The sequence below is a fragment of the Benincasa hispida genome, chromosome 4, assembly GCF_027475165.1.
Source record: "Benincasa hispida cultivar pf3 chromosome 4, pf3_genome.v1.1, whole genome shotgun sequence".
Classification (NCBI taxonomy): Eukaryota; Viridiplantae; Streptophyta; class Magnoliopsida; order Cucurbitales; family Cucurbitaceae; genus Benincasa; species Benincasa hispida.
In genome coordinates, this window is record NC_143481.1 from 61,613,802 (window position 1) to 61,668,567 (window position 54,766).

At 35.4% G+C, this 54,766-nt stretch overlaps 1 protein-coding gene across 4 annotated transcripts; it reads left to right on the forward strand.

The window, feature by feature from the left end:
• Positions 1-3,750: 3,750 nt before the first annotated feature.
• PARC6 (plastid division protein) lies at positions 3,751-24,132 on the forward strand. Of its 4 annotated transcripts, XM_039029110.2 has the most exons (13): positions 3,751-3,992; positions 4,094-4,461; positions 7,490-7,603; positions 8,167-8,304; positions 9,389-9,493; positions 9,593-9,715; positions 11,175-11,543; positions 11,756-11,851; positions 11,979-12,104; positions 13,003-13,068; positions 13,188-13,952; positions 18,350-18,540; positions 23,837-24,132. In XM_039029110.2, the coding sequence occupies exons 2-13, from the start codon at positions 4,102-4,104 to the stop codon at positions 23,919-23,921; spliced, it is 2,538 nt and encodes an 845-aa protein (XP_038885038.1). In that variant the 5' UTR covers positions 3,751-3,992; positions 4,094-4,101; the 3' UTR covers positions 23,922-24,132. The 4 variants fall into 4 exon arrangements, with proteins under 4 accessions (XP_038885038.1, XP_090168962.1, XP_038885037.1 ...); XM_090312836.1 differs by lacking the exon at positions 18,350-18,540; XM_039029109.2 differs by having other exon boundaries at positions 3,784-4,461.
• Positions 24,133-54,766: the final 30,634 nt, after the last annotated feature.

Below are 54,766 nucleotides of genomic sequence, written 5' to 3' on the forward strand. Positions count from 1 at the left end.
AAATTTGAAAAAAAAAATAGTTTTAAAAAGTTTACCTCATTATTATGTTTAAAAAGTTGATGTTTATAGTTTAAAAACTTTAATATTTTTAGTTTAATACAAAATTATTGTGATTTTTTGTATAAATTTCTTACAATGTTTGAAAAGTTTGATTTATTATGTTTAAAAATAGTTATAAAAAGTTTATTTATTCTTATATTTAAAAAGTTGATGTTCATAAACCTTAAAAAGTTAGATGTTTATAATTTAAAAAATTTGATATTTTTAATTTAATATAAAATTATTGTGATTTTTTCTAATATACTTCTTATAATATTTTATTTTATTTTTTTGTATTAAATTTGAAAGAATTGTTTTAAAAAATTTACCTCATTGTAATGTTTAAAAAAGTTGATGTTTATAGTTTAAAAATTTTAATTTTTTTAATTTAATAAAAATTATTGTGTTTTTTTGTATAAATTTCTTATGATATTTAAAAAGTTTAATTTGTTGTTATGTTTAAAAATAGTTATAAAAAGTTTAATTTATTATTGTTTGTCTTCTTTTTTTTTTTTTTTTATAGAAAATGACAAACAAATGTTTGGGATTTATATTGTTTAGAAATGGTAATATGATTGATGGTATTGATGGGGTTAACTATGACAAACCACCAAGTGGGGGTTTTAGCATAAACGTGAACAATGGAATTGTATTTGAACAATCCATTAAAATGGTTGGGATGTCACTTAGTGTAGATATGAGAACAAATCAGTTAAAAATAATATATAGACATTCTAATCTAGAACCATCCGATCAATAAGGTTTATGCTATTCCTTATTATGAATGCACAAACTATGAATTTGATGTTATCAATGGCGATGCCACTGCCGAATTTAGTGCATTTTGGATATAAACTTGAATGAGATTTCAGAACTAAAACAGACGATGAATTTGAAGAGTTGAATTTCGATGGTCGTGAACATAAGTTATTTTTAGATACATTCAACGATTTGGATCATTCGAGAACATAACCCAATTGTAGCCCTTGTGGATGTTATGAAGGTACGAGCGGTACTGTTCATGTAACAAGTGGCAAACGTTCGGCATTCCATGTTCGCATTTTATGGTAGTTTGCTCACATTTTAACATGAACTACGAAGACTTTATTGAGGACCACTATAAATTGTCAATGTATGCTGAATGTTAGTCTCCTCAATTTCAACACGTACCGCATGAATATTATTGGATCACACACCCTAATATGCCCGTTTTACATCCTGATCCATCGTTGTTGAGAAAACCGGGTAGACCAAAAAGTTCACATTATCATAATGAGATGGATTGGACAGAACCAGTCACTTGACAATTATTTGGATTTTGTAATTAGTTAGGCCATAATCGAAGGAAGTGTCCTTCATTACTAAGACGGACTCCAGATGGTTAGGGATTGAGAAATAAATATATATTTTTTATTATACATTCAATTTATTGTATATTTAATTTTTTAATTATAATTTATTATATATTCAATTTTTTTTATTATAATTTATTGTATATTCATTTTTTTATTGTAATTTATAAAGTTGTACATTATTCTTTTAATTGAGAAATAAATACTTTTTTATAATGTATATTTAATTAAGTGTAGATACTTTTATTGGATATTTAATTTTTTTATTGTAATTTATACAGTTGTACATTATTCTTTTAATTGATAAATAAATATTTTTTTATCATGTATATTTAATGAAATGTAGATACTTTTATCGTATATTCAATTTTTTTTATTATAATTTATAAAGTGGCATCTTCTTGACAGGGTGATGAGATAATTCGGTTTTCAGGATGTCTCATCGCCTTGTAATACTGAACCCCTACTACATGATATGACCGTAGATTGGTCCGAAAAAGTTGTAGTAGGTTTATTGCAGTGGGGGTTTCTATTGAACAGTTTGATATGGATGTCACTCAAACTACATTCATTGGTATAATAATATCACAAGGCGCTACGTCACTCGTCCGGAGTAGTTGTGTGTCATATGGTAAATGAATGAATATTATTTAATTACTTTTAATTTAATTTAATTTTAAATATTATCTAATTATTTTTAATTTAAATTAATTTTAAATATTATCTAATTGTTTTATAATCCACTGAGATCGAACAACAGTAGACTCCGTGATGTTGCGAATAATCCGAACTAGGTTCTTGCTATATGTAGTGACAACCAAAGTTATATAGAGGAGATACATTATATGTATGATATATCTATTGTTCTTCTGCCAGCTCCTAGATGTAGAGATCTGTTCGGGAAGATGATGAGTTTGATGAGGTTGTCCATAATGTGAAAGAGTTGCCCTGTGATGCAGACGCAGAGTCTTACTGATACATTATGACTCAGAGGCTGGTCCTTCGTCTTCATACGTGCATGGACATGGTTGGGGCCGTGGAGAGCATAATGAATATTTATATTATGAAGTGCTGCAGAGGTACCAAAGCAACATAAAAAAGAACCAGAGCAACCTCAAGTTCGAAGTCGACGACAACAACCAGCTTGAAATCGACGACGTCCACCTTGTGGGACATATTGATTTTTGTAATTATCTTTATATAAATGAGATATTCTAATTTACACTTTTTTATTTTTATAAGATATTACTTTCTTTTAATTTGTTACGTTTAGAGTTAAGTTAAATAAAATAATAAAATAATAAAATAATAAAAGGTTGAATATACCAAATAATAACGAGTTAGAGTTTAATAAAATAATAAAATAAGAAAAATAAGAAAATTTCAAATTAATGGAAAATTAAAAAAAAAAAAAAACCCATGAAAGTCGAATCTTCAAATTAGACCTAGGTTGGTCGAATTTTGAAGACTCGACACATTAAAAAAAAAAAACAACTATATTTTTATAAATAGTTTGAAAACAACAATATTTTTATAAATAGTTTTTAAAACAACAATATTTTTATAAATAGTTTTTAAAACAACAATATTATTTCAATTTTCCATTTATAACATATACATGACCTATGGATCTAATTTTAAAATTCATTTTTGACATAGCTCCAACTATCCAAAATAAATAACAAAAATAATATATCGCAAAATTTTAACTGGTTTTAAGTGTACTAAAATTAATATTTTAAAGTAAAATTAAAATAATATATAGGGTTGACAAAATTCTCCGCAGGGACCCGTCTGATTGGGATTGAGAATTCTCGGTTTGATGGGGTGGGGATGGGGAGGGTGTCCCTGCCCCGTCCCCGACCCCGACCTCAATTAGGTTTTTAAATATTTTCTCTCTATATATAATTAGATTTTTAAATATATTTTCTCTCTCTATATATTAGGTATTTAACTTTTTACATTTAGTTTAATTTTTAATTTAACGCAATCTAAGCTCAATCAAAGTGTCCAAATCCAAATCAAAGATAATTTAAAAAAAAATAAAAAAAATAAAAAAAATCTTCATGGGAAAATAAAAAGGGAAAATGGGGAATAGACCATCACGGGGACTTGTTTCCCCTACGGGAAATCCCGTTCCCATCCCCGCCCTGAAATGGTGAGGATGGGGACGGGAAACCCTCTCCCGCCCCACTCCAGTCCCATTGCCAACCCTAATAATATACAAATATATATATTGAAAAATTTTTGTTAAATAAGAGAACAACAACTCTTGTACAACTGTTGTAAGTTTATAATATATTTCAAGAATTGTCAAATCGTTCAATTGTGATATGGTAAACTAAAATGATGTAGAGGCATTAATAACCGTTAAGAAAAATCCGCGTATATTGAAAAAAAAAAGAAAAAAAAAAAGAAGAAATCAAAAGAAAAAGAACAAAAAAGGGCAATCAAAAGGAAAAGCAGATACAATGGTGGCATAAGGCAAGTCTTGTTATTGCAGCAAAGAGAAAGTTTGGCAGTGAAGAGTAAGAGCAAGTAAAGCAAATACAATGGAGTGTTGGGGGTTTTATCTCTTCTCCTTCCCACTTGATGCAAAAGGCAATTGTTTCTTACAATCTTCACCATAGAACACATACAACTGCCCGATTATGAACTTCGATTCATTCCTAAGCTTTGTTTTTGCCGAATGACAAATGCAGATTGAGATATGGCTTTATCATCCTACGCCATGCCTACAATTCCTTCCTCCTTTTGCTTTCTTTGCTTGTTTCATTTCAACAAATCCAACAATGGGTTTCACCAAGACACCAAGATTTACAAGGGTTTTGCTGGAATGACAGCCCCTTCCAGCTCCGGCGGAATGCGGGGCGGAAATGGGCTTTTAATTGGTTCGCTTTCGAGTCAGGCGGCTGATTTTCTTATCACTCCCCATAGTTCTTTGAATTGGAGATTGAATGCTCTCGGCATTGACTCGACTACCAGCTCCCAAACTCGTACCCCCACCATTCACGACAAAGGACCCAATGGCACCGCCGCCACACTTGAAATCCACGTTACTTGTTACCAGGTGATTCTCTACCACCCATCTCTCTTTTCCTCGTTTTGGGTAATGATTTAACTCATTATTTTACATTGATGATTTGCTACGGTTTGTGAGCTTTATTATTGTGGTTTACTGTTTTTCTTTTTTGCATTGATGGCTTGTTTGTTTGAAAACATTGGAAACATAACTGTAGAGGAGTTGGTCTATCTTTTCAATCTGATTAATTTATCACGTTGTTTTATTATTTTTTCTTTAAGATAGAATGTGCAGTTACGAACAGTGGAAGGTAATGGATACATCCTTTGATCTTTTGAAGCTTGGCTGTAATTAGTTCTCAGAGATTGTTGGATGACAAAATCATGTTAATGCCACTAGTTTAACCTTTAATATGAAGAAACATTAAATGACAAAATCCTATCCATGTGACATAAACTGACATTAATTTCTAGATTCTTTTAAATACTCGTGATGCCAACCAAGGAAGGCTCCCTTATTATGTCCACTCCCCAAGTTAAAGCATTATGTTTAGAAATAATGCTGAAATTCAGTCTCAATTGGCTAGCCTTCCTCTTCCCTATAACTATGCATTTTCTGTTTCTGGATCTTTTATGGTTATGCTTTGATTTTTGAAATTGTACTGCATTATTTTTTCTCCTCTGTGGAGTTTTGTATCAATCAATGAAAAGTTGTCTCGTGTCCAAAAAAAAAAAAAAAAAAAACCCTCAGGGGCATTTATTCCCAACTTGTGAATTTCCTAGCAGATTCTGGAATTTTCTCTTAAAATCCTTTGGCTTGAAGATTCTATAGCGTTGTGACATTAATAGGCTTCTTCATTGCTTAGAGGTGGGACACCCCTTCAAAAGAATGAAGAGATACTTTGGATGCAGTTAATTCTTTTGAGGTTTTGGATGGAAAGATACAGCAGGATATGCAATAGCAAATATCAGCAGTATCGAAAATTTGTTGATGATGTTATTGTTTTATTAGTTCTTGGCTGGTGTAAATGTTTTCCCTCTCCCTTTAAAGATTATAGCTAAAATGATGTTTTGATGTGTGGCGGGATTTCTTTTCAGTTCAACAACATACAGGGTGGGGAGATTTGAATCTCTAACTTAATTGAGGATATATGCCTTGACTAGTTGGAATATGAACTATGTTGAGGTTGAGTAATAGACTTTCTTGAAGTTTCCTCTTCATTAGGGTCCAACACTCCTCTTTCTTAATATTTCTAACTATCAATGTAATATATTGTTTTTGATATATATATATTTGTTATATTTCTTTTAAACTAAAATCTAACCGCAAATTTTCTTTGGTTCTCAATGCAACTCCTCCTTGTTATCGACTTTGGAACACTCCATTGCATATAAGCAACAAGAACAACCTCAATAATTTCTTTCCTTCAACTAATGCATCCTAAAACTTGGAAATTCAATTCTCTATTACTTCTCTTTTGACTCTATCAAACAAGAATCTTAGAAATAATATTATAGACTCTCCAATGATTGAGAGATCTGAATCCTTCATGAACCTAAATAACTTAAAAGGCTTCTTTGGGACCATTTTGAGGTTGAAGATTAATAAAGGCAAGTGTGTCTTTTGGTATAAAAAGAACTATGTTTCTATAAACTTATGAATTATGTTCTCATTTGTCTGGTTTGAGTGACATTCCTATTTGTTATCTTTCCCTCGAGCCCCTTGCATGGTCGCAAAAGCAATGAGAAGCTCATGCAAGATTTTCTTTCGGAAGGGGTGGATGAAGGAAAATGCTTGCATTTGGTTAGTTGGGAAATTATTGGGAAGCCGGTCAGTCGGTTTTTTTTTTTTTTTGGGGGGGGGGGGGGGGTTGTATAAGGACTTGCAACAAAGCCTTGTTGGAAAATGGCTTTTGCCTTTTTCACCTTAGACTCGAGTCCTTGTGGAATATGATTATTGTTAGCAAACATGACCCTCACCCCTATGATTGGTCGTTCGGTGGGGTTAAAGGCCCCTTTAGGAATCTTTGGAAGGGAGCCCCATTCCTTTTCCCACCTTGTTTGTTGTGTGGTGGGGGAAGGTAAGGATATGTATTTTTTGGGAGGATCAATTTTTGGACTGGTCAAGGATTTCAATTTCCTATTTGTTCGGGTTTCGTGGTTCTTTGATCGATAGGGAAACGATAGAGGTTGTCTCCCTTTTATCTTCGATAGGAGATTTTGATTTCAGAGTTGGGAGAAGAGATGTTCATGTTTGGAGTCTTGATCCTTTAGAAGGATTCTCTTGAAAATCATTTTTTTGGCATTTATTGGATCCCTTTCCTGTTAGGGAGTATGTCTTCGATATTTTGTGGAGGATTAAGGTTCCAAAGATTGTGAAGTTCTTCACTTGAAAAGTTTTACTCGATCGTGTGAACACTTCGTATTGGCTTTTTGAGAAATTTGCCTTCGTTAGTTGGCCCTTTTTATTGTATCCTTTGTTAGAAGGCAGAGGAAGACTTGGACTAATTGCTCTGAGGTTGTGAGTTTGTGAAGTTTGTGTGGAATCACTTCATCTAAGAGCTTGGTTTTACATGACTCATTAAAGGAATGTTGACAATGTGATTAGGGAATTCCTCCTCCATCCGCCCTTCAAAAAGAGGAGTCGTTTCTTATGGTTAGCAGAGGTATATGGTCTGTTACGTGACCTTTGGGATGAAAGAATAACAAAGTTTTTAGAGGTGTGGAAAGGAACTCAAGTGATGTTTGGTACTTAGTGAATTTTCATGTTTCCCTTTGAACTTCGATTTCGAAGACTTTTTGTAATCACTCCTTATATTTGACTTCGTTTGTTCCCCTTTCTGTAGAGGGGTTTTTGCGGGCTTTGGTTTTTGTTTGCCCTTGTATTTATTCATTTTTTCCTTAATGAAAGCAATTGTTTCTATAAAAAAGAAAAAAGAAAAAGTTTGACGTGTCTTTCATTTTCTCTAGTCTTACAAATGTATGCAATAATGACGTCAATAGTTTGTGATTACATCATCAACTCAATTTTTTATGTTATTCTTGCAAATAATATGATACAAATGTTCATTGTGCAGCTTATTGGTGTCCCAGATAAATCTGAAAAAGATGAGATTGTTAAATCAGTGATGGAATTAAGAAACATTGAAATTGAAGAAGGTTACTCCATTGATGCTATTGCATCTCGCCAGGTTGGTGGGGCCAATATTTGGTTTAGGTTCGAAGAGTTCTCTTGTCTTGTTATCATGAATAGCAATTTTCTATGATCGAAAACAATCTTATTAAGGATTGATTGGAATATTAATAAAATTTATTTGTTTGTTAGCTTATATTTTGTGTTTTAGTTAGTTACACCTTTGGCTGTTTGTTAGCTTCAGCTGTGGCCTATAAATTGTTGCACTTGTCCTTTGTTAAGGATTGATCGAAAACTTAATAACATCTCAAATTACGGGTTACATCAAAGTGCCTCTAAATGAAATCCCAGGTATTCGCTTTAAACTGAAAACTCCTAACCAACAGAAAACAAACTAATTTAAACAGAAAACTAATCACATGTTGTTTGCAAGTCTCTGATGCCTACATCATGACCAACTTTTTTTCTTCCTTGATAGTTATCTTCTTATTTATTTATTTTTTCACCAGTAATCCTCTTACAATTGAGGGGTCATATTAAGTTGTACATTATCATTTTATAGAACAGGCGAAACACGTATTTCTTCACATTTATATGATTCGATTTTGGGGTATTTTTCAGGATCTTTTAATGGATGTGAGAGATAAACTTCTATTTGAACCACATTATGCTGGTAACATGAAGGAAAACATCCCACCTAAGTCTTCCATTCGAATTCCTTGGGCTTGGTTGCCAGGTGCTCTTTGCCTTCTTCAAGAGGTAAGTTCAAGATTCATTGTACACTCACCTTCTTCTTTTTGAGCAATACGAGTTATTTTATGGACAATTTTCTTTTTAATATTTCATATTTAAAAATTAATGAAAAGTCTTATTTCCTTTTGAAAAGAAAAAAGATAATATGTAAATGCATTCAGATTTAGTTTAGTTTGCAACAGGATTGCTAAGGGATGTTACCAGGGACCTAGGGTATCAAAGGTATACTATTAATTAATTAGGGAAGTTGTTAATGTGATTTGCTATATATATAGTGAGTGGGAAAGAATGAATGTAGGCATTTATTTAGTGGGTTTAAGCTTGAGTGGTCTTAAGAGATCACTCAAGAGAGGGAGGATCTAGGTATCTTGAATTACTTGGCTTATCATGTGTAATTATTCTAGGTCTTATTTGGCTTGACTGGATGTCCCTTTTTGGTCCCCCCCCTTCTTTTATTTTTATTTAATTTTTGGTATAGTATTCCTCATGTTTTCTTCCATTTTTTCTTAATGAAAGTGTAGTTTTTCATCTAAAATACCATAGTTCTTTACTTTTTACCTTTTACATTTTATCATGTAATTGTTGGACCTTCCCTCTCCTGAAATCACTCAAGCCTAGACCAACTTAATCAATAAATAACTCATCCTTTTCCACTCACTCTATTTATAACAATTCACCACAACATTTGTAACGGATTAATAATGTACCCTTACTACCCCATTAACATTCCTAATTTATCCTAATAGCATTCCCATCAGTCTGTTAAATTATAGGGTGCATTGTTGAGGAATTATGTTTTTGCCCATCAAGTTTGATTCTCTCTTTTATAAAATATGCAACTTCTGTTTAATTGTTAATATTTCTCGCGTTGGCATTGGTTGAAATTTACAAAATCGGAACCACTTTGTTAGTAATTTTAGTTTGCAGGGCTCATTCTATTTGAATAACAATCTTTCATTTTTTTCTCAATAAAAGTTGTTTCATCTATAAAATAAAATCTTCTCCTTATTTTTCCCTCTTGAAGTGAGTTGAATTTCAAAGGGTTCCAGATGAAAGATGAGTATTCTAATTTTCTTTTCCAATTTTTTAGGTTGGAGAAGCCAAAATGGTGCTTGACATTGGACAGACAGTTGTCCAATGTCCAATGGCTAAGCCTTATATGCATGACATACTGCTCTCCATGGTATTAGCAGAGGTATGTTGTTATGGACAGTAGGCGGAGACTCTTGAAGCACCCCATTCTTATTTTAGTCTTGTTATATATCCTATTCTTATATTAGGTGCTTTCTTGAAGTGTGCAATTGCAAAACTCGGTTTTGAGAAGAACATGGTGTCTCAAGGATTTGAAGCTCTTGCACGTGCTCAATATCTACTAAGAAGTCAAACATCTCTTGGGAAACTAAAATTGTTATCTCAGGTGAAAGGCCCACTTCTTTTGCGTGTCAATTTTTCAAGCTAATAATTCATTAGGCATTTTTACCGCTCTATCTATTATGCATGTGGAGTCTTGTACCTTGAGTTTCCTGATCAATTCCTTTTCTTTATGGTAGTATATTCCCTTCCCTCCATAGGGGTTTCTAGCTTGTATATTGTCCAGAATATTTTTGAGAAGAAACTGACTTTTTTTTTTTTATTAAATTAGTGAACATATACTAAGTTCAATAGTTGGAGCAATAATGCCTTGGGACAGGCAAAAGGTTCTCTAGGATTAGTGCGGTTGGGCTAGATACCTAGGTATGAAAGAAAAAACTTGGAGCAATAAAATTTATAAGCTTGAAAACAATTTTAAAAATAGGGATTTTGAGCAATGGAAGGTTCTCTTCTTTCTCTCTTTAGTTTTCTGTTTATTTTCATTCTCTCCTTTGATCCTCAATGCGCAAGAGTTTATTTTCACTTTGGATTTTGGATTTGAGTAGTTGCGTTGAGGGCAAGTATTTTCATATTTAAAGAAAATGATAGGTTCACTATTGAAAACAGGGGAAGGAATATTCTGCTTCCTCCCCATCTATACCAAAACAAGTATTTTTATATTTGGACTAGAAATGATAGTTTCATTATCTTCCTACAATAGAGCAAATTTCCAATGTACTAAGAGTGATGTGGTAGTATTAGAGTAAATTAGGATATCTTGGTTAAATCCTTAATTGATTAGGATTGAGATTAGTTTTTTTATTGATTAGGATTATGATTAGTTCCCTTGGCTTCATAGGACTGGGATTAGTTTCTTTGATTAATTAGGATTAGGATTAGTTTACTCTACCATTCTCTATCAATAGAGGAATTGTCTTCTTGTATTCGTAACTGTTGATGCATAATAAAGACTTTGATTTGATTCTTGGAGAAATTCTCCTTTTATCTTCTAGGCTATATCAAAGAGACTTCCAAAGAAACAATTTGACAAACTAATTAACAAGCTGGCTATAGAGGACATCTTTAAACCAACTTGAGTGGAAGTGTTTGAATTTCTACTACTTAGAAATATTTATGTGTAGATATTGGAGGTCAATATTTGGCCTTATGTGTTCTTACTATTATTTTTCTTTATTTGTAATAGTTCTTTGTTCTATAAGAAGACCTAAGTTGCATATATTAATATGTATAGATATATTTTGATTTTCTCAAAATTTCAAGTAGCCGTGGAATTTGTCAGACATTTGGGATGTAAAACAATTTAGGGATGACATGTTTTTTCCTTTTTGGTTTCTTTATGCCGTCCCAGTGTATTTTGCCCCTCTACATTATTTTTGTTACTTCCATTATTAAAATGTTGCATATTCTAAATTTTATGGAATGTTGATCTGTTTTATCATTCAGCTAACATATTTTCTGGGAAACGGAACAACCAAATGAATACTTTTTGCTGCCCCTGGTTTCAGATTGAAGAATCTTTGGAGGAACTTGCACCTGCTTGCACATTGGAGTTGTTGGCTCTGCCTAACTTACCCATGAATGCTGAACGGAGAGCAGGAGCAATTGCAGCACTACGTGAATTGCTAAGACAAGGTCTTGACGTGGAAACATCATGCCAGGTTCAGGATTGGCCATGCTTCTTAAGCCAAGCTCTTGGTAGGTTAATGGCTGCAGAAGTGGTTGATCTTCTTCCATGGGATGAATTAGCTCTTATAAGAAAGAATAAAAAATCAATCGAGTCACAGAATCAAAGGGTCGTGGTTGATTTTGATTGCTTCTTTATGGCTTTTAAAGCTCATCTTGCCCTTGGGTTTTCAAGCAGGCAGACAGAGTTGGTAATTTCACTTTTGCAGCTGATGCTATTGCATATAGAAAAGTTTTGTTTATTGGCACACATGCATATCGCCTTGCTCAAAATATTTTTGAAGATGATTGAATAATAATCACTAAAAACTTAGTTTCATAGTTAAGAAAACATCTAAAAACATAAGAGCAAATTGGTACGTTTACTTTCATTAATGCTATGTCATATACTATTCTTATGTAGATTGAAAAAGCAAAAACTATATGTGAATGTCTGATAGCATCAGAGGGTGTTGATCTGAAACTTGAGGAGGCTTTTTGCGATTTTCTTCTTGGTCAGGTAGATTGTTTTTATTATCGTATATGTAACCCAGACGTGGTAATCTAATTTCATGATCTTAACCTATCTTAAATTACTAAAATTTGATATTGAGTGTTAACTCTTATTCTTGCTATTATGTTTCCAGTGCAGTGATTCTGAGGTTTTTGAAAAGCTTCAACAGTCTATTTTAAATTCAAAACCAGCTATGCCTACCCGATCGTCAAATTTAGCAATGGAGAAAAAGCATGCAGAGAACACATACCAATTGTTGGTAAATTCTCCTTTTAAACAGATAGGATGCTTAAAAAAAAAAAGGAACTGAGGGTATATTCTGTTAAGATAAATATAGACATATATTGAAGCCCAATTTAGTATGGGATGTTTTATTCGTCAGTTATCTAGTCTTTTTAAGTGTTTGTGCAATGTGGGTGTTGTATTTTAGTCTTTGTTGGCTTCTGTTGCTACTTTTGTAATTTTTCATGTCCTCAATGAAAAGTTTCGGTTTCCCTTGAAAAAAAAACTTTTAAAGGATGGAAGACTAAAAAACTCCTATTTGCAGATATACTATAACAGACACAATGCTATTGATTTTGACATTTTAGATTAAGTATATATTTCTTAAAATTTTGAAATTTGTTGTTTGATACAAGGTTTCTATGGTTTTCAAAATACTTCTCAATGGTTCGCCAATGTCTATGACCATACATCCAAAATCTCATTTTGGACTATGGTTATGCTGTTCGTACATATCGTTTGTTTCAAATTTGGTCTCATTTGTGATACGTTTTTTTGGAAATTTTGTTATACAGAATATTTAATATTTGCAGGAATATGAAAATATAAAATATACGTAGCTTGGGAGGCCTATCACTTTTCCTACAATATGCACTTCTTATACTTGTTAGTTTTATTTATTTTTTGAAACGGAAACAACACTTTTCATTGAGGACATGAAACAAGACTAATGCTCGAATTACAAAAAAAAAACAATCGAACTAACAAGAACTAGAACTAAGGATCAGCAGGTGCACCTGGTTATCTCAACTAGGTTGACACACCATACCCTCATCACATCCCAAAACAAAATATGACAATATTTAGTTTAAAATTCTTTATCCGCTTTTCCTGACGTCTCTTTTTATATCTGAAAGCCTGTTGAACTTGAGCAGGAAATATGGTTGAAGGATACTGTACTTGGTGTCTTTAAAGATACGAGGGATTGCTCCCTGACACTGGTGAGATTCATACCAATAGATCAGATTTGAGAACTCTTTTTTTAAACATAAAGCGTATACTGAACTTAGTAGTGGCAAGCATTATTTATTTATTTGTTTATTTTTTAATGTTTGTTCAGGTTAGTTTTCTCCGCGGTGAGAAGAAAATGGATGCAAAGAAGAAAATTAACCATTCTCAGCAGCAGATTATAGTTCCCACAAATAACAGGCCCATATCCACTTCCTCTCTGTCAGAGTGGAGGGATGTTGAGAACTCCTTCCTTAATTCGAATTCTTCCCAAAATCTTGGGAATATCATTAGACGTTTAACTCCTACTAACTTGCCAAGTCAATTAGGAACGGGAAAAAAAAAGACTGATGCCAACTCATCATCAGTTCAATTGAAAAGGGACCTTCGCATAAAGAGATGGAAAATTTCAGAATTGTGGTTCGCCAGGGGCAGTCTTGTCGATAAAATGAAAGTTCTTGTCATAATTGGGTGTATTAGTTTTGCTTCCTTCAATCTAATGAGCACGATGATAAAGATGAAACCTTTTCCTACATGGACCCCGCATAAAGCAAGCCTGAATACCAGCTCTGTTTTCAGCGATGAGGGTCTGTCTCTAGATAATGTTATAGTGCCTCCAAATACGAAGAGCAAAGCAAATCTTAGTAGTAGTCTTAAAAGGCTTTTGTCAAAGTTAATGAGGAAGGGTAGGAACTTAGCAGGCACAAGTGATATGCTACTGTCATCTGCAATTACAGCTTCAAATCAGAAGCTGATGTTGGTTGAGGAAGCTGAAGCCCTTGTGAAGCAATGGCAAACGATTAAAGCTGAAGCTTTGGGACCTAACTATCAAATTTACAGGCTTGCTAAAATTCTTGATGGAACAATGCTTTCCCAGGTAAAATTCATTGAAGTTCAAGCTGCTTTCGTCACAATCTAGGATCAATATTTCTTGTATATGAGAAACTGAAACTTACTAAGTACATACGTATAAAAGAAACCAAAAAGATCGATAGCAACTATTGAAGTCATCTAACAACGAAAAAAAATACTAAATAAGGAAAAATTTCCTGGAATGACAGAAGATGTCAAGGACAAAGCTGCTACTTTTATTTTCAACATTTGTATAGAATTTTGGGACGTCTTCAAAAAGAATAGGAAACCGAGAATGTCATTAGACGAATCTATTTCTCAAAGAATAGAAACAAAAACCAAGAATCTTGTAATGGAAATATTATTGGACACCTAAGTTTATCTTCTCATGGGAGAGAAGATAAACCGAACAATGAGTGATAAACTAGTTTGTCACGCATCACTTCCAACCACCTTCCCCTCAACAACTACCAATGATGAGATTCTTAGTCAAAACCATCTACTAAAGTCTTGGAAACATTCCTTTTTGGGCCTAACTACAAATCCTCCCGAAAGTAAATTCATCGTCCATCTCCTTGCTTGAACCTAGTCATAACCTTCAACCTCTGGTTCCAATTTCCAAATGAATCGCTAGAAGCTCTTGCCATTCTTCTGGTTTATTATTATTATTATCATTTTTAACAAGAAACATAATTTTCATTATATATATATATATATTTTAAAAAATCTTTTGGCCCTTCATTTTAGTGAACTGTCATTACTTTGTTCCCTTATTTTCTCTATTTCACTTTGTAATCATTGGACTTCAGACTCGAGAAGGAATCTCCAAATCCATTTTGCAAGCTGGGTTGTTTGTGCCTCCTTAGCATTTTCAGCCTGATGTCTTCTGTTTTAATTAGTGGAGAGAATATGCTGTACTTTTGTAGATGACATCCTTCCTCCTACATATTCATCACCCATATAAACAAAAGTCCCTTATGTTTAAAAATTAATTGTATATCAATTAAGCTTATTAATGAAAATAGCGCTAATAAAGATGGAAATATTAATTGTATATCTATTAAGCTCTATTTTATTAATGAAAATAACATCTGCACGCATATGAAAAAGAGGCATGTTTGCCTGAGGAATGTGAGCTACTCCTTTCTTATCCATGGGAGCCTTGGGGTAAAGTGACAACGTCGAGAAGTTTGAGGCAGGGAGATTCCCTTTTCCCCTTTTCGTTTCTTCTAGTAGTGGACATCCTCAGTAGAATGGTAAGAGTGTGTCGAAGGTAATGTCATTGAGCCATTTGAGGGTAGTAAGGATGGGGTGGCCCATTCCGATCTTCAATTTGTTGATGACACTCTTTTCTTTTACCAGATGCTGAATCACACTCTTGTCTTCTTTGAGGAGATGTTGGGTTTGAAGATTAACAAGGGGGATTCTCAAACCCGACATCTCCTCAAAGAAGGCAAGAGCATGATTCAGCATGATCGAAAAATGATCTGAAGTTGGCGTCATCAACTGTAAGGCTTTTACATTTGTATAAAGATCGAGCCAACTTTAGAAGCAAAAAATCTATTAGTTTTGGTTAACCGTGGAGCTTCCTTACCATTCGACCACGTAAAATTAGCATTTGAAAGTGGAGCATTAATTTTCCAACAACATTCTACAAAAATATGTTAATTACCAGACCATTTCTCCATAGGAGCTGGCAACATCTGTTCTGTATGAAGGGCGTTGTCAAACATTCAGTGTACGAGAAAGACAGTAGAGCAACATGTGGATCTTGCAATAATCTTTGTTGGTTCAGAGGATCTCCTTGGAAGCATTTGGTAAATCAGGAGGTATTCTCACATTTGTTGGGTGATATTCATTTATGACGTTACTGTTTACACAGAAAACGTTTCCCTTGGCTGGAAAATCACATCTTTTTCTCCCTTGATGCTTGGAACCATGGTGCATTGGGGGAGACTGCATCATTACCAGATAATAGGTTCAAAGTTGTGGGATTAGCAACAAGAGAATAGAACTTAACATTGCTGTTCATTTGGTTTGGAAGAAGAGTATTCAACGTTCTCTCTCAAGACAGGACACTTCCTTATTCATATCGCCCTTGGATTCCTCAAGTCAAAGTCTTATCAAGTGATTCTATAGCTAAGCATTTTGATGATTATTCACCTTGAGATTTCTGTTCAACTAAATTATTTTTACTTCTTCAAAGCTTTCGTCTATATTGATTTGGAAATAGTTTCAAGTGAAGAAGAAAAACCCAATGAAGAAGATGAAAAAAAATATCAAACACCGAGCAAAAATCGAACAAGAACAACGTCACACTAATTGCGGTGGAAATGGATCATTAAGCTGTCAAAGAACTTGAAGCGAATGATAAAGAAGACGTGATTCTTGAACAATTCTCCTTGGAAGGTGGTTTTTTAGTGATTGGTCCTTTGAATGCGGTTTTGAATGAGCTTGAAGAAAACATCTTTTTTGGGTTTATGCCCGATGGAGAAGTTCATCTTTTGATGGCAATATTGGATTTTTTGTCTCGAATTTATCTCTTTGATCATAATATTTTTGTTCAAAATGTAGGAGGTTGATTTGGTCATACTCCATTGAACAAGTTTATTTCATTCATTGTTTCATACTTTTTTTGTTTTTAAAATTCGAGGACGAGTTTTTTTTTTTGGAGGGGTAGAATGATGTAAGAAGAATAGGGATTAATTGAGTAATTAGGCAATATTCTAGGTTAATTCCCTTTTTACCCCTACTTGTTGTAAACCTCTATAAATAGGAACATTTCCTTCTTGTATGAAACACATTATCATTCGAATAAAAGATTCAAAATCTTAATTCTTGGAGGATTACTCCTTGAGCCTACTTAGACTACACCAGTTTCTTTGTGGGATCTCGTGGTGGACAAAGTTCGTATTAGGTTGGCTGCTTGGAAGAAGGGTTTCTTTTCTAAAGCGGGCCATCTTACCTTGATTAAGTCTGTCAGCGGCATTCCAGTTTATTTCTTTTCTCTCTTTAGAGCCATGGGTGACGTGTATAAGCGTTTGGAGAGCTTGATACGTGACTTCCTTTGGGAAGGGATTGATGAAGGAAAAGGAAAAGGCTCGCACTTAATTAGATGAGAGGTTATCGAAAAACCGATTTTATTGGGGGTTAGAAATTGGCAACCTCAGGATTCGTAACAAAGCCTTTTTAACCAAATGGTTGTGACACTTTTCCTCTGAGCCCAATTCTCTATGGCGTAGGATTATTGTTGGTAAACATGGCCCCCGTTCTTTTGAGTGGTTGGCTAGAGGGATTAAAGGCACTTATTGGAATCTTTGGAAAGATATTTCAAAAGAGCTCCCTGCTTTTGTTCTTTGGGTTCGGTGTGTGATGGGGGGAGAGATGTACTTTTGGGACGATCACTGGGTGGGGGAGGGACCTCTCTACGATTCATTTTCCCGGTGTATCATTTGTTTTTGTTTAAAAAATCAATTTATGGCTGATTTTCTAATGTGGATAGGGAGTTCTTGCTCGTTTTCCTTCGGGTTCCATTGTGCTCTTTTCGACGGGGAAACAACGGATGTGGTTGCTCTCCTTTCCCTTCTTAAGAGTCACCCCATTTGTCTTGGGAGGAGAGGTGTGAGAATTTGGAGCCCGAATCCTTTGAAAAGATTCTCGTGTAAGTCTTTGTTCTAGTGTTTGGTTGATCCTTCTCCTTTTCGTGAGTCTGTTTTTTCGTCGTTGTGGAGGATTAAGGTTCCTAGAACGGTGAGATTTTTCACTTCGCAGGTTCTTCATGGTCGTATTAGCACGTTAAATAGGCATGTTAGGAAGATGTCATCGCTGGTTGGGCCTTTCTATTGTATTTTGTTTCAGAAGGTGAAGGAAGACTTGGACCATATTCTTTGGCGTTGCGAGTTTGCGAGCTATGTTTGGGACTCTTTTTTTTTAGACATTTGGCTTGATGTGTGCTCGTCATAGTGATGTTAGAAATATGATCGAGTTCCTCTTCAATCAGCCGTTTGGGGAGAGGCTATTTTCTCTGGCTTACTAGCGTTTGTGCTGTTATTTGGGTATTGTGGCATGAAAGGAATAGTACGCTGTTTAGGGGGGTTGAGAGAGATTCTAGAGATATATGGTTCCCTTGTTCGCTTTCATTTTTTCTATTGGGCTTCAATTTCGAAGGTTTTTTGTAATTATTCAATTGACATGATTTTGTATAGCAGGAGTCTCTTTTTGTTAAAGGAGTTCCCTTTTTCGTGGGCTTGGTTTTTGTATGCCTGTGTATTTTTTTTTTCCTCAATGAAAGTTGTTCTTATAAAAAAAAAATGAAAAAGAGGCATGGGGAGAAGTAACTAATTTATTGAAATAAGATTTGTTGGCTTTATCTTTTGGATTGATGGAAGTTCAATATTGTATTGTTTTCTTTTTGGTTTATAGTGGCAAGCTCTAGCTGATGCCGCAAAAGCTAAATCATGCTATTGGAGATTTGTTTTGCTGCAATTGTCTGTCCTACGAGCTGAACTTTTGTCAGATAAGTTTGGAGCAATGACATTAGAAATTGAGGTTCATTTAGAGGAAGCAGCTGAGCTCGTCAATGAAGCTGAACCAAAGAACCCAAGCTATTATAGGTAACTGGAATCAATTAATTGTATTTCATATACAGTCTTTTCCCCCTTTTTTAATGATAAACAAAATTTTCATCGATATCGTGGAAAGATACAGAAACAAACCCCACTTCTGAAAAAGCCACAGCAAATAGCAAATAGCAAATAGAAACCTAATGGTTTTAATAGCACTGATTCATAATTGTGCCACTGGAAATTGAATTGTTGGAAGAACAGATACCAAAAATTCAGCGCATAAGAGTAGTTAAGGATGTGATTTTGATCTTCTAAAGTAAAAACACAGAACACAAATTGAGGGGAGTATCAAAAAGTAAGACACCTCATGTGAACATCTGCTGCATTCCGTTCTTTATATGGCAGAATCCACCCTAAAACACTGACCTTCTTGGGCCTTTTTGTCTTCCAAATTGCAAGAGGTATAAGAAAACGTTTGTTTGTAGAATTAGCTGAATTAAAGCCTGCAAGGGGCAATTTTTCAAATATTCTCATCCTCCCTAACAATCGGAGTAATGCCATTTAGATTGGCTAAAAGGAGAGAAAAATCCCCCATTTCATAATCCTTCAAATTGTAATGAGTAATAATCTTCCAGGAACAATTTGCAGTCGGGATCTGAAACTGAACAATCAGGCACTGAAAAAAATTTGAAAAGACAAATGAACCTTGACTTTATAGTAGAACTCCCGCACCACTCATCATTCTAGTCTTGAACTAGACTACATTATCAATTTAAAAAGAACAATTAAATATGCTATTTTGTAGAGCCTTTTGATGGGCGTTATAGTACATTCTTTAGAATGTTGGAGAGATCTTTTTGGTGATGTTTGGTCTTGGTTAGATTTCGTTTTTCTATTTTTTTATTTTTTTATTGGGCTCCAGCTACTAAGTTATTTAGTAATTCTTTGGAGAGGCTTATGCCAGGCATGGTGGCTAGACTGGTGGAATTTGGAGGTTTGGGAATAGAGAATCTTAGGGCACATAATGAGACCTTGCTATCCAAGTGGTCGTGGTGGTTTCCTAAAGAGTATGATAATATTTGGCACAAGATTATTATGGGCATCTATGGGCCCCATCCCATTGAATGACTTTCACGCATCAGCTTAAGCTTTTGGGTCAATCGGTAATTTAAGAGATAGGTACTACTATAAATCCTTAGAAAACTATTTTGACGGGTTCCCTTCTCTCAATTGGTTCATTGTTGAGTGGTCAAGGGTTGAACACTTATTTCGTGGAAGATAAGTGATTGGAGGATAGTCTCCTCTGCTCTCTTTGTTTCTTCTTCAACATTTGTCCCGTTCACAATTTTATTTATTGGGATAGATCTTTTGGGATCTTTTCTTCTATCTCCTTTGGTTTTCGTTAGCCCTCTCTGATAGGGAGTTTAATGAAATGTGTCCTTTGCTTTGATCGGTGATTTTGCTATTTATGGGAAGAGAAGACTTTCACTTGTGGAGTGCTAGTCCTTGGGACGAATTTTTCTGTAGCTCATTCATTCATTGTTGGTGACCTCTCCTTATTCGAGTTCTCCCATTCTTTCCTTGCTTTGGAAGATCAAACTTTCAAAGAAGGTTAAGCTTTTTGTTTGACAAATCCTCCATGGCAGGGTTAATATATTAGATCATGTTCGAAGGTTTTCACTCAAGTTGACTGGTGATTGACTGAAATGTGCACAATGTCAAACAAGTAGTAAATAGAAATATTTAGAATATCGTGTCCAAGGGAATGGTTTAAACAAAATTTTGAAGTTGAAAATTTTCGAAAAAGAGAACAACTTGGTAACCGATGTAAAAATAATTTTGGAAGAGGTTTTTAAAAAGAAAAATATCAATGACAAAGAAGGGATGGTGTGAAACCAAAAATCTAATATTTTGAATCAATGATTCTCTCCTCAAAATGAGGGAAGAGACTTTATTTATAGAGAAAGATTACAAGTTTGTTCAAAACTAAAAACTAACTATAGTTAAAGTCAAAACTAACAAACTAACTATAGCTAATTAAAGAAGTAAGCCTTCTAGTTACATCAAATCCACCCCCTCAAGATTGGACTCGTCTTCGAGGCAATTAGGATGCTAAATGTAAGCTGTCCGGAGCAAAAATAAGGTTTGAGATCAGCAACATTGAATATTGGATTAATATATAGATCACAAGACAACTCAATGCGGTAACTTCATTTGGCCATCGGTCTGCAAATGAGAAGTAGCACTTAAATGCAGTTTTCCATTCATCTCTCAGCCTTATTTGAGTTTGGTGGTATTCACTCTGCAAGTCCTCTTTTGAAAAAATCAAGGCTCCTCCCGGGATTAGGTCAACGTGGTGTTGAACATTTCTCAATGGGGGCAGCCCCTCGGGTTCTCCTTTAAGGAGGGGGAATTCATCGAACAATTCTTGTATCATCGGAGGATTCCCATTCTCTTGTATTTCCTCGGACTTATCAACAACAAGTCCTAATATATCTTCTTCTCTTTCTTTCATCAAAGTTTTTCCACTAATTGTTATAAACAAGTGGCTGCTGTCTTCCTTTTTCATCTTTACGCCTTTATCATTCTTCTTGTTTAGTGGAAGTAAGACCACTTTCTTGCCCATCCAATTAAACTCGTATGTATTCTCTCTCCCCTTGTGTAAGGTTCGAGTATCATATTGCCATGGTCTCCATAACAATATGTGACATACATCCATTTCCAATACATCACATACTATTTGGTCCTTGTAGCTATTACCAATTGAAAGGGGAATGGTGCAAATTTCACTTACTTGTGCTTCGCCACCTTTCTTTACCCATGCTATCTTGTATGAGTTTGGATGAGTCTCCACTATGAGATTTAGAGCTGCCACTAGCTTTTTGGAGACAAAATTCTCGCTACTTCCACTGTCTATGATGACATTGCATATCTTGTTGATTGTACACCTTGTTTTGAAAAGACAATACCTTTGGGGGTTCAAATCCTCTTTAGGAGTGATTAACATTCTTTGGAGAACACAAGAGAGTCTATCACCATCATCCGGTTCAATGAACTCGGCTTCCTCATTTTCTTCTTCACTATTTTCAGCCATCATTTCTTCTTCCTCTTCTATGTAAGCTACTGTTTTTCGTTGGGGGCATGCATTAGATAGATGACCAACTTGGCCACATCGAAAGCATTTGCCCAAAGAAGGCCTATTGTAGGGATTTTGAGCTCTCTTCTTGAATGTGGTCTCGGTCTTTTTCTTTTCACTTCCTTCTTGATTTTCTTTATCTTTGTCTTTGGTCAAGGCTGGTGGATTTGGAGGATTTGGTGCTTTACTTGCAGCACTAACCCTTTTGCTTGTGGAGGCTTCCCAAGCGGACCTTCTTGATGAATTCTTGACTCGGATTTCGTTCATCTCCTCCACAGTTTCAACAAAGAGATAGATTCAGTAAAAGAGTGGAAAGGTTGTAGTTTTACCTTTTCTTTGATATCCATGCGTAGACCTCCAATAAACCTTGCAATCAAATGTTGCTCACCCTCCATAAGGTTTGTTCTTGCTCCTAGTCGATGGAATTCTTCAATGTAATCAGCCACCGATCGTCCTCCTTGTCTACAATTTTGATATTGGCTATACAAGGTTTGTTTGTAATTAGGAGGTAGGAAGTGTTCCTTCATTAACCTTTTCATCTTCTCCCATGAATGAATTGGTCTTCTGCCAATTCTTCTTCGATTGATCTCAAGTTGATCTCACTAAGCCGAGGCGCCAACTTTTAATTTTAGTGCCACGAGATGCACTTTCTTGTGCTCGGGAGTGTTCATGTATGTGAAGAAATTTTCTGTGTTCTTGATCCAATCAAGAAATGCCTCAATGTCTCGCTTCCCATTGTAACTTGGTAAGTCAATTTTCATCTTGAAATCATTGTCCTCACTTCTCTCGCCCCTTCCTCTTCTTGGCACAAAGAATTCTTCTTCTTGATCATATTCACTAGATGAATCCCAATCTTGGTTTTCTTGATATCTTTCTTGGCCAATTGGTTGTCTTCTTAGATTTTCATGGTGCTGTCTTTGAATTCTTGGATGTCTTTCTTGAAATATTTCTTGCTGGTTTTGGCCATTTCTTGCCCGTCCGCCGCCTCTTCTTCCTCTTCCTCCCCATTCTTGATCAACTGGTTGAATATTCTCTCGATTTTGAGGTGCGGTTGCAAGTATTTCAACTCTTCTAGCAAGGGTTTCCATGCTTTCTTGAAGGTTTGTTAAGGTGCCATGAATTCCCTCCAATGAGTTATCAACGGACAGCAAGCGTCGGGTTGAGGTTCTTGGAGAGAGGGTGGGAGTATCTTCCACCTCTTGTTCTTGCCCGTGTACATCTCCTTCGATTGGTTGATGGGCTCTCCTTCCCGCCATCGATTCTCAAATTTTGGAGTGCTCTGATACAATTTTGGTGTGAAACCAAAAATCTAATATTTTGAATCAATGAATCTCTCCTCAAAATGAGGGAAGAGGCTTTATTTATGGAGAAAGATTACAAGTTTGTTCAAAACTAACAAACTAACTATAGTTAAAGTCAAAACTAACAAACTAACTATAGCTGATTAAAGAAGTAAGCCTTCTAGTTTGTTCATGGCCCTTTGAAAGTAAATGTAGCATAATATTCATTTTGTATCTTTGACTCAATTTCAATACATGGTGGATAGAATTTAACATCTATAACATATTCAACCTTCTTTGAAGTATCTTTAGGAAGCTAAACCATTAAACCTATATAGTCATAATGTGAATTTAGTTAAATAAAAGCACCTTTTAGTTCTAAAGGTGTCGCTCTATGTCTAGAGTCAAAAGTAAACCATTTTTTTTTCTAATTATAGCCAAGAATTGATCTAAACTAATTATGAAATTCAATGAGAAAGATTGCAACTACTTCAAACTCTCATTTTCTCAATCACAGAAACTTCAAAAAGAGTCAAATTAAATTTGGTAAATTAAACTTGAAAAAATGGAAAAAAATGGAATTGCATAAGGTTAAGCTTCCTCCTCTCGTACAATCATTTTACTACATGGATTGCGTCCATTTTTAGTTTTTGCTATTGTTCTTCTTATCAACTTAATGATATATTTTATTTAGAGTGAATTACTTGTATACTTTGATATTAAGTATAGTAGCTTACTGATATATACTTTGGTTTATCAATAACTTTTTTACATATTCATAAAAGATTGAAGAATGTTAAACTCTTCGCTATTATTCTGCTATGTTTTATAGGTCTATTTGAATGATGAAGAATATTCATATTTCATAACTCTTAGCACTTCTATTTCTTGCAACTTGAAACTTCTATTGATCCTTTGTCACATGCAGCAATTATAAAGTTCGTTATTTGGTGAAGAGGCAACAGGATGGTTCTTGGAAGTTCTATGAAGGTGATATACTAGTACCAACTTAGTATAGACATTCTTTTTTAAGACACAGAATTTTTGCTCATTTGGTCTCTGGAAAAAAGAAAAAGAAAAAGATGTAATGTTCTACACGGATAACTCTGCACTAACACCATGCCCAAGGGTTTGTAATATTTTATGGATCTATGCCTCTGAAGTGTCTGCTTGTAAAGTATTTGATTCTTTGGTCGTTAATAACATTCAAGTTTATGTTTAGTATACATGTCTTAGCTTACTGACGATAGACAAGAACTGTTCTATAGATTGTATAACTGTATTCTTGAGTTCCAAACACGTGTCTAGATTACTCTAGAAAGTGTATGAGAGAGTTTTCAAACTTGCTCGCTATATTGATTACTTCACTCCGGACTTTGGCTAGAAATAAGAATATTTTCTTCATAAATGTATATTTATTGGAAGGTGTTTTCTTGCCATATTTTTTGAAAGTAATTAAACAAACAGCTGAGTACTTGCAAGATTGGCAAACAAATTTTGAGGGCCATACTATTTTAACTTTGCAAATCTGGCAGAAAAAGAAATGTTGGCCCAATCCAAACAATAAGGTTGATCACCGGAAAAAAATGTGATGGATACGTTCATTTAAAGTTAGGGGTTTTGATTTATCAATTGTATCATATTTGATATTCCTCATATTTCGTATATGTGCAATGGTATCATTGATATACCTTTTTATCAACTTAATGATGTACTTGATGTACTTTATTTAGAGTGTATTACTTATAAACTTGGATATTAAGTATATTAGGCTTACGAATATACTACTAATAACATTTTTTACATTTTTTACACATTCTTAAAAGATTGAAGAAGTTTGAATTTTAAATGAATATTGATATAGTATGAATATACATTTGTTATACTTAAAATTACGTTCTAAATGTATACTAATATACTATTAATACATCACTTTATGTTATCGACAAACTTCTGTTCATGAATCATTGGTATGTCTTTTTGTGATATCTTTACACCATTCATACATAGGGATGCCAAGACAGAAGTGAGAACGAGTATGCCATTTAAATTATTGTCTATGCAAAATTTTTCATTTAATTTTGTGGAGGAGAGAGACAATAATCTCGGTTATTTTTTTTAAAAAATAATTTCAACAAAATATAATTATTTTTCTAAATAGAAACTATATGATTAAATTTGTAGTTTCCATTATAATTTTTTTTTAAAGAAAAAACTTCTTGAACATCTAATAAAAATAATAATATCAATATGCCAAAATATAATTAAAATGTTCTATCAGAATTTCTACAAATTTAAATTTCAATATTACAAGTACAACATATATTATTCCATTTAAATATTAGAAAATATAGTCTCCTACAAGGTTGGAAATATCGATGTCGATGTAAATATCGAGGTCCTAATTTTATGGAAATATCGATGTCGGTGGAAATTTTTATGAAAATTGTTATACATAGTTAATGAAATTTTGATTGTGGTTTAATTAGACTATAATTGACCATTTTAGTCATAATTTCTATAAAGGAAGACACCATTTACATTGTATTGTATATGTATATGCAAATATATGCAAGAGCAGAAACTTAAAAAATAAATAAAAATAATTACAAAATAATATCAAATATTGGATGGTAAAAGAAACAAAATTCACATCAATTCAATTTTTGAGGTGAAGTTATGCAAATTTCAATGGAAAAAGTATAAAATAAATATGAGTTCTTTTTCTGTGACTTTTTCGAGTTAAATTTCTTTGGAAATGAAACTTTTGGATTAAAAATGGCATATAGAGAAAACAATACAATATGTTGGCGATATTTAGAGATACATTAGTGATATTTCCACGATATTTTGGCGGTATATTAATGATAATTCGACAATATATCCGTGATTACGTTGAGCTGCTAAAAATATATCCATTAAACGATACATCACCAATGATATAAACGATAAATTGTGGGTTTTCGAGAAAAACGATGTTACCCTCCAATATCTCTACTAGTTACTTGATTTTATAGATATTTCAACAATATTTTGGTGAAAATGTCACGATATGTCATCACTCATTGAAAATGAAATTTTCATGTGAAACTATACAATTCACGTGTATTATGGATCATCAACTGAGAAAAACTTGAACTGAGCTAACATAGCTAATTCCAAAAAGAAAAAAAAAAAACCTAAATTTTCTTGAAATTTTGAGATGAAACTATGAGATTTAACTAATCCATATTTACACATACAATGTAATTGCAATGTGAAGATATGAGGTTTTAACTATCAATTTTCGTGATTACTGATTATAACATAATATTGTATCTTACTAATTTTTCTCCACAAATGTGGATATGGACTGTTAATTAATTAATATAAATCTACATATACAATGTAATATTGATATGAAGCAATGAGATTTAAATAATCTACATTTACAGAAATAGTTAATTGTACCTGTCAAGCTATGAGGTTTAAACATCCTGAGTTCTAGATTTTGTTCTCTTTTAATTTTGTTGTTTGGAGCCAAATGATATAATTGAGAAGATAATTAATTTAAATTTATTTGATAAGGGATTTAAAATTTTAAATTAAGTCGATAAATAATAATAATATATTATTATTATTATTATTATTATTATTATTATCACTCAACAATCTATATATTAGCTTTTTAAGAAAACATCATTCACTTGGGCGTTGGCATGAGATTGATCAAATATTAGTGGTTTGCCGTTTCTTACAATAGTTTATATTATTCAACGATGTAAATAAAATAAAATAACAAAAAATCTTAAATCTCATCTTCTTTTAACCTTTAGTTAGTCCCCCCTTCCAAAACTCTCCTTTTCTCTCTATCTCAATCTCACGCATGTTATCTTTTTCATTTAGCTGCCTCCTAATACCTCTCTCTCCTTATCAAGTTCATGCCTACCGCCATTGGTTCAACAAATCCTCTCTTGAATTTCATTGTCTTAGCTAGCTTCTAATGACCACCCTCCGCTAGGTCATCGGCCTTGGTCGCTTGCACTATGTTTTGAATATTGTTTTTAACAATGACATTTTAGAATTGGTAGTGTTTAAAGTTAGTGTTCAAGATCCTATGTCAAACTGGTCACATGGAATGAAGACGATGAAACTCCTAACTGTTTTAGTGTCAAACACAATCCTAAATCTAATAGGATCTCTAAGCTTGTCCTCGATGGATTCTTTTTTGTCTGGATCCATTGTTTGAGGTTGCAATTCCTTCACATACTCATTTGCCAATAACAACTTCATTGGCACAATCAACTCTACATCTTTCTTACCTTGGAGGAAGTTCATCGCTTAGATATCCATAAGCTTCTAACGATCACCACAGCTTGGTCGTCGACTTCCCCCGCACGCTTGCGTCCTATTGGTGTTAAGGACCATATTGGATGATTTTTAATTTTGCTTCTAAATTTTTTTAGATATAATGTATTTGTGGTATTCGAGTTATTTTTGAAGCATTATATCTTTGCATTATTATTTGTACTTAATTTGGTTGTTATTAGGATAGTTTGGTCACTTACTAATTAGTATCTTTTATTAATTAAATTTATTTTTCTATTTTTACAATTTTGAAACATTTTTGCCATTTTTCCAAATGAAAATTTAAAATTTTGCTATTTCTCTTGTTTTGTCTTGTCTTGTATTTTTTTTTTTTGTTTTTTTTGGGTGTAGATATTAGACTTAAGTATCTAAGTATCCTTTCAATCTTGTAGTAGTTGGTTGGAAACTTTAATATAAAAATCTCCAATATTCTTAATCTCTTCATCTTCTTTGTTTCCATTTCTTTAGATGGTATCAATGGTGAAAAGTTTGTCATCTCTCTCTAGAAATTTTGCCTGATATATTAACGATATACTTAAAAATGCATTTCAAATGAGTATTGATATAATATTGAAATACCAACCTTTACTTTACACGAACTTTGATAATGAGTGTTGATGAAATATAAATATGCTAATGATATACTTAGACTTTCATCTTGGAATATGTGTCGATATACTACTAATGCAATAATGATATACTTGCAATACATTTTGAATAAATTCTGATTTACCATTGATACATGATACATGCTGCGATTGATGTTCTAATTCTCCCAGTGGTCTCGTAGTTTATAAATAGTTTGTACACATTGTTATTAATAAAATAAATGTTATTTTATTTGCATTTACTCATATTCAATAAATTAAGATTCATGGTTATTTTATGTAAACTTAAGCATGTATGTGAGACATACAAGTAGATCATGACTTACGTAATAACCTAAATGGTCTGTAGTATAAGGATAAAGGAGGGATGCCTTATCTTGGTGACACTACGGATCCGACCCGCTTTGTAGATATTTACAAGTGTTGTAAAGTGCTACAAATGGTTTGATCTTGATCATTCATGTGGAGACATGCGAGCGGGGGTGTCCTGTACAAAGAGTTTGTATAAAACCGGATGACGAGATGATTAGTCTCTTTATATAATGCTGTTGATAATTGAGACTTACATTTCACTAAAATGACCATAGGTGACATGACCTTAATCCTGAGTGTTTTGGGAACTCCTGTCTATGAGGGCGGTCCTTTGATTAGTATGGGTGAGAGTGACCAGATTGCCAACTCAACAAGCTTACCTTTTTGGGGATTCGTCTGATTGAGAAGCTAGGAACTCAATTACACAAGATGGAATTCACTCATTCCCTAAAGCAGGGGTAAATAGATAAATTGCTCCCTTAAGGGCTGATTCTGAGTCTGGAACATAGTGGCCACACCCTCTCTTTGGAAGAGAGGACTCAGTCATAGTAGGACTATGACTTGTTGTTCATTAGACGAATCAGTGGTACTTAAGGAGTTAAATTTAATTATAGGGGCAAAACGGTAAATTGGCCAAATTATACTTATGAGCGATTTGTGAAGCGTTATCACATTGTTGATTGGTTATATGGACACAGAAATATATCTATAGTGCGAAGAGTGCAGATGTCGGTCTTTAGTGGGGTGTCCGATATTTAACGGATGGTGAATCTCGTGACTAAAGAGTTTAGTAAGTTATTCACGTACCATTGGAGCTTCAAGCTATAGGTCCATGAGGTCCCTTTGGTAGCTCAATAAGTTCAAGTTGAGAATCAGATTTTAGGTTAGTTTGAAGTGTTCAAATTAACAAGAGAAAATTCAATTATATGTGATATAATTGGTGTGATGTATGAGATACATTAAATGGAGGAATTAATATAAATGTGACTTATATTAAATACCATAAAATAGAAAAATAACTATGATTTATATGTTTAATATGATGAAATGTTAAAACTATATGTTATAAATATAATATGACAAGTTGGTTATCATATTTATTTATAATATATTATTATGAGATAATTAATTTTTTTTATCTAATAGCCATTTGAGTGGGAGGTTATTGGAAATTTTATGGTAAATGTGAGATAAAAGAAAAATTGTTTTCCAAATTTAGTAGTTGAATCACTCGAAAACTTCTCACGAAAATAGGCTATCAAGTAAAAATAGTTTTTACTAAGCGATGGCCGTTGAGAGCATACACGATCGCTTAGAGTTGACTATGCGATAGTTACTCGTTGATCATTGCTATACGATCGAGTAGCAAAGTCTATGCGATAGGCTTTATTATCTAAACGATCGAGTACATTGTCTATGCGATAGACAACTTCATATCTCCCACTTAATTGATCGTCTACTCGATCACATACCTCTAGTCTTCCTCAAGCCAAGATCATACAGAGCCCACAACTTCTAGATTCTCACACCGAGAATACAAAGTAACACTTGTAGTGGTATTCTAACTCTGTTTGTGAATTGAGTTGGACTCGATTGGGTTCGAGGAGCATCAAGTTGTTCGTGTTGTTGGTGGTCTGTTCTTGCATTCGAGTGTTTTTTTGGGATGCATTGAAGATTGATTGAGGGATACTTGAAGAATTGTTCTTCAAAGGTACACATACTCTATCCCTTGTATACTCTTGTAGCATGCTATAATTTCTGTTTTTGCATGACCTGCTAGTTTCCATTTAAGACTGTAATTGTTTGTGTTCATTCGAATGGAATTTGGAATGATCTACTTCCCCTGCTCATGGAGATCTATGTTTGTGATTTCCTTCAATACATACCATGAAATGCATGTTTTCGGCCTTTATTTTTCATATTTTTACTTAGAAAAATGAACTATTGTATGTATTTTCCCCTTTGCTTTAGGTTTAAATGGATAAAATGAGCTTATGAGGATCTTGGTTAACTTAAAAGGTGATATTTACTGACTTTAGTTGGTTTTGTGAACTTTGGTAAGTGATTTTGACCAATTTGAAAATTTTCATCAGCAGAGTTCAATGTAGGCGCATTACTGAGAACTAATTTTTCAGAAATCGACTTAGTCATTAAAGGCAGCGTTTTTCTCGTTCTAAGTAGTTGTCTAGCCTCAAACCTTTAGAACTTGAATCTCGGTCCTTCTCAACCGATTTGGAGCCTATAAAAGGAAAGGAAACTTCTCATTACAACACACAATGTAGAATCAGTATAACAACCTTAGAGGGGGAGTGAATAGGATTAAAACTAATGGAAACCTTTCTCTAAATGGCCTAATTAAGTAAATTAATATACTTTCAGCTAATAAGTAATTTAAACAAGAATTTCATACAAATACATTCATTTCAAAAAGATCAATAAATTGACATAAACAAATTCAAGAACAAATTGTAGCAATTAATTATATGCAATGAAACCTATTAACAAATTAATTCAAAATTAATTAGGAGAGTGATAGAGAAATTGACACCGATAATTTTAGAGAAACGAACATCGATAATTTTATAATGTTTCTGAAGGAACAGGTGAAGGTCCTTGAGCGGAAGTAGGAATCAGACCCAAATCCCAATTTTTACAGAACAAGATTTTTATAGAAAAATACAGAAGAATTATGCATTTAAGTTAAGTTTTATAGCATGCTAATATGAAAAAGAGAAATAAGGAGGACTTACCCTTGAAGATCTAATCTTCTCATAATTCTTCTTTTTTGGACTCAATCAAACAATGAACAATCCAAAAGGCCACGAACTCAAAACCCCAATTTGGTCACCACTAATTAAAGCCTTCTGTTTTCTCTGGGATGAGAATCATAGGAGTTTGTGGATTTTGATTTTTGGAGAAGGAAAAGAGAATTGAGAGAGGAGAAGAGAGATTGGGAAAAAAAATTTCAGAACTATTTTGTGTTTTTCTTCTTAGTCAAAAGAAAAAGAAGCCAACTCCAATCACCCCTCACTCACACGTCGTGAGTTGAGAGAGAACAGGAGAGGGAAGTTATTCCCATCCCATTAATTCAAATTAAAGTAAAAATATAATAAATTAATTTTAATTTAAATAAAATTATTATTTATATATATATATATCGAAATCTGTTCGATAAGTTGGTAGCATCGTTGCCTCATTTATCGAATGAAGTTCTTGAGGAGACATTCGTGAATGATTTGGTGCTGTGGATAATGGCTGAAGTTGAGTGCTGGGATCCTAGCGGGTTAGAGCAAATGATGTTGTTGGCACAACGTGTTGAAGATAGAGAAAATGCACGGGTCGAAGCAGGACGAGTGCAAACATACGAAGGTAAGATCCAAAATTTGAACTCTTCGAAATTCAATATAGAAAATATGAGTAACATAGTAGGCAAAAATGAACCGAAAGAGGGAGGAAAGACCAGAGAGTCATTTCTGATGAGGACAGTCACGTTGCGAGGAATGTCGGATAATGATAACCAGAGAGAAATTTCGATAAGAAGATTAACAGATGCTGAGTTTCAGTCGAAGAGAGAAAAAAGGCTCTGTTTTCGATGTGATGAAAAGTATACTGTTGGGCATCGGTGCAAAAGGCGGGAGTTTAGAGAACTGAGATTGCTTGTAGTGCAGGCGTCTAGTGAGGAATGAGAGTTGTATGAAGACGACGAACCAAGAGAAGAGACGTTAGAGTTGAGTATGTTGACGCTGAGTGAGGAAATTTCATCTACTACTGAACTGTCTGTGAACTCAGTTGTGGGATTGACGAACCCACGAACAACGAATATTAAAGGGGATATCAAAGGAGAATCGGTGGTGGTGCTGATAGACTGTGGAGCTACACATAACTTCATATCAGAGGGTCTAGCAAATCTTCTGCAGTTGAACATCACAGACACGACCAATTACGGAATAGTTTTGGGATTAGGAACTGTTGTGCAAGGAAAGGGAGTATGCAAAAATGTGGAGATGAGGCTAGGAGATTGGAGAGTGTGTGATAGTTTCCTACCATTGGAGTTAGGAAGTGTTGATTGGATTTTGGGGATGCAATGACTACACTCTTTGGGGAAGATAGAGGTAGATTGGTAGAACCTAACAATGTCATTTGTTCATGAGGGTCGGAAGATTGCTCTGCAAGGGAATCCAAGTTTGACAATGGCAGGGGTTAGTCTGAAATGTACGATGTAAACATAGGATGTTGCCCTGCGAGTACTTTAGGAGCATTTGAGGGTGGCTCAAGAGAAAATGAAGAAGTCTGTCAAAAAGGTAGTTGGACAGCCAGAACTTTACCTTAAGGACAAAGTAAAAGTGGAGGAGGGAGGTAATGATAGGCCTCCAATTATGTTGCAATATCAAAAACAAAAGAATAAAGGAGATAAGGGAAAGTCGGCGGTTGAATCGGTTAAGGATTACTTGCAATTTTTTCGGGAGAAGTTGAGGTTTAAAAAGCGGAAAGAAATCGAAAGAGGGGAGTTTTGCATATCTAGAGTTGGGAAGGAGAGGTCTCGAGAGTGGGAGTTCGGGTGTACCATCGTGTAATCTCTATCGTAGTGTGCCGTTCATCGTCTACTTCTTCGAAGCAATTGCGTAGTAAAAGCCAATGATCGTGTAGTAATTGGCCAGCGAACGTGTAATATTTTGTAAGCGATCGTCTAATATTACTTAGCGATCGTGTAGACTTTGTAAACGATCGTTTAACATTTGGTAAGCGATCGAGTAACAACTGTAAGTGATCGACTAGTCTTGTTTGACTCTTATCGTTTAATAAAGAATTCATTCATCGTTTAGTTGTTGTGTCAACCAGTTAAGTTAATAAAGTCCTTTTAAGGATCAGTATCCTAACAACATCTAACTATTACAAAATAATAGTCAACGGGTTCGAAATAAGTGAATCGGGCCTTGAACTGCTCGAACAGAACCGGCCAGAACCCAAACTGGACCTGAATTGCTTGAACCAATCGAATCAGATACAAAGCAACTAAGCCACGAACTAAATTGGACAAGAACCAAGCCATGAACTAAATTGGACAAGAACCGATTTTTTCTTTCCGTCTTGGAGCGTTGCAACGCTACGAAGAAGAACAACGTAGTCTCCACTGTACAACTGCGTTCTCCTTCGTAATTCCTCCGTTTTTAGTCTCGATTTCTCCCGAACATCACCGAAAAATCCACGATCAACTCAAGAACATAAAAATACAGACTCGATCACAAATAATATACCCAAAACACGTGCCCTTACAAACCAAATTGTAAAAATAGTGGCTGTCTAGATCCACTCCCAAAAACATCCATAATTGTAAACAAATATTCCACACATTCATAATATACAAAATACAAAAGATCCCACCATGAAACTGTAAAAAACATTTTGAAAATTTGGAAAAATAAATTGAAGGAACCCGTGAAAGTCTTTGATCGGAAACGGGAATTGGACCAAAATCCCAATTTTTACAGAACAAGAATTTTACAGAAAAATACAGAAGAACTATGCATTTAATTTAAGTTTTACATCATACTAATATGAAAAAGAGAAATAAGGAGGACTTACCCTTGAAGATTTAATCTTCTCATAATTCCTCTTTTTCGGACTCGATCAAACAACGAATAATCCAAAAGGCCACGAACTCAAAACTCTAATTTGGACACCATTAATTAGAGCTTTCTGTATTCTCTGGGATGAGAATCATAGGAGTTTGTGGGCTCTGCGATTTTTGGAGAGAGAGGATAATTGAGAGAGGAGAAGAGAGATTGGGAAAAAAAAAATTAAGAACTATTATGTGTTTTTCTTCTCAGTCAAATTAAGAAGAAGCCAATCCCAACCAACCCTCACTAGGGAGGGGAGTTATTTCCATCCCATTAATTCATAAAAATAAAATAAAATAAAATAAAATAAAATGATTTTAATTTAACATACATACATACATACATACATACATACATACATACATACATACATATATAGTTTTAATTCTCTCAACAATGGTATTTAATATAAATCCCACTTATATTATTCAATTTTATTTATTTCTTCTCAAATAAACTTTATAATATAATGTACCAAAATACATTATAGTAATTATATCCTATATAATTAAATTAAATTAATTATATCATATATAATTAATTTCTTCAATTAATTTGAACATTTCAAATTAATCCAAAATTGATTCTCATATAATCCCTGTTGAGGATACCTCATGAACCTATAGCTTGAAGCTCCAATGGTACTTAAATAATTAATTAAATTCCTTTAATTACATTATTCAACATCCATTGATTATCGAGCACTCCACTAAAGAACGACAGCTGCACTCTTCGCACTACAGATATATTTCAGTCAACATGGCAATGACTCTTCACGAATTGCTTGTAAGTATAATTGGGCCAAATTTATTGTTTTGCCCCTGTAGTTACATCTAATTTCTTAAGTACCATGATCTCTCTAATGAACAATAAGTCATAGTTCAACTATGACCAAACCTCTCTCGGGCCAAGAGAAGGTGTGACATCACATTGTTTAAGCCCTAGAATCAGCCCTTAAAGGAGTAATTTATCTACTTACCCCGACGTTGGGGAATGAGTGAATTCCGTCTTGTGTAGCTATGTTCCCTACTCCCTAATAAGACAAATCCTTAAAATGGTAGGCTTTTTAAGTCGGCGATCTAACCACTCTCACTCATACAAATCAAAGAATCGCCCTCATAGGCAGGAGTTCACAATTTATTCAGGATTCAGGTCATGTCACCTATGGTTTTCCTGGTGAAATGTAAGTCTCGATTATGATTGGGGTTATATAATGAGACTAGTCATTTTGTGGTCCAGTCTTATACAAAATTCTTTGTATATAATATCCTCGCTTATATGTCTCCACATGAATGATCAGGATCAGATCATTTGTAGCACTTTACAACAATTGTGACATCTACAAAGCATGCCATATTCATAGTGTCACTAGGATTAGGTATCTAGCCTTATCCATCTACTACAGACCATTTAGGTTATCACTTATACATGATCTACCTATATGTCTCTACATACATGTTTAAGCTACAAATGATAATCTTAGATGTTAATTTATTGGTTTGTGAGTTTAATGCTACTAAATGTCAAATAAAACATCTCATATTTTAATAAAACATTTCATATTTTTATTAAATAAATAAAAAGTTTGTACAATACAATTATAAACTATAGAACCCTAACAAAATCGACACAACCCGACCTACATCTACTTCCTAAGCTCTTCTAGGATATATCACTACGAACTTGACTATTTTCACAGCTTGGAGTCGAACCGTTACAACGTTCCTTTTTCGGGCGCAAAAACAAATCTGATCCTTTCTACGGTTGATGATTAAACTGTTACATCTCTCTTATTATGGGTTCAAGAGTAACCCTTTACAATAGATTTAGAAATTAACAAGATGAAAAAAACTCTTTTAAAGAGTAGATTTACAAATTTGAGCACTCAACAAATAGATCCTCACAATACAATATATCTCCCAAGAATAAGATGAAAAGAAAAAGTTAAGAGCTTGGAGAGAATAATAATGGTGACTTTGGAGATTGTAAAGATATGTAATTGTTGTTAAAAAATTGGAGATTATGAAGTGTTTCAAAAGAAAGGAAAGTTGGTAAAAATCACATTTAATTTGAGTCATTAGGTCTTGGAAATGAAAAATCAATGGTGGAGGTTTTTCTTTTTTTGAATCAACCAGGCGTTAGACACAAACAAAAAATAATATAATAATATATATCTTTTTAAACTCATTTCTTTTAGAACACAACAAAAAGTAAAAGTCCACCATATGTCATAAACTAGCTGTTAGACACAAACATAAAATAATTAAATTCATTTTTTTTTTAAATTCATATTCTTTTTAAATTTATTTTCTTTTTAAAACCAATCCAAAAATCAAAATTCCACCATGTGATACTCCTGAATTGCTCCAAGTGGCACCTTTCAAATAATCCACTATGATGAGAAAAATTATGCCACGTCATCAACTCGGGATATTTCCATTAAGCTTGTTTCGGGTATATCTTCTTCGTTTAAACTCCGATTTGAGTGATTCAAATTGCGATGGAATCGTTGTTCCAAGATCTACGCAATAGATATTTAAAAATACTGAAATTGTTAATAAATTAATTCAAGTTTGTTATCATCAAAATATTAAGTAGTTAATAAACTAATTTGAGATTAAGGGCCAAAAAGCCAATACACAACTCTCCATCCATGACTCATCATGATTTACTTATGTTTTTATCATTTTAATCAGTCCCTTTGGGCGATCTTCCAACTTCTCAAGTCAGCAACCTCAAGAACGAAAGTTCCTCTGAGGTGTAATCACTCTAGGTTACCTTATCTCGTGAAAGTGTGTGGTGAAAGAAGATTCATCCTTGAAAAAAGAGAATCAACCTAGGAAAAGACTAGGAAATTGAGGACTTTCCTCAAGGCATCTTGAGTTGTATTTCCAACAATATTCTTTTCATTTGTTCCTTGTAGTTTTCTTTATTTCCTTTACCCGTCAATCATTATCTTGTAGCTATGATTTCTTATTCAATAAAGTACATTATTTTATTATTAGTCATGAGTTAAATTCTTCCAGGAGTTTAACAATGTGGATGCTCTAGAGTTGTTATGGCTCAATCAATTGCATCACCTTAGAAATAAGAGGTACTATAGGATAAAGAAACTGAACTTGAATTAATCTAAGATCCAACTAACCATAGAAATATTAGTCATTAGCCTGCTTAGACCCAGAGATGTCCACGGAGCAGGGCAGGGATGGGGAAGCTATCCCCGTCCCCATCCCCACGCCCCTATACCATTCCCTATCCCCGTGAATTTCACTTTTTAAAATTTTTTTTCTAATCAAATATAACTTTTCCAATGCAATTTTAATTGAAACAAAACATTTCTTAGTGCAAATTTCAATAGAATATTATCATTTTTTCTATTAAAAGAATCCATTCATAATCCATCAATTATTCTCATTAAAATTCAACATAAACTTAAATAATAAAAACATCCATTCATAATCCATCAATAATTTTCATTAAAATTCAACTTAAACTTAAATAATAAACACATCCAACCTTAATTATTTTTAAGAAACTTACAACATGACAATAACAACATATTCATTTAAGACACAACATGATAATAACATAGCCAAACCAAGCTGCTATCAACGAATTTCATCCAACTTTGTAAGGGATGATTCCTGGAAAAAAAAACATAAATATTGTACATATCAATATAAATCAATATTAAATTAATAATAATAATAATAATATACGAACTTATAACTTACATCATTTGGATCTCGATCCTCAAGATAATTTTTCAAAACTTTAGCATCTATAGGAGTATGCTTATCTATTTAAGACATGTAAAAGGAAAATTAAATCTCAAATTGTAAATAATAAAAGTTTATTAAATAAATTGAACAATAATACTAATTCATACCTTCCACCCATAACCAATCTTGAGTACACCTCAAAGCTCCCAATAAATTTTCATGAATTTGAGAACGAGGTGGACCTACATGTCTAGCACCAATACTAAATGCAAATTCAGAAGCAACAGTAGTGATGGAAACGGCTAGAATATCTTTTGCAATTTGATACAAAACAGGATACTTCACTCCATTCAACTTCCACCATTGCAAAATGTTAAAGTCATCTGACTGTAGTTGAAGAGACTCATCCAAACAATGATCCAACTCTGATTTGACATTATCAACATCATTTTCAACATTATTAACAAACTCTTCAAACTTGAGATATCGATCTTTCCTATTAACAAGAGCAGTTGAACTACTACTTCCATCTCGCCTTGAAGTCAAAGAAGTACTAATTGTAGATGTAGAACGTTGAGATTCTTCTATTGTTCTTGAATTTGAACTATAAAACTTCATCAAATCACAACACAAGTCTCTCACGCATTTAATTTCAATAGTATGATGAGATCCATAGATTTGAGGAAAATAAAACTAGATCAATCTCATCTTAAACCTAGGATCTAATACTGTAGTTATTGGCAATACACCATGAATCACACTCCAATATTTTTCAAACGTAACAATCATTCTTGATGCCATTACTTGTACCTTCTCAACATCAGAGTTAAGCCACTTAGAAAGTTCCAACCTAATGTCACAAACTTCTTCAAAAAAGACATTGGAGGTTGGATAACTTGACCCAGAAAACAACTCAGTCATCAAGTAAAATGATTCTAATCTATCACACATTTCTTTTGCAAAATTCCAATCAGTATTTGAAGGAAGACAAGTGTATAGTGGTTCATGTTGTTTTAGATGAGGAAAAACATCCTTGTATTCCAAAGCAGTTTTGAGCATCACAAAGGTTGAATTCCATCTCGTAACACAATCAAGACTTACTTTTTTAGTGCATATAATTTGTAATTGATGAACTCCTTCAAATTTTTCCTTCCTTTTTACAGAAAGAGTCCAGAAATGAATAGTACCTCTAATCTTCTCTATACCATTCGAAATTATAGCCAAACCATCTTTCACTATCTAATTCAAAATATGTGCACAACAACGAATGTGGAACAAACTTCCATGCAACCACAGTGTCCTTAAATCTAACTTCCTTAATAAAATGTCAACCATTGCATCATTTGTTGAACAATTATCTACTGTTAAAGTGGATAATTTACGATCTATGTTCCAATAAAAAATACACTCCATTAATGATTCAGAAAGTAACTATCCATTATGTGGATGTGGCACGTGTACAAACCCAGTATAGTAGTATTATGTAATAATATGTTAAAATGAAAACTACCAAATGAACAAAAAATACATCACAACATAAAATATTTAAATTACCTTAAAAGTCTGCTCTGCAGGACCCAAGAATCATCAATAAAATGTGCAGTGATTTCCATGTATCCCTTCTTTTGGCTAGACGCAATCCACATGTCCGTAGTAAGAACAACCTTACTTCTATTATTTTCCAAAAACTTTATTGTTTTAATTCTCTCTTTTTCATAAATTTTTATTATATCTCTCCTCATTGTGGTTCTTGAAATCATCTTAAACAACAGTCGAACACCACTAAAAAACTTTCTAAATCCTTTGTGTTCAACCATGTTTATTGGATATTCATATAAAATTACAGCACAAGCAAGATCTCTTCTAGAAGCTTCATAATCAAAGAGGGTTGTATTTAGGACTACTTTTCCTTCATTAGTTTTAGTGTTGGGATTGATGTTCTAATTCTCCCGGAGTCTCGTAGTTTGTAATCTGTACACATTGTTATGAACAAAAAAACAGTTATTTTATTTGGCATTTACTCATATCCAATAAACAAAGCTATATGGTTATTGTATGTAAACTTAAGCATGTATATGAGATATACAAGTGGATCATGCCTTAGTGATAACCTAAATAGGTCTGTAGTATAAGGATTAAGAAGGGATACTTGTGATCCCAAAGCCATGCGATCGTATGCAATCGTAAGAAGTTACTCAAGAAGGTGGCTACATAAAGACAGTGCATCAAGGTGATAGCATAATAAATCATGATGGGACGAAAAGCTGATGACGATTGAATCCAAATTTAGTCGACAAGCCGTTAACGACACACTGTAACAAGTACACTCAACTTTCTGTGACCAATAATCAGCACATCAAAGCAAAAGATTTAATGACCGTCCATCATTACAATCATTAGAAAGAAAAGCTTCTTCACCTTGAGCTGTATAAATACCGAAGGCCACCATCATTAAAGGAGTTCGCGATATAGAATAGAGATCATATACACGATAGATAAACGTAGTCTGTTCATAATCATTCTTATACTTAGAAGATGGAGATGAGCCAAGAGAAGAAGACGTCGAGAGATCATTCCTGGATAGCTCGAAAGACCGATGGGAAGCGCTACAAATGGAGACAGGGCCAACACTTGCGAAAGCAAGGACATTCATCTGGGCAGAGTTGAAGTGAAAAGACAGTGTAAAAGGCCATGGGAAGCAAGATATTGCTACCGGGCTTCTTATCTCTACATTTCTATTGTTATTCTGTATTCTACATCTAATTTATAAACAATGGAAATCTCATTTCAACTTACGTTCAATCTCTCCTTACTTCGCATGAGTAGCTAAATTTCCGAATGGGTTGAGAAGTACTTAGCTAGCATGGCCTAAGAGTTACACTTTATGCGATCATCTTGTCTTATGTATGCGTCATTCCCCCTTTAGAGATACTTGAGAGAGTAGTCTAAAGAAAGAATCTAGACTTGAGAGAGTCAGATTAGAATCTAGGCTTGAGAGAGTCAGATTAGAATCTAGGCTTGAGAGATTCAGATTAGTATCGCATAAGCAAGAGATAAAAACTTAAACATAAGTTCTGTTTGCTATTACGCATCACATGCATAAGCAAGAGATAGAAACTTAAACATAAGTTATGTTTGTTTTTACGCATCACATGCACCCTAGAAATAGGATATGATAGTATGCAGTCACCTTGTGTATGTATGCATCACTCATCATCACATAGACAAGAATAGAGGCTTAGACATAAGTCCTATCGACATTATCGTATACATCGCATGCATCCTAGAAATAGGAACTATGGCATTTGCATTGAGAGATGACATGCTGTTGTGTGTGTGTAGCATGATCGCATAACTTGAACGCAATCTTAGGAAGTGTTAGCTAAAATCCCTTCTCAACCCGTTCATCGCATACTCATTGTAACTCTCTATTTCATCAACTCTTTACTCGAATCTGTCGCATAGGAAATATACTCCAACAAAACACCATCTACTTTATTTGTTTTTGCCACCGCAAAGGAATCAAATTTACTGTTGCATAGTAACTCAGTAGTCCCTGTGTTCGACCCTGGACTTACCAGGAAACCTAGTGAGATTTATACTTGGATCTTATTAGGAAAATTTGTATGTGCAACGAATAACAAATCACCGCAATTTCATACCATTATTGCATCACATTTACAACGCATCAAGTTTTTGGTGCCGTTGCTGGGTACGGTAGTACATTTTGCGCTAACAGTAACTTTTTGATTTTTTTTGCAGCTTTCGACCTCTGTGCACTACCATTCCTTTGGTAAGGGAAAAGGCAGGTGTAGTATGAGCGAAGGAAATGTTCCTGAGCCCAACTACGACCCAGAGATCGAAAGAAAATTCTGAAGAAGACAGAGAGACAACCGCCGACAACAACAAGAGAGAAATCCTAGAATGGCGGAACAACCGGAAGAAAGAGTAGCAAACACGAACAATATCATGGCAAACCCCATTCTCCTAGTGAACGACCGCAATAGACCCATCTGGGACTATACGTCACCCAACCTCTATGATTTCTCCCAAGGAATCATGAGGCCCGCTTTGGACGGATCAAGGTTTGAGATGAAGTCGGTTATGTTGCAAATGATTCAGATGGCCGGACAGTTTGGTGGAAGGCGTGGCGAGGATCCGCACGCCCATCTCCGGAGTTTCATTGAAATCTGTAACACATTTTGTATTCTCAAACATCTCAGCTGAAGAAGTTCGACTAACATTGTTTCCATTTTTGCTGTGCGATCAAGCAAGGAAATGGGCTTATTCTTTCGAACCAGGGGAGATAACCTCGTAGGAACAAAGTGTAGAAAAGTTTATGAAGAAATACTTCCCTCTCACCCAGAACGCAAGAAGAAGGAAGTTGATTACAAATTTTGAGTAGAAAATTGATGAATCGCTCAACGATTCTTGGGCGAGGTTTAAGAGACTAGTTCGAGATTATCCACACAACAACTTACCTGACTGTCTCCAGATGGAGATATTTTATCACGGTTTGAACCCTGCATCGCATAAAGCTGCCAATGCAGTAGCAGTCGGAGGTCTACTTGACAAAACGTATGATGAGGCTAAAAATATTCTTGATCGCATATCAAAGAATCATTAAGATTGGAGGGAAAGCGATCAACGACTAAAAATGCGAGAAGGTGATGTAAACAGTGAGGCCATCGCATCTCTACAGAATCAAATGAATGCGATGATCAATCTATTACAGGGCATCGCAATCAATAGCCCTAGAATGCAAAGAGGGCATATCAACGCAATTGAGTAGACAAACACAAGTTGTGCTACTTGTGGAGATTCACATCCGATGGAAGAATGTCCGAGGAACCCACAATCAGTATACTTCGTAAAGAATAATCCTTTCTCTAACATATACAACCCCGGGTGGAGAAACAACCCCAATTTCGTGTGGAAAAATAATCAACAGAGTTATCAACCCATGGCGCAAAAGGAAGGACCGCCAGGATTTTTCTCGCGAACGAACGGTCAACCGCAAAATCAAGACAGCAACTCACAAGCGCCACCATCATCCTCCCTGGAGAGCCTATTAAAGCAATACATAGAAAAGAATGAGACGGTGCTCCAGAATCAGGCGACTTCAATCTGCAACCTTGAAATCCAAATGGGATAGATTGCGGACGAGCTTAAAAATAGACCGCAGGAATGTTGCCGAGTTCAACTGAGCTCCCTTGTAATCCCGGGAAGCCAACTGAGGCTTGCGTCAAATCATCCTTGTATTCACATCGACACAGATTCCAGGGATGTTTCTTCTACTTTCATTTCTTTTGCATCGTGTATTTTATGACTGTGTTTGTGTTTACTCTGATTGTTTGCTTGTCTTTGCATTATGTTTTAAGTTGATTGATGATTGTTATTGCTTTTTTATTTAAGAGATTTATTTAATTTAAATAAAATTTTTTTGTACAACCGGAAGAAGCTTAGGATGGGAATAAAACTGACGCATTGAACTTAAGCCAACGCATGGCCCAAACCAAAAGGACGCATCTCGAAAACACAAAGCACTCAAGTGCCTAGAAACCCTAGGTACGTCCTTTCGTCTGCTTAATAAATGAAGATGTCAGGCGCCGCCTGATGTCACCACATCTTCTCCCACAGACCTATAAAATGCACATTTTCGTCATCTCTCTTCTTCAACCTCATTCAACCCTAATTCGCAAAAACCATAGCTCCCGAAGCTTTACCGCCCCTTCGATCAAGTTTGTTACTCCGGTCAGCCTTCAGCAACAATGTCTTCAGCATATAACAGCTAAAACCAATAACTGAGCTACGGAGGCATATCGCCAGTAAGTTCCTTTTCATCTTCTTTCGCTTCAATGTCGCCCCCTCCAAACCCTCATCGAACCTCAGAAACTCCCTTTCCGACTAAGCCTTCGCACGGCGGGCCTTATTCCATATCCCAGCAACCATCTCGATTGAAATCCATTGAAACCACCATAAATCCGAAATCCTCTAAAACCCACAAAAAACCGAAAACTGTCGCCACACCTAAACCCAAAACTCCCACCAAACCAAGGTGGCAGCGCCCTTCTTCCTCTGCTGCCGTCAAGAAACCGTACACATAGCCCGCCCCTCCATAGTTTATTCCAAATATTATGCCGGTGGGTGCGACTCGTGACCCTATTCCCGCTCATTTCCACACCGCACCATCGTCCGTGCGTCCACTTCCCCCATTATCCATCCAACTATTAGCCACCATTTACCCCATTGAAGTAGAAGGAGCTAGCCAACCCCTTCAGCCGCCTTCACCCATTGTCATTTAATCTCTCGGGTCACCGTATACTCCATCCGGCACCTCACCAATCACTCCCTCTAAGCCCAACTCTGATAGTCCTGCGTTAGAGCAAAATAGCGCGGAACTTGCGGAATTGGCTCGAAGAGACGACCAAGAAGTTTTTGGTGCAATTTTAGCAAGTTTGAATCAGGGCCAAGTCGAAGAGGAATAAGTGATGCGTCCTAACCCAACCGACGCATGACTTGAAATTGATGAAGCGGAGCGTTATGCGATGATGCTTGAAGCAGAGTTGGAAGAAGAAGAAGAAGAGAGAGAAAGGGAAGTTGGGACGCATCGCATCCTCGCCAATCTGACGTGGATGAAGGGCCATCGAAAGAAAAGAGAGTGATGAGAAAAAGGAAATTAATTTTGGAGGATGAAAGTTCGCATCTGGTCCTGAGGGTACGACGCATGAGAGCTGCTCAAGGTCTAGAGTATTGGAAAAGAAATTGGAGCAGTACCAGCCTTCACAACAAGGGCGAAGGAAGTCTACCCTTCAAAAAGAGTTGGAAAATGAATTAAGGGAGCTGGCATGGGAAGCCAAAGCACACAAGGCGGGCAAACGCAAGGTAACTGCCGCGTTACCTAAAAATTCGAAAGGGAGGAAGCGCCAATTTAGTGACATCCTTGCCGAGAAGGGCTTCTTCCCCGAACGCAACCCATTGCTAGGGTTGGCAAAAAAACCCGCCCCGTTCGGGTCGGGGATTCCCCGGTTTGATCAGGGATGGGGTCAAATCGGGGATTTTTTTTGGGGCTCCATCCAGGGACGGGGACAGTATTCTCGACCCCGACCCCGACCTCGAATTTATATATATATATTTTTATAAATATATATATTTAGAATAATATAAACTTATTAATTTTTATATAAGTTTATAAAAAGGCCCAAAAATAAAAACTAAAAAGCCCAAAAGCCCAAAATTAAAAAAAACCCAAATTTTGCCAAAAATCCCTAAAACTAAATCCTTTTCCTTCCCTACCCTTAACAGTTAACCCTACTCACGTCTCACTGGCCACTCCTTTGTTACTGCCAAAATTTTTCTACTCTCCTACTTTGCCTCTCCTCTGTTTCGACGTCGACTGCTACTTCCATTCCAAGTTCCATTGAAGACAAATCACCGCATCCAGCCCATGTCCGCCCACTGACCTCGTCCAGCCCGCGTCTGCTCGCCCCCTGCGTCCAGCTTACGTCCGCCTGAATTCAGCCCGCGTTCAGATTTGTGCTTTTGCTCCAGCCCGCTGCTTCCATTCCATGAAGTGAACGCTATTTCTATCCGCCCGCGTCTGATCTCCTTGAAGACAGATCTAACGCCGTGCTGAAGACTGTGCGTGTGAAGATTTGTTTAGGGCAGAGGAATAATATGAAATAATTAATTGTTTAGCTATAATATGCCTGTTCTAACTTCCGTGTTGTTTTTCTTTTGAAAAAAAAGATTTGTGCTATTACGAGAGGCGAGATCTATCCATTCAACTTTCAAGACTTTAAAGTTCAAGCCAGTGCCGGTAAAAATTTCCTTTCGTTCTCTTGTTTGGCTGTTTGATATGTTTGAAAAGTATGGTTGAAATTAGTAAATAATATGTTTGAGAAATATGTTTGTGTATGTTTGATATTTGAATGTTTTGAATTTTAGGCTTGAATATGTTTGAAAAATATGTTCGTGTATATTTGATATTTGAATGTTTTGAATTTTAGTCTTAATATGTTTGGAAAATATGTTTGTGTATGTTTGAAATTTGAATGCTTTCAATTTTGGGGTTGAACCATTGAATGCTTTAAATATGTTTGAATGCTTTGAAAATGAAGTCCAAGTCTGAAGAGGGGTTTTTAAATTAAATTTTTGGTAGGTTGAAAACAATGTCTTCATCACCTTCTACAAATAAAGATTCTTCAAATCCAATTCCAAGTCCAATCCCAGATCCAACCCCAGATTCTACCCCGAATTCAACCCCAAATTCAACACCAAATTTAACTCCATGCTCATCGAATGATGATAATTTGAATGTTGATAATTGTGTTATTCTTGATGAGGATATTGAGAAGAGATCTTTAATAAGACATGAATATCCTCTCTCAATAGTTGGGCTTGAAGGTTTTAGGGAATTTTGTAATGTCATCCAACCATTATTTAAGATGGTGTCAAGAAACACAATAAAGAAGGAGATTTTGAAAATTTATGAGACTAAAAAGTTGAAAACCATGACATTGTTGAATGAGATCAAAGGAAAGATTGCCCTAACAACAGACATGTGGACTTCCAACCACCAAACAAAAGGTTATATGACTGTCACTGCTCATTTTGTTGATGATAGTTGGGTTTTGCAAAACAAAATAATTAGGTTTATATATATCCCTTCTCCGCACACTTCTGAGATGCTTCATGAAGAAATAATGGAATGTCTGTTAGATTGGAATGTTGATCGAAAATTGTCATCAGTAACTGTAGATAATTGTAGTACCAATAACTCTATGGTTAATATGCTTGTTGATAGTTTGTGTGGAAACTTAATATTGGATGGGAGTTTATTTCATATGCGGTGTTGTGCTCATATTCTGAACTTGATTGTGAAAGATGGGTTGACAGTGATAGGAGATGGGATCGAAAGAGTACGTAGTAGTGTGTCTTTTTGGGTGTATACACAAAAAAAGAAAGAGAAATTTGAGGAAACTGCTCGACAGTTGAATGTTTATGATGTTCAGATGTTGAGTCTTGATTGTTGTACTAGGTGGAATTCTACCTATTTTATGTTAGCCACTGCATTAAAGTACAAAACTGTTTTTTATCGATTAAAACAACGAGAACCAAAGTACAAGTGTTTGCCTTTGGATCAAGATTGGGTATTAGCAAAAGAGATATGTGAGAAACTGAAAATATTTCATCACGCGACTGAAATATTTTCTGGATCCAAATATCCTACTGCTAATCTTTTTTTCCCAAAAATTTGTAAATGGCTATTTCTGAGTGGACTAATTCTGGCATTTAAGAGATCAGAGACATGGCTTCAAATATGATGTCAAAGTTTGATAAGTATTGGAAGACAATTCATGGGATAATGGCCATAGCTGCAGTTTTAGATCCACGTTACAAATTAAAGTTGATTGAGTTTTACTTCCTTAGAATTTATGGAGATAGTTTTCTTCTTGAAGTGGAAAGGATTAAAAAAAATTGTTCAAATTTGGAAATAGAATATCAGCTGAAGCATGAAGGTGAAAGTGATGATTATCACGCTAGAAATTTAGATGGAACCTCATAGAATATCGATTTTGATGATTTTAATGATTATGACTTGTTTGTATCAAATTCCAATAATATGAATCAGAAGCAACAATTTGATGCATATTTGGATGAACCTGTCTTACCTCGAACATCCGATTTTGATATTTTGAGTTGATGGAAATTGAATGGTGTCAAGTATCCAATTTTACAAGAAATTGCAAGAGACAGATTATCCATCCCGTTATCTAGTGTTGCATCAGAGTCTGCTTTTAGTACCTGTGGTAGGATTGTAAGCCCATGTCGTAACAAACTTCATCCAAAGACGATAGAGGCTTTGATGTGCGCTCAAAATTGGATTGCAACTGAAGTTTGGACAGGTTAGTTTGTTTATTTTATTTTACATATTTCTATCATTTAATATATTAATAAATATTTTCTTTTATTACAAATATTTGACAATGTAAGTTACTAGCACGGGAAAAGAAATGGTTACAAATTTAGAAACTATTTTAGAAGATGCAGACGGTTCTAATGAAGATGGCGTGGTGACTAAGGTATGCTTAAGGATTAACACTATTTCATGGTCTAGTTTTTTTTATTTTTTTTTGTGGCATTATTTGTTTATTACATTTTAAATTTAAGAATGAATACAACTAAGGATGGGATGATGCCAAGAAAGGTGAAAGATTTGATTGTGAAGTCGTTGAAGAGAGAAAGATGAGTTCGATTGAATTTTAAGTTGTATACTTATTTGAATGTATAAGACGGTTGCCTTTAATTGACTTCCTTATTCAAAATTTATTGAATTTTAAGTTGTAAAGTTATTTGGATTTGTTAGCTTTTAAATTGTCAATTAATTGTCAATTGTGTTTATTCCATAGAATAGTCTATTGTTTTTTATTCATTTGTTGTGCATTAGTCAAATTTCAAATAAAATCACTTGAATTAAAAAACAAGGAATCCGATAAACTTTTTTTAATGGATTTTTTGTGGACTAATCAAATTTTAACTAAAAAAAATGGGAAATCACCGTGGGGAATCCCCGCAGAGAATCCCCGTGGGGAAACGGGGAATGGGGCCCCGCGGGAACCCCATTTCCCCGACGGGGAATTCCCGCCCCCGTCCTCGCCTTCAAATGGCGGGGACGGGGTTAGGGATGGAAGAAAATTTCCCCCACGGGGCTGGGGACGGGGGACACCCCCTACCTCGCCTCAGCCCTATTGCCAACCTTACCCATTACCGCCATATATAACTGAAACTGTGGTCAACTATGCGTTAGGCACATGGGGATTTGGCCCAACCTTGTCCGCCAATTTTATAGCAGTGAGTTTGATGTGAAGAGAAATACGACATTCGTTGATGGTGTTTTGGTGCGCTTCTCAGCTGATAAAATTAATGAAGTGTTCAATATTGCAAGCAACCCAGACGCAGAGGGGAACCGCATCTTGGAACATCCAACTCTAAGCCATATAGAAGATGCGTTAAGAGTAGTGGCCAAACCTGGAAGCACTTGGCAAATATCAAGAAATGGAGTAAATATCTTAGCTTCCAAGAATCTGAAACCAGACACAAATTTATGGTATTACTTGATTAAGAAAAGCATCATGCCTACAATGCATGATGAAACATTATCAAGAGAACGCATCCTGGCCACTTACTGCATCATGCAGCGCATTCCTCTAGATGTAAGGAGGATAATAAGGGACCAGATCAAAGCCATTAAAGCAAAATCACGAGGACAACTTTATTTCCTTTGGCTGATCGGTGCGCTGTGTGAATGCGGGGGCATCCCTTTGGGAGATGATTATGAGGAAATCGATGGTCTGATGGATATCAAGTTAATTAGGTGTCTGCTTCGCGGTTCGCCACACCAGCTTGCCCTACCTCGCAAGGACGCGACAACCAGACCTCGACCCTCCCAACGCGCCCCCAAAAGAAGATGCGTCCGGGTGATTTAGCACAGTGATGAAGCTTCAGAAAATGAAGAATACGAAGCGGAGCATGCGTTTACTGATGAAGAAGCACGACCAGACTTAAACATCCCTCTCCCAAACTCACCTTTGGCCCCGCAAGAAGGGATTCTTGATCCAACGCAACACAAGACTACCAATTTAGATCAAGAAATCCCTAGTTCCCTTCCTTCTCCCTTACCAGCTCCAATTCCAACTTTTGTACCTCCTCCAATTATTTTTGAACCAACTGGGTTAGGGTCAAGCAACATAGAAAATCTTGAAGACCCAGTTGAAAGAGCTGGAGAGTCAACACCGCCAGAACCACATATTGATATTGACGAGTTGAAAACTTTCATTAGCGATCAACTTAGACCACTGGCTACGTCCATTGAAACTCTTCAACAGCAAAATAGGATTCCAAGAGATTACAAGCGACAACAAACAAGAAGAATGCAGGACCAGTTCGTCTATACAACGCAGTATATTAATCAGGTCCTGGTTGGAATGTTTGCCTTACCACCGCTACCTGCTCATCTAAGGAACCCTCTGCGCTTCATGGATGAAGACCCTGCAGAAGAACGCAGGGATGACGCGCCAACACAATAAATTTGGGGGTGTTGGCTACTTTGTTTTATTTATTAATCTTTTGTATTTGTTTGTTATGTTTGTTTATTCCATTACTGAGTTATCCAATGAAATGAATGAAATTTCTATCATTTTTCATCCTTGCGTCTGTCCTTAGCATACCTTTTTTTTGTTCTTTAGCTATTTTTCTCATTTTGTGCGTTGTTTTACGTCAATGATATGGGTAATATGAAATTTATAAGTATAGAGTAGGCATTAGGAAAATCAACAAAGTCTGAACTTTTCTAAAAAGTCTACATGTTTTCTTTCTAACGCATGCAAGCTTTAAATCAAAATTCCTTTCGAAACTCTCAAAGCCTTTTCAAAATTTTGTTTCTTTTTTAACAATGAGGATTTAGCTGATTTCCAAAATTTGGGGGTGAGGGAAATCCGAGTTAAGACGCATTAATTGAGTACATCAAAAAGAAAGGAAACAAAATAGAAAGATGTTAAATGCAAACTCCTTTGTCATTACTCTAAAAGAAAACCTCAAATTGGCATGAGTTAAAAATTGGAACAGGCACTTATCCGAAGTTCGATGCTTGCATGACACCCGTAGGGGCAAGCCAAAACGAAGTTAAGTCTCCTAGACCAATGCGTTCCAAAACTCCACTATCTAGTTTAAAGAAGCTATATCTTGAAACGCATGCATGCCAGATATGAGTTTAGTTGTGAAGGGTTCTGACCCGTAGTTGGATGCTCGCATGACACCCGTGGGGGCAAGCCAAACTGAAAGTGGGATACCTGGAACAATGGATGGGTAACCCAAAATTCATACTTTTTTCTTTTAATCGGCATCTATTTTAAAAGCATCTCATTGCTGGTTTAGAAAAAACGAGAATGTTTTGAGAAACGAAAGTAGTTGTTGACAAAAATCTTGCTGCACCTGAAATGAAACATTCTTCCTTTTAGAAAAGAATCGACCTGCGTTACATTTTCCAAACTCTAGTCTCAAGCTTATAAGTGAATATGATGAGAGGTAAACCCTGCACAATAAAGACAATGGAGATAACAAAGAATTATTTGTGGAATGCTTGAGGACAAGCATTGTTCAAATTTAACTTGTAGAAATACAAGTTATTGTGGCTCAAAAGTTGGAACAATTAGGGTCTTTAATGATAAAATCACATCATTTTTAGAGAAAACGCATGGAATTACTCGAACACTCTCAAACTCATGCAAAAGAATGTTTATTGCTAAAATACTGCAGCACTAACGCATGATATTGCAGGATCTCAACAAATATTCTAAGTGTTATAGGCAAAGTCTAACGCATGGGGCATGTGTCAGAGGAATTCAACGTAGGGAAGATTCATTGATTGAGGCTATTTGTGTCAAATCACCACTTGTAAGCATGGGCATCTGCAGCGGGTAGCGTTTGAAAAGCATATGAGTGTCAGGCGGCTGATCAGGGTATGGAATTTAATACTGCCCATCATCAAGTTGGAGAAGACCGACGCCTATAAATAGAAGAAATCCCACTAGATGAACGGATCTTTAAATCCTTTTAGCTCATTGTATAATTCTGAAATTTTGAGATCGTAGAGCTGTGCTGTGGTGCCAAGAAGAACAAGAGGTAAGAGAACCACCGCGAAGTCGATCAAGAAGCGGAGGAAACTAAGCTCGAGAGAGACATTTCTTCCAATTCTTCCACAAGTGGCTGTACACGAACCAGAATTGAGCCAAAGAGGACAAGAGATTGTACTCTGTGGCTTGACTACTTTCATTTCATCTTACGTATCGTTTTCATCTTCTCAGTTTCTTTATAAATTCACATATTTATCCTATCATACTTTTCCACTGTTTATTTCTTGTTTATGTCGGATGCAGCTATAACTTCATGCAAAATTCCATTTCGAAACGCTTAAACCAACTAAATCAACTGGTAAAAGTAGCTTTAGCTTAAATTATTCGAGAGAATAAGTAAGCCAGCATTAAGTTAGAAACGCTAGTACATCTAAAGATAGACGCACTGGTGTTTTATTGCATCTTGTGATTGGCGCATACATCCTAGAGATAGGTATTGTATGACATTCGCATTGAGAAGTGCCGAATAGAAGTCTAACGCATAAACAGAGATAAGCAAGTCATCTCATACGCATCATATTCTTGTTCGTGTACATCCAACTATGATCGACGCATATCATCTGCATCAAACTCCATTTTCACACGACCCTTTATTCTCTACTTGACCCTTTTGTATCTTCTTGCACACACACACACAACAGCTTAGTGTAAATAACTCATTTCTACATTCACTTAGGATACTTCTACAACAGTTACAACGCAAGGTCTGCTTAGCTTCAATATGAATCCCTGAGTTTGACCCTGGACTTACCAGGAACCTGAGTTAGATTTATACTTGGATCTGATTCAAAAAACTTAAACGTCTATAGAGAAGTGTCATGCGTCCTGTTGCACATCACTAATGCATTAACGCGTCACTAGCGCATCATAAACGCATCAATGTATTATTCACATTTACACTTATTTTTCCAATTATTTTATACAATACACTCCTAAGCTCGAATCACGAAACCAACGAACACCATACGATGAAAAAGGTTGTGAAAAATGAGATAATTAAATGGTTAGATGCAGGCATTATATACCCAATCGCCGATAGCACATGGGTCAGCCCCATGCAATGCATGCCCAAGAAGGGAATGACGGTAGTGCCAAATGCAAAACAATGAATTAATACCAATGAGGACCATCATTGGCTGGCGAATCTGCATGGACTACTGCAAACTCAATGCGGCAACGAAGAAGGACCATTTCCTCTTGCCTTTTATTGATTAGATGCTAGATCGCCTAGCAGAAAATGATTACTTCTGTTTTCTGGATGGGTATGCGGGCTACATCCAAATAATGATCGCTCCTGAAGACTAAGAGAAAACCACATTCACCTGCCCCTATGAAACGTTTGCTTTTCGCCACATGCCATTCGGATTATGAAATGCGTCAAGCACATTCCAAAGATGCATGATGGCCATCTTCTCTAAGTATCTCGAAGATTCAGTAGAAATTTTTATGGACGACTTCTCAGTTTACGAGCAAACATATGAAGTCTATCTGAACAACTTGAAGAAGATACTAAGGAAATGTGAAGAGACAAATCTTGTGCTGAATTGGGAGAAGTGCCACTTCATGGTAAATAAAGGTATTGTGCTCGGGCACAAAGTTTCCAAGGAAGGGCTGGAGGTGGATAAGGCGAAAGTTGAGGCCATTGAAAAGCTTCCACCTCTAATAAATGTGAAGGCTGTCAGGAGTTTCCTGGTACATGCAGGATTTTACTGTCGTTTTGTGAAGGACTTTTCGAAGATTGCTCGACCATTGAGTGCGTTACTGGATGCTGACAGAACGTTTGGCTTTGATACACAGTGCCTCAACGCATTCAAGATACTGAAGAACATATTAATTATCGCACCCGATTGGACAAAGCCATTTGAGCTGATGTGTGATGCTAGCGGGTATACGATGGGGGTGATGCTAGCATAGAAGAAAAAAACAATGCTACACCCTGTTGCATATGCAAGTAGAACATTGAACCCTGCCCAAGCGAATTACACTACCACTGAAAAAGAACTTCTTGCGGTGATCTTTACGCTGGAAAAATTTAAAGCTTACTTGCTGGGATCCAAAGTGATCGTTCACACCGATCACTCGACAATCAAATATTTAATGACCAAGTAAGATGCAAAGCCGAGGTTAATTTGATGGTTCTCCTCTTCTAAGAATTCAACATGGAAATCATTGACCACAAGGGGATGGAAAACCAGGTTACAGACCACCTATCAAGATTAGAGAATCCGGAAGTAGACTGCAACCAGTCGAAGGTGAACACATCCTTTCCAGAAGAGCAACTGTTCAAAATTGAAGAATTACCATGGTACGCAGATGTGGTCAATTATCTGGTCTGTGAACAATTTCCAGAAAATTACACAGCCCACCAAAAGAGGCGGCTTATGCACGAATGTAAATCCTATTATTGGGACGAGCCAAATCTTTACAAGAGGGGATCAGACCAGATCTTGCATCTATGTATGCCAGAAACTGCTTATCAATGCATACTGTCCCAATGCCATGACTCACTATATGGTGGACATTTTGGAGGTCAATAAACAATAGCAAAAGTGTTACAAAGCACGTACTTTTGGCCGACTCCATTCAAGGATGCAAGAGACTATTCTATGAGATGCGACAAGTGCCAACGCACGGGAAACATTTCAAGGAAGAATGTGATGCCAATGAATATTATCTTAGAATTGGAACTCTTCGAAATGTGGGGCATAGACTTTATGAGACCATTCTCACCATCAAATGGTCACAAGTACATTCTGTTGGCCATCGATTATGTCTCCAAGTGGGTTAAAGCGGATCATGCGTTGCAAGCGATGCGACGATAGTCTCCAAATTCTTGAGAAGAAATATCTTCACTCGTTTTGGCACCGCACATGCCATAATAAGTGATGAAGGCTCCCACTTTGTCAATGGCGTCATCAACAAACTGCTGCTTAAGTATAATATCCACCATAAGGTCACCACGGCGGTTGATAACTTGTAAAAATACGAGTTATCTTTGCTCTTAAGTTAGAACACTTAGGGATTTTAATGATAAACTCTCCTCATTTTTAATAAAAACACATGGATTTACTTAAACAATAGCAATTTCATGTAAAAGAATATCACTAAAAATCGTGGCACTAACGCACTACTTGCAAGATTTCGATGCAAGAACTGACAATAACGCATTAGACAAATGCCGCAGGAAACGTGCTAACGCATGAGCCATGCATCGGAGGGAATTTAATGCATAGAAGATTCATTCCTCCGAGCTGATTGTGTCACATCACCACTTGCAAGCATGGGCACCTCAACAGGCGGCGTCTGAAAAGCTTCTAGTAGCAGGCGACATCTAAAAAACTTCCAGAGGTCAGACAGCCAACGAGGATATGGAGTTTAATGTTGACCAGGGCATGGACTTAAATGCATATTATCCTCCAAGTGGACGAGACCAACGCCTATAAATACTTGAAGACCCTCCAGAATTTAGGGTTCAGACAATTAGAAGCTCCATACTCTCTGTAAATTTGTACACTTAGTTTTAGTTTGTACAAGCTGTGTCGAGGTGTAAGACGATT

What these genes read in the sequence shown, in the direction of transcription:
- PARC6 (XM_039029110.2), top strand. Translation starts at nt 4,102, where the DNA reads ATGGCTTTATCATCCTACGCCATGCCTACAATTCCTTCCTCCTTTTGC. An exon ending in CTCTTTGCCTTCTTCAAGAG is followed by an intron (nt 8,305 to 9,388) that starts GTAAGTTCAAGA and finishes CCAATTTTTTAG; the next exon opens with GTTGGAGAAGCCAAAATGGT. An exon ending in TCTCCATGGTATTAGCAGAG is followed by an intron (nt 9,494 to 9,592) that starts GTATGTTGTTAT and finishes GCTTTCTTGAAG; the next exon opens with TGTGCAATTGCAAAACTCGG.